General features: G+C 41.3%; 1 long non-coding RNA gene and 1 pseudogene across 1 annotated transcript in view; one reads left to right on the top strand and one right to left on the bottom strand.

Annotated features, from left to right (window-relative positions):
- LOC108310935 overlaps positions 1–7,656 on the bottom strand; it is a 14,987-nt gene extending 7,331 nt beyond the window's left edge. Inside the window, exons 1-2 of the long non-coding RNA XR_001827984.1 lie at positions 7,629–7,656; positions 6,659–6,661 (exon numbers count right to left, since the gene is read on the bottom strand). This is a non-coding gene — a long non-coding RNA (uncharacterized LOC108310935). The remainder of the gene's footprint in view (positions 1–6,658; positions 6,662–7,628) is intronic.
- A 12,646-nt stretch (positions 7,657–20,302) lies between these two features.
- On the top strand, positions 20,303–46,928 carry LOC108310860 (annotated as a pseudogene).
- The last annotated feature ends 25,161 nt before the right edge of the window (positions 46,929–72,089 follow it).

Raw genomic sequence — 72,089 nt, forward strand, 5'->3', positions numbered from 1 at the left:
ATGCAGGTTATTGGATCAGGCTATATTATCCTATAGGCCAGTCATTTCCAAACACTGTTTATTTAGTACTTCAGTTGAGCACACCCCCAAATATATGTATATTTATTTATAAGTTTCATGCAAATGCTACTGTCAATTTTTATTTAACTAAAGCTTAATTTTTTTTCTACATTTGTATAAAAAGGCACTAAACACTATACATATCACTTACCTAAGATTATCATGTGCTCTTCCTAGAGGGTATATTCTCCATGTTGAAAGTACTAGTCTATGCCAAAATTTTTTTAATAGCTATATAAAAAAAAAACCCTGCCACAAAAACCCAAACTCTTTTTTTTATAACTGTAGGGACAGGGTCTCTCTATGTTGCCCAGACTGGTCTTGAACTCCTGGACTCAAGTGATTCTCCTGTCTTAGCCTCCCAAAGTGCTGGGATGACAGGCATACAGGCATGAGCCACTGTGCAAGCCCCAAACCCTCCTAATTTAGTTTCTAAACAACCCAGCCACCCATAATCACCTTGATCTACTTACTAGCATTCATGCCCACCTACATTGGAAACCATATCTTTTGGTCTTCCAGCATCCAGTTTAAGTCAAACAATATTTACCCAGTTTCCCTATCCTGGCTTCTTCCCCAGGCAGAGTTCTTTAACGTGGCAAATTCATAAACAACTTTTAGAGATTAACATCCTCCCAGTTTAAGCCACAGCCTCTACTGTCCCTTTCTGTGTGTCGCATCGGCAGACAGTCCCCACTGAGTCTGTCCTGGCCTTGCAGACAAATCCGACAATTCCAAGCTAGTGGCAGCAGCCCTTCATTTCTGGTGAAAGCTTTACTGTCACCTCCCTAGCTGTCAGGCTGTCAGCTGTCATTTCTCTCTTCCATCAGAGCGATTCCGACTTGCAACCTCCTCTGCCCTCTTCCAGTTTGCTGCTTCTTAGCTTCTCTGGGCTGGGAAACAAGACAACTGGAAAGGCTGAAAATAGAATACTAAATGGGAATCAGTGAAGATCCTAGGAAGAGCTAAGGAGCTTGGCTTTAATGCAGGGACAATGCTTTGTGTCTCCAAGGCCTTTTTCACTTTGTGTTTCCGATCAAAGCTGAAATCTTCCAGACTGACCTCTATATGCAGGAGATGCTATCATATTTACCTTGGGTTTTCTTAAAGCAAATACCTACTGGCATTCCTAATGACACCAGCATCATAATCAAGCTACAGTAAACATTTCATTGCCCCCTAAGACCTGGGTGAAGGGAACATGTCTTAACAAAATATATTCTTCCTCCTGTATTAGCAGTGTGTTCCTGAAACTCCTACAAGGTGTAAATTGCCACAATCTATAACATATTCTCTTTCAAGATTTTATGCTTGGAGGTGGTCCTAATCCTTTCATCTGTTTTCTCATTGTACAATATGAAACAATCCACAGAATTGATGTCCATCTTCCAGGTGACCCCAACTTGGTGAAACCCGGAGAAGAGTGAGGGAAGCAAATACCCATTTTTCTGATTACCCAGGAGTGCGTCAGCCTCAAGACAGGAGGAGAGTCTAGTAACTTCTCTGTCTGCACCTGCTATCCTCAGTTCCATTATAAGCCGCAAATGGCAAAATCAATGAGGAGATGAAACTAGAATATAAAGAGGCCAAAAACTGCTACAAATCACTGCTCTACCCTGGGAGGCCTAGCAGAAACTCCTTGGAGAGTTTCCCTGAGAAAGGCTCTGCTATTCAACCAAAGTATTAAGTTTCTCTGAAAAGACTTTGGTTCCAAGTGACAAATAGGCTCTCAGTGCCTGCTAACCCATCCCAGGGAGGGAAATTCATCCCATGCACCAAGGTCCTGTAAGCCCTTTCCTGGTGAGACCCTTTGCAGAGTGGAACTGCAAAAAAGCAGCGCTGCTCTGCTCAGTGATGGCCAATCAGGTTCTTTCCCCTAAGCCTCCAACCCATAGACTAGGAGTCCCACAGGCAGGCAAGAGGTGGGTAAGACGGAACTGGGTAAGACAGAACAAGGCAGGGAAGGCTCCCTCAACTCAGGCTTGCTTTGTTTCCTGAGGGAGGTAAATTTCCTTTTGCTACCCAGGGAAGGGTCTCACTCCTAGATACTGCCTTCCAGCTCCCTTGCTTCTCTCACCAGAAGTTTTTTTGGAAATATCAACTGCCTTCTCCCATATTCATTTTTAATTCTTAAAAAATGCATTCAATCGGCCAGGTGCCGTGGCTCATGCCTGTAATCCTAGCACTTTGGGAAGCCAAGGTAGGTGGATCACCTGAGGTCAGGAGTTTGAGACCTACCTGGCCAACATGGTGAAACTCTGTCTCTACTAAAAATACAAAAATTAGCCAGGCATGGTAGCAGGTGCCTATAATCTCAGCTACTCAGGAGGCTGAGGCAGGAGAATCTCTTGAACCCAGGAGGCAGAGGTTGCAGTGAGCTGAGATAGCACCATTGAACTCCAGCCTGGGGGACAAGAGTAAGACTTAGTCTCAAAAAAAAAAAAATGCATTCATTCATTGATTCCAAATATTTAACAAAGCCTTAATATGTGCAGCTGTTTTTTTTAGGTGCTGAATTCCTGATGTCATGGAGCTTATAGTCTAGACAGACAACAGAAAACCAAATAAATGTCTAGCAAAAAAGTCAGGTGCCTTGAAGGAAAACAAACAGTGTTAGAAGCTAGCAGAGACTTGAAGAATAAGGAGGAGCAGCCATGGGCAGTTCTGGGAGAAGAGTATTCCAGGCTGCAGGAGAACAGGTGAACAGGGAGTCTCTGAGGTGGGAGGTGGCTGGGAGTGAGGCTGTAGCAGGAGGGAGGAGGCCAGTGGACATGAGACAGCAGGCAGGGGAGGGATGAAGGACCGGCAATGGGGAGGCAGCCATGGACCTGGCTATGAGGGGGAGGCAGCCATGGACCTGGCTATGAGAGGCCTTAGAGACCACAGTGAGACCCCAGGCTGTGTCCTGAAGGTGACAGAAAGCTGCCGGAGGTGAGTAAGAGCAATGGCATGATCGCTCTGGTTGCCTGCGGAGAACATACTGGAAGGAGCGAGAGAGGAAGAGACCAAAAGGAGGCTCTTGTAGTGGTCCAGGCAAGAAGCAATTGTGGTATGGACCTGCCTGGGATTAGAAAAGGAGAAGAGAAATTGTTTGAATCAGGGCAGGCTAGGAAGGTAGAACTGACGGGATCTGCAGAGAAGAGATGTGAATTACGGGAGCAAGAGAGGAGTCAGGAAAAATTCCAAGCTAGTAGGCCTTAAAACGGGGATGAGCGGTATCTTCCCAAGAGAGACAGAGTAGCCTGAACGCAAGGATGGGTGGTGGTTCTCCCAACAGAGATGGGGAAGACACCCCGGGAAGCACAGAGGAAGGGGAGGAAAATAGGCCTTTGCATTAAAATGTATCAGTTCCCACTGTTAAGGAAATTGTGGCTATTAGAATTCTGCCACTCGGAAATATATTCATAACATAATACTGTTCCCATTGGGAACAAACAAGTGAAGAACAGAGAAGACTATATGCTAGACCCAGCATACTTATACAAGGTCATGAGACGCAAAGAAGACCAGAAAGAGAGAGACCAACAGAGAGCAATGAGATCAGGTCTGTAACATAAGATCTGACCTGAAAGACAAACCAGCTGTGTGGACAAGTTACTTCACTTTCCGGTGCCTTGGTTTTCTCATCTGCAAAATGGGGCTAATTATAATAGTAGCTACCTCACAGAGGTAGATGAGTTAAAATTTGCAAAGTTCTTAGAACAATGCCTGATACTCGATAAGGGTTATAGAAATGTTTTTTTTTTAATTTAATGAATAAAGGTTTTTCCTAAAGAATGGGAAGAAATGAAAAAGGGAATAGCTGATTGGATCCTACATATTAAATGAAAATAAATTAACATTTAAATACACTTTTGGGTGGTAAATAAAATGGTGACATAGATTATGCTCCTGTATTTCAGAAGTCACAAAGATAACTATTAAGACACTCCTTTTAAATACACTATGTGATAGCTTAATAACCTAATGGATAACAGGCCTATAAATCATGTAGTTGGAAACCAAAGCTTATATCCATGGTATCTCCCAGTAACTTCACAGAGAGAATTTCTCCAGAGTCCTTCTGTGGATTACTGCAAATCCTCAAGGCTTTGCTTTCTTTCCTCCTGTGTACGCCTTGGTGGAAGTGCTGATAAAAATGGAATGTTTAAGAGGTGAAAAGTGGGCCAGGCACGGTGGCTCACGCCTGTAATCCCAGCACTTTGGGAGGCCGAGGCAGGTGGATCACGAGGTCAAGAGATCGAGACCATCCTGGTCAACATGGTGAAACCCCGTCTCTACTAAAACTACAAAAAATTAGCTGGGCATGGTGGTGTGTGCCTGTAATCCCAGCTACTCAGGAGGCTGAGGCAGGAGAATTGCCTGAACCCAGGAGGCGGAGGTTGCGGTGAGCTGAGATCGTGCCATTGCGCTCCAGCCTGGGTAACCAGAGCGAAACTCCATCTCAAAAAAAAAAAAAAAGAGGTGAAAAGTGGAAAGGAAGCAGAAATTAATGGTCCCAGGGAGTGATATTCTAGTCCCCTTCAATCTCTGACCAGTTGTTCTGAGTAACCTCAGTGCTGGGGGCTGCCTTACCCAGGCGTTAGTGCACCACCACCAACACACTCGTGTACTCCAGAGGTAACACAAGATCACCGCCACCAAGTGCACATCTTGTTCCTTAGACAGAATGTAATGATGAAAAGGGTAAGGTTCCACAGGGCCTTGCTAAAAGTGGTGTAAAGGTAAAGGGAGTTTTCATTAGAAAAAATATTTCAGCTTATGTTTTGGACAGATAACCAGCAGCAGTGTGGAGGTGAGAGTTACGGAGAGGAGTTAAAAAGCTATACCTATCATCCAAGCCTGCCCACGATGACCTGAACTAAATCCTCAGCCATAGGAAAACAGAGAGCAACATCAATTCTACTGACTTGATAGAGGTAGACCCAACAGAGCTTGGCAACTGTTTGGATACGGGTGTGAGGTTTCCAAGTTAGGATGCTGGGGGAATAGCAAAGACGTGAACAGAGGTTCAGAACAGAGATATGGTTCAGAGATGGTAGTTAATGATTTAGAGGTCCATGTGGCATCTCCACATTCTCAAGGAAAGCTCAGGGAACATACATGATGCCTACCTCAAGCTCCATAAGGAAATTCAAGCCAAAGATATCAAGTGGCTTAGCCAAAGCCACCATACCAATTATCATCACAGATGGAAAAAAAATCTGTGGTTCCAACTCCAAACACAGTGAGCTTTCCACTCTAGCATGCCGACTCCATGCTCTGCTCTCCTCTAGGTCACTGTGAACAGTCAGTCATTTGATCATGACTTTGATCATGCAATCCTATTAGTAAAAAAAAAAAAAAATGGAAAAATGGAAAACATGCTATGTGCAAATTACATAATATTCTACTGTGCTAACACATTAATTACATCCCAAAACTTTAAAAGAACTATAAGTTTAAAAGTTGAGATTACATATATATTTTTTTATCTCGACGGATCATCTGGTGCAACCTTGGAGTTGATGCCCCTGCCTCCCTTAGAAGACCACAGCACAGGATGCTGTCCCAGGCAGCCAGTGGAAACAGTGTGGAATCAGCCATCACCTGCATCACCACTGAACAGCTTTGTGGTTACACTCTTTCTATTTCCACTGTCACAAATACCACTAACTTAGTGGCTTAAAACAATAAATTTATTATCTTACAATGTCCATGGATCAGGAGTCCAGGCACAACGTTGCTTAGATGATCTTCTGGTAAGAGTCTTAGAGTGCTGAAATCAAGCTGTCAGCAGGGGTGGATTCCTTTCTAGAGGTTCTAGGAGAGAATATGCTTCTAGGTTCATCTGGTGGTTGGCAGAATTCAGAGGTTGTTCTTAGCTTCTAGAAGCCATATTATCTGATTTGTGGCCCCTTTATCTTCAAAGCTAGCGGCAGTAGGTTGAGTCCATCCCACACCTTCAATCTTTCTGACTTATCCTTCTGCTTCATCCCACCAATGGTCACATCATTTCTCTAAGTCTTAACTTCTTCAGTAGCAAATGGAAAAAATAAACATTTACCTCAGATGACTGGTTTAAGGATTACATGGAGTAAGTGATATGAAATTATTTGAATATTCTAAAGCAATAGATGTGGGGAAGGTGGGAATTGGGAGAAATTAAAAAATAAAAGGAAGGACAAGAGATTTCTCTTCGCTTAAGATGACCAGTATGATTCTCAGAATAGGTTGAGTGTCAACAGAACACTAAAATTAAGAGAGATATTGCCTATAAAAGCACTTTGTGAATGCTACAGTGGCATATAAATGCTGAGAATTTTTATAAAATATTATGTGCCATATTAAACACAAATTAACCTTAAGGCTTTTGTGTGCGTGTGAAACAGGGTCTTACTCTGTTGCCCAGGCTGCAGTGCAGTGGCATGATCACGGCTCACTGCAGCCTCAATCTCTCAGGCTCAAGCAAATAGTCCCACCTCAGTGTCTTGAGTAGCTGGAACTACAGGCATGAACTACCACATCTGGCTGATTTTCTTTTTTAATTTTTAGTAGAGACAATGTTTCACTATGTTGCCCAGGCTGGTCTCGAACTCCTGAGCTCAAGAAATCCTACCCACTTTGGCCTCCCAAAATGTGGCATTACAGGTGCGAGCCACTGCACCTGGCCAACGTTAAGGCTTTTTGAGATTTAGTCTGTATTCACAAAAGACTCATAATTTAAAATATTTATAAGTAATAATGGAATGTAAGGTAGCACAGTACCATAGATGTACAAATACCATTTGATGACAATGATTATGCCCTGGGATGTAGAGATATTATTACGGGGCCTGAAGTAGTCAGGGTTCTCCAGAGAAGCAGAATCAATAGGATATATGTAGATTTATAGAAAGAGATTTATTATGAGGGAATGGCTCACAGGATGATGGAGATAGAGAAGTCCCAGGATCTGCTGTCTGCAATCTGGAGAACCAGAAATGCCAGTAGTGTAATTCCAAGCCCAAAGGCCTGAGCACCAGGGGAGCCAATGGTGAAACTCACAGTGTCCACGCCCAAAGGCCCGAAAACCAGGATGTCTAAGAGCAGGAGAAGATGGCAAGATGGCTGTCCCAGCTCAGGCAGAGAGTAAATTTCCCCCTTCCTCTGCCTTTTTTTTTTTTCCACTGTGTCACCCAGGCTGAAATGCAGTGAGGCGATCTCGGCTCACTGAAACATCAGCCTCCTGGGTTCAAGCGATTCTCCTGCCTCAGCCTCCCAAGTAGCTGGGACTACAAGCACATGTCACCATGCCCGGCTAATTTTTTTTGTATTTTTAGTGGAGATGAGGTTTCACCATATTAGCCAGGATGGTCTCGATCTCCTGACCTCGTGATCTACCCGCCTCAGCCTCCCAAAGTGCTAATATTACATGTGTGAGCCACCGTACCTGGTTTCATCTCCCTTTTCTATTTCTATTGGGGCCTTCAACAGATTGGAGGATGCCTGCCCACAATGGTGAGGGTGATCTGTACTCAGTCTAGCAGTGCAAATACTAATGTCTTCCAGAGATACCCTCTCAAACACACCCAGAAATAAAGTTTTACCTGAAATCTGAGTATTCCTTTGCACAGTCAAGTTGACACATAAAATTACCCATCACAGGATCAGTTACTTAACTTCATTCCTCATCTGTAAAATGGGAATAATAATGGCACCTATCTTAGAATTACTGTGAGGATTAAATAAGAGACATGTGGAATACTCAGAACAATGCCAGGCTGATAAGTATTATCTATTATTTTCTCACTGAATTGAGAAGAATGATGTTATGATCATAAGGTCAAAAATATGACAACAAAGCATCAAATTCTAGCTCACAGTCCTTCTTAAGACAAGGAAAAGACTCATACCTCCCAAAAGCTAATATGCAAGAGAATAAATAAGAATAAAAATATATCTTTCAGGTCAGAGTAACAAGTAGATATTTTATCCCTTATGTCCTCTAGCCTGATTCTGTCTTTTTATAGCTTGCGGGACACAGAGCCATAATTTAGCTAAAAGCAAGGGTTATGTGAATTTGCAGCTTCAGCAACTAGCAGTTCTAGAAGATGCTTCCAGCAGGTGCACCCTCATCCTGAGAAGATTTAGTCGGGGCATGGTTGCCTAGATTGCTGACACCTGGTGTTTTTTACAGCAAATTCTCAACTAAGAGTAATGCCAAAAGAGAAGAGTGGGTTTAGGCAAATGCATTGCACTGGGCACGCATAGACCCCACATTTTCCAGCTGCACTCCACACATTCAGGTAGGAGCCACACCACTGCAACTCCATCCAGTCCTCGGGGTGCATATAAGTTCAAGAAGCTCTGATTGTATATGCCCCCCGAGAGACCTGTTGAGGAACTAAAAGAAAGTGAAAAGAGAGATTTAAAATATCAAATGCCTCACTACTTTTTGTGTTACTGTTTAATGGATGTAATTTAAAATGAAAATCAAAGGACTTTTCCCTTCGCTATGACAGGCTCTGGAGGAATTCTTAAGTAGAAAACATGAAGTAAACCCAAGTAAGAGTCTAAGAGAAAAAAAAATATATAAAGAAGACGCCAAACAGAAGTTTGGTGAAAAAAGAAAAACTGTAAAGGAACAACAATGAGATTTTATAGAATGACTGTAATTGAGAGAAGAAAGGCAATTTGAAAAACTTTGGTTATTTCTTCATACAGCAAATATTTATTAAACATGTACTATGTGTCAAGCATTATGCTAGGAGTCCTCAAAGAGTTCCCCTAGTGGAGGAGACAGAAAACAGGCAATTATAGAACAGAATGGGAAATTTTGTGACAAGGGTAAGTAAAAACAGGATGATGTGGCAAGGATCAGGGGTGGAAGAACATTGTCAAACCCATTTTATGTTGCTATAACAGAGTGACACCAGCTGGGTAATTGATAATGAATAGAAATGTATTGACTCACAGTTCTGGAGCTGTGAAGTCCAAAATTAAGGGGCTGGCATCTGATGGGGACCTTCTGTTGCTTCATCCCATGGCAGAAGGTAAAAGAGGAAGAGAGAGCAGGAGATCAAACTCCCAGCCTCAAGCCCTTTTATAATCAGCGTTAATTTATTCCTGAAGGCAGAGCCCTCATGGCCTACACACCTCCCATTAGACCCCACATCCCAACAGTGTTGCAGGGGGATTCCATGTTCAGCGCATGGTTTTGGGAGCACACATTCAAACCATGGCAGGCACATAGCTCTGTGGACTCAGAGAAGCAAGAAGATTAACTCAAAAAAGCAAAGGACGGTAAATGGAAAAGGGAGATAGGTACAGCTGTGCCTTCTAGACCAGGTGCAGCCTTTCCTTGCTGCTGGGACCTGGAACAAGTCACTCCTCTTCGTTCTCCCATACTTCAAAGAAGGTTCTTCAGCTACGTGATTAGCATGGGAACACTGTGAACCCTATGAGCAGACAGTCATCCTTGACTCCCCTCATTCTTCATACTTCACCTTCAATCCAACAGAAATGCTTATTGGTGCTACATTTAAAATACATATCCAGGGTCTGTCCTCTATCCCTTCCTCTATACATCACTATCACCATGGTGTGGCCTGAGCCAACATCACCTCTCATCTGGATCCCTACAATGGCCTCCTAACAAGTCTGCATCTGTACTCCACTCTCAAGAGCAACTAGAATAAGCCTATTCTCTTGAGCATGGTGTCGATCTGTTCAGACTACAATGGCTCCTCACTGCACTTGGGCTAAACAAACCATGCATGATCTCTCCCCCATCCTCACCTCATGTTCTGTCCCTAAATGCACACACTCCTTCCTACTCTCTAGCACACTGGAGAATTAGAATAAGAAAGCAAGCAGATCACGGGATCTGCTGATAGGACTCCTCAACTCTCCCTCTTCCACCCAGCTCACTCACTGTACAACTTGAGAAACAAGATGGGAAACAGGCCAAGGCCCTAGCAAAGCCTGCACATCAGACAGCATGGTAGAATGGAGATGGTACTACACAGGATGTCTGAAACAGGATTCCCATGTGGATTTTGCCACTATTATGTGATCTGAGCCTCGGTTGTCTTTTTTATAAGAATAATGGTAAGGTTAGACCAAGAGGCAAACCTCTGCACTCAGGCCAAATCCCTACCATTTCCTGGTTTTGTAAATAAAATTTTGTTAGAACACAATCATGTCTACTCATTTACATATTGTTTACAACTGCTTAAGTGCTCCAGCAGCAGAGCTGGGAAGTGGTGATAGAGCCCCCTATGGTTCACAAAGCCTAAAATATTTACCATCTGGCCCTTTACAGAAAAAGTTTGCCAACCTCTGGGCTAGAGCACAGGACTATAAGAGAAAAAAAAAAATAGAGACTGTGTTTTGTTCACACCATGTCACCAGCACTTAGAACTGTGCCCAGCACATAGTAGGTATTCAATAAGTATTTGAATAATTCAGAAGTTTTCAAGCTGCTTTGCTGGGTCCTTAAGTAGGTCAAATAATAATAGCACTAGCTGATAGAAAGCACCACATCCAAAACATTATTCGAAGCTAACTTATATCAAGTCCTTCCTTTAATGCTCAGGAAAACCCTATGACGTAGCTTCTATTATTATAATCACCAACATAAGATGGATAAATTGATTCACAAGGAGGTTAAATGACTTGCCTAGTTCCATAAGGAGAAAAAACTCGGGACCAGAACCCAATCAGCCTGACACCACAGTTTAGTCTTTTAACCACTGCACCACACTGCCAGTCAACTGACCAGAGACTAAAGTGGCTACTATTTTATCTGTTTCATCTCTTGACCTCTACATACACCTGTAAAGAAGAGATATGTGGATTTTCAAAAGTTTGAAAACGACTGAACTCAATCTAATTAAGTCATTTTCTACTTTTACATTCTAAAATCTCCTTCTAACAAGAACTACTCTAAGGAAAAAACTTAATGAAATTACAACCTGCGTCCCTGATCTTCCCTCTTCTCTTCACATCCCAAAAGACAACCTTGCAGGGGTCCACTACAGGAGACTCGCCCCCAGCTGCAGGAAAGGAAAAAGCTAATTGCTTCTGAAAGAGTAGCTCAAAAAAATCAATTGCAACTTTTATGTCCATTACACTTTCCAAAAAATATAGAAAGAAACAGAATCAAAGGGATTCAAAATCTAATTTAACTTTTAATTGTTTCACTTTTTGCAAAAGCTTAGAGGATGAGCTGGAAAGGTCACAGCACATGCAGAATCCCAAAAATCAGCTCTGCAATTCCAAGGCTGCTGGTCTCAGCCCAAATTGCTCTTATTCTTCAGCATGTGAGCACATGCTTTCCAACACACAGACATCAATAAGTCAGACCAAGGATAATCTCTAGGTCATCAATTAAACACTGTGTACAGGCATGCACACGATATCATCATACATAGCATACGGAGCCATAAACACTATGTGGAACCAGCAACTATAAATTATGAGTGTATAATTCCCTTGAGCTTCATAAACCATAAAAATGAAGCTCAAGTGGTTTGTGTAGTCATTTGAATCCCAGAAGGAAATACAGCACCGCGTTTCAAAAGTTGCTTATTGTTTATTTTTATATAATGAATGGATCCTACTTCTCAATTCACGTGTGCCCTCCTCCCACTGGGGCCATCCATCCACACACTGACTTGCCCTGTCAGCCATCCCCTCCCAGCCTGACTCCCCACAAAGGCCTCCCCTCTTCACAGAAAACGTCCATCCATGGCAGGACAGAAACAGCAGTCTGATGGGAGTTTTGGTCTGCTTGTCATCTCATTAGCAAATTTTAATAATTCACAAGAGCAATATAATTCTTGTGAATAATCAATAGTTCTTTTGCATGGAATGCAGCATATTTAACATTCCATGTATTATGACACACAGACTTGGAAAAACAATAAGAATTGAGCACTGATTTCTTTGTTAAAGGATTATTTTAAATCATTTCTTTCCATTTCCCTGTCCTCAAAGTCCTTAAGTCTCCATTCAGAAGTATGCTGTCCTTTCCCTGAACTCTATACATTCATCCACTTATTAACCTAACTACGAGAAATCAGATATTTAATGATCATTGGCTATGTGCTTAGAAATGTGCAGCAATCAGAAGGAAGTTTTCTTCTCTCAAGAGTGTGTGATCTAGTAGAAGAAATAAAATGAAATAAAGATACTCGGCAGGGGCAAGAGCGTGGGAACTGGAGTCTGGTGAAGCAAGGGTACGTTTGAACTCTGCTGTTTCTCAACTGTGTGGTATCAGACAAGACACTTAGTTTCTCTGATAATAATTTTCTCATCTGAATAAATAAAAATGGTAATATTTGTCTTCCTGGGTTGCCATGAGAGTTGATGAAACGTGCCTCTTACAACCCATGTGTTTTTGGGCACATTGCACAGCTGCCCAGTGCCTCCATTTTATCCTCTGGGGATAAGTGTTCATTTCATGAAGTCATTCTCAGGATTAGTCGTGTTACTACATGTAAGGCCTTCAGAACAGTGCCTAGTACATAGTAAGCACTCATTAAGTGTTAGTGGCTATGGTTGTTGCTATACATGAAGTGCCTATTCTATACCACTTAGTAGGTGTTCAATAGCATTATAAAATGATATCAGCAATAAATGAGACAATAATTTCATACCAAATTCGTAGCAGAGACGAGGTTTCACTATGTTGCCCAGGCTAGTCTCAAACTCCTGGGCTCAAGTGATCCTTCTGCCTTGGCCTCCCAGATTGCTGGGATTACAGATGTGAGCCATCACTTCTGGCCTGAAAAATCTTTCAAAACTTTAAAATCACCCCCAAAAAAGCGAAGGCAGGTACTCAAACAGGTATGTGTACATCCATGTTCACAGGTGAATGGATAAATAGAAGGTAGTGCATACAATGGATTATTATTCAGTCTTGAAAAGGAAGGGAATTCTGCAACATAGACGAGTCTTTCTATGCTATAACATAGATGAACCTTGAAGACATTATGCTGAGTGAAAGAAGCCAGTCACAAAAGGGCAAATATTGTATGTTTCCACTCATATGGCTAGAGTAGTCATAGAGACAGAAAGTAGAACAGTAGTTGCTGGCCAGGTGCAGTAGCTCATGCCTGTAACCCTAGAACTTTGGGAGGCCAAGGTGGGTGGATCACCTGAGGTCAGGAGTTCAAGACCAGCCTGGCCAACATGGTGAAACCCCATCTCTACTAAAAAATATATATAAATTAGCCAGGCATGGTGGTGGGCACCTCTAATCCCAGCTACTCAGGAGGCTGAGGCAGGAGAATTGCTTGAACCCGGGAGGGAAACCTGGGAATACAGGTGCCTACCACCACACCCCCCTAATTTGTGTCTTTTAGTAGAGATGGAATTTCATCATGTTGACCAGGCTGGTCTCAAACTCCTGAGCTCAGGTGATCTGCCTGCCTCAGCCTCCCAAAGTAATCCTCCTGGGATTACAGGTGTGAGCCACTGCACCCTGCCAAGGCTTGTATCCTATATCCAGGTCCTAGCACCATGCGTGATGCATTGTTGATTCTCAGTAAGTGCATGTGGAGGAGACCCATCATGGAGAAGCCAGGTATTAGAGTTGAGACTTAATGCACTGGATACCAGTTAATTTAGGGAAGACGATGATATGATAGGGGTGGAGGAAATATAAATCCAAAAACAAACACATAAACTGTAAGGGAAAGAGATCGAGGTTGATGAAGCAAACTAGGAGGATCATGCCTGAGTCCAGTCAAGAAGTTATGAGGACCTAGGTTATGTAATTATGATAAGAATGGAGAGAAATATTTGGAAAGATGCCCCCTACACTTAGTAAATGATTGTGAAAAGTTGGGAGCATGGATAGATTTTTTTTATGGATTAAAATGTGTGCTATGGGTGGCTAAAATTAGATGGTCTCATCATTTAAGGCCTAGGGATTTGCAGGATAAAAATTTTTAAGAGTTCTAATTTGAGTGAAACTGCATTTCTGTTTCTAGGAAGAAGGAAGTACACAACACAAGAGCAGAGGTTAGAGGTCTTGGCTGAACAAATACACATCATTTTCTAGGCTGCCACTTTCTCCATCTCTTACATGTCCCTTTTCTTTGTTTTCCAGCCTTTAAAGGGTCCTGTCTTCACCAAAGAGGCTATTTTTTAAAGCTAATCCATTACCAAGACAAAACTTTAAAAAAAAAAAAGACAATAAGCTTAATTATATATAACATTCAATTGGAGGAAAGTAGAATAAAATGTCCACTTAATGAACTTAACATCCTTCTTTGAGGGGAAGAGTAACCTAGTAGAAACATGAAAGGATGACTTTTAAGCCTCCTGTGTGACTTTAAACAAAGGGAGACATGTCTCTTACCCAACTTCTCCCCACTGCACTGTGCCTATGAGTCAAGACTAACTTTGGCCATTTGCCTGCCAAAACAGACTGACCAGAAAAAGTCCAAAGCTCAGAGGACTAACATGTACTAACAGCAATAATCCAAGGTGCTTTCTAGTTTCTCTTAAGGAACGTTTATTATTATACCACTATACATACTACGACTTTGCAGAAGAAATTCTGGCTTCAGCTAATAAGAAACTTCTACAGTAGATATACTTTGTTAGTGAGCTCAGTGACGTCAGAGAATCCTGACAGAGCAGAAGGAGGCTCTCATCCATGCCGCCAGGAAATAACTGCCTGGTTTTATCATCCTCCCATACACAAAGCAGAAAACTGAGCCCCATCCAGCAAGCTTTCACACTCAAGTGTAGCCTGATTCACACAGACAGTACGACTAGTTCAATGTTATTGAGTGCCCTCAGAACACAGAAAGGCTACCTACCCGTGGCCACAAAGCTATGGGAAAAGAAGCAGAATGGTTTAACAATTAAATCAGTGCTATGTCAATGCTTGTTTTCCTTGGGGAAAAATTATTTCTCAGACAATCAACATATAATTTTAGATGGGTGGACTACCCGCCGACTGATAATAGAGATTTTCACAAAATTCAAGTCATAAAACTCCAGGAAATGAAATAAAAAGACAAGGTAAATCACCATCAGTTTATTTATGTTATTCATACCATTCTAATTGTAAAGCTCGATCTAAAGATGATAATCCCAGCAGGGTTACAAAGGTTCCATCTGAGTGCTCCTCACTGTTTCCAAAGGCACATGTGCTCATACACGCATTCCCTCTGACACAAAAAGCAGCTCAGCTAGCGTCCCTAGAAGACAACAAACACAGAGTGCTTCTTCCCCTCCCCACCCTGGATTAATAATACCCTAGACATTAGCCTCAGGATTTTACAAAAGCCTAGGACAGCATTGCCCAAATGCTCTCTCCCAGAAAACACAGGCAAGACTCATAGAATGTGATTCTGGAAAAGACTCATTGGTTTCCAAATGCCAGTCCTAGGATCCATGACCATATAAAATGACTCTTTTTATCAGCCTAAGAAAAAAAAAAAAAACAATAAGGACAGCGTAATGAGTTTTCCAGAGATAGACTTTTTGAATTCAAAGAACTGTCTTTTTTCTAATGATATATGCTTCTCATATTTTATGTATTTGAATGTCATTTTATGTATAAAATGAAGGTGATATATTAGATTGTTTATGTCCTTACTAAATACAATTTGTCAATTCTCAAACATTGTTCTTGCATGTGACTAGTTGACGAGATTTAAAAGACTGGGAACTGCTTGTTTTGTCCAGCTCTCTTTTTTTGGTTCTTCTCTTTTAAAAAAAAATTGGGGCCAGCCAGGGCAACATAGTGAGATTCCATCTCTACAATAAATAAATAAACATGGTGGTGCATGCCTGTAGTCCCATCTACTCAGGAGGCTGAGGTGAGAGGATCACTTGAGCCCAGAAGATTGAGGCTGCAGTGACTCATGATCACACCACTGCACTCCAGCCTGGGTCAAAGATGGAGACCCTTTCTCAAAAAAAAAAAAGGGCGGCCATGAGCAAAGAGAGTTAAGTTCGTAACAGTCCTGGGCTCACAGCACTCTGTTGTTATCAGTGAACACAATGCTCCCTGTCTTGTATTATATTTCCCCTACATCCCTGATCCACACTCTATTCCACTCACCCATGTAAGTCCTGATCCACACTGTATTCCATTCACCTGCATAAGTATCCACTTCATGGTGATGAGTGGAAAAGATATGCAACAGTCTATGTACATTGAAAGCATATTTACATGCAACAGTCTACGTACATTGAAAGCATATTTACATGAAGCATAATGTATTTTTGTGTATCCATACAAATCTAAGCACCTATGTCAGCTCTCTCACTTTAAGAATGAAGCAACTGAAGACCAGGGAAGTCAACTGACTTGCCCATGGCCACAAGAAGATCAGGTCAAAGCTGAGCTAAAACCTAAGTTAGCCACCTTGTACTCTTTGTTTTTCAATAAGATCTTTGGCTATTCCCCTAAATAAAAATACAAATATACACACTTTTAAAAGGCAAAAAAAAATGAAATTAATCACAAACATTCATGAAAATATGCATAAACTCTCAAAGCAAAAACTTTGAGTCTAGCTATTTCTAAAAGGTTCTGACCGTCACTTGAAAGGCTTTATGAACTTCATCAATCTAGGATATTGTTAGAAGATAATTTATTAGGCATATTTTTAAGAACTCTCCCTGTGTTATATACATAAATCCCTTACAGATCATCAGAGGTTTTTTTTTAAAAAAAAGTGAGGGGTATATTAATCACAACAATCTAGAAACTTGTCTAGGATGATGCTCTGAGCTCACCTTGGCCCTTACAAGCCTGGCATCTCCTTTCCAGATCCCAAAAAGAAAGCAATTTTCTCAGTTTCCACCAGCACTTGCAGTCTGTTTTTACCTTCAAGGTTGGTATGCAAAATTGTCTCCTTCATTTACATCAGTGTCTGTCAGAATCTATTGAGACTCTGCCATGGGTATATCCTGCAGAAGCTATAGGCTGGGGCATTGCGTAATCTTTTTGCACACTTATATTAGAATTCATGAAGTGACTCATTCTACTATATGCTCCTAAAACATTTTCTTTGTTACATCCAAGTATGCATTGTAATTTTATTGAACTGTTTAAAGAAAAAATACCACAAAGTAGCATTCGGTTTTCACAAGCCCTTCATCCACAAGAAACAATGCATTCATTGATGGGCTCCTTGCCTCTGTAGGCTCTGACAAAGTAAATAACTTCACTGGAGACTTATTTATGTTATAATGAAGAGTGAGGAGTGGACCCCACTCTTAATTTGGAGATTCCAAATTTAAACAGAATGCCCTCCAAAAGCTAGTAACCAATTCTATTACCTAAACAGAGCCCCACAATATATTACTGTAAGTCTGTAAAACCAATGGCAACCTTGAACGGCCACATTATCTCAAGAGCTTTAGTATTCTTTGGTTGAGAAATGTCCCAAGAATTAGGTTCTCCAATCACCAACCTGAGACTAACACTGTACAGTTTATTTCAGAAGTGATGATAGTTACACAGCAAGGCTGGCTTTCAGCGCCATAAGAAATAACTTCCTTGCTTTTACTATTTTCACCTAGCATTAATTGTAGCATCTGATATATTTAGGCTCCCCATGTTCCCACTTAAATCTCATCTTGAATTGTAATCCCCATAATCCCTATAATGCCCACGTGTCAAAGGAGAGACCAGGTGGAGATAAGTGAATCATGGGATCATTTCCCCCATGCTGTTCTCATGATAATGAGTGAGTTCTCATGAGATCTGATGGTTTTATAAGGGGCCCTTCCCACTTTGCTCTGCTCTTCTCCCTCCTGCCACCTTGTGAAGAAGGTGCCTTTCTTCCCCTTCACCTTCTGCCCTGAGGCCCTCCCAGCCATGCTGAACTGTGAGTCAAACCTCTTTCCTTTATAAATTACAGTCTCAGTCAGTTATTTATAGTAGTATGAAAACAGACTAATACATCATCATACTTCTTTCTGTGAGCTACTCTGATCTTGGTGGAACTATACATCTATTAAAATACTTTTTTCGCCGGGCGCGGTGGCTCACGCCTGTAATCCCAGCACTTTGGGAGGCTGAGGCGGGTGGATCACGAAGTCAAGAGATCGAGACCATCCTGGTCAACATGGTGAAACCCCGTCTCTACTAAAAATACAAAAAATCAGCTGGGCATGGTGGTGCGTGCCTGTAATCCCAGCTACTCAGGAGGCTGAGGCAGGAGAATTGCCTGAACCCAGGAGGCGGAGGTTGCGGTGAGCCGAGATTGTGCCATTGCACTCCAGCCTGGGTAACAAGAGCAAAACTCCGTTTCAAAAAAAAAAAAAAAAAAAATACTTTTTTCTTAGATTCCCCCTTCTTATCCTAATGAAGTGTGCTTTAGTCTCTTACACATTGCTTCCACTGTATTTGTGTAAGATAAAATCTTCAGATATAGTATTCTATCTTTTAAAAGACAAAAAGTCTCTACAAAAAAATTTTAATTAAAAAAATACAAATAGGGACTCCATGTTTGGATCCCTTTCCACAAACACTGCCTGCATGGGAGCCATCTTTCCTTCTCCTGGATTTCCCCTCTGGAGTCCCCTTCCACACTCTCTCATGGAAGCCTGTCTTCCCCTCCTAAATAAACTCCATCTCTCTCTATTCCCTTCTACTCAGTGTGGAAGCCTCTTTCCTCTCCTGGATTCCATCTTTCTGGATTATCTCACTCAGTGTGTGAATTAGCTGTTTCTTTCTCTCTCCTTCTTCTTTTACTCTCTAAAAATAAATCACTTTCTACAAACACTTTCGAGTCCGGCATTTACTGCATACTGTGCCATGGTCTCCTGTCTCATTCTTGAGACGGCAGGAGACCAAGAACCTGGAGGACATCCTCTCAGGGGAGCTGAGGGCACCCTGAATCCCTGAACCCCAATATTACACTTTGGTGAGCCAGCCAGGAAAGGGGTACACCAGAAAGAAGGGTACACCAGAAGGAAGGGTACACCAGAAGAGGAGTACATCCAAGAAAGGGGTACCAGCCAGAGAAGAAGATTTCAAAATCGTGAGTAAAACCGGGCCCATTCTGTCCTGTCTCTTTAAGAACATGGAGCAGCGGCGCCGAGCCACAGTCGTGGAGGCCCAGCCAGAATTAAAAGCACAGTTTTTTTTTACCTCCAAGCTCTCTCTCTGCTTTCCCTCTCCTTCTCTATCCTTCGGATATTATCTCTGGGACCAAAACCTGTAGGAGCCTGAGGGGTAGAAAGGGTGAGAACCCCCACTTTCGTTCCTTGCTGGCTGGGAAATGGGGAGCGCAGAGACCATGGCCCAGTCCCATGGGTGGGCCCGGGTGTGTGCAGCAAGCCGTAGCCGCCAGCACCTCCAGCCAGAGAAAAACGGCGGGGAGGGGTGAGGTACAGCCCGAGACTGCAGGGGACCAGGGAGCATGGTGGCCTGGCACATGGTTCTGACAGGCCCTTCCGCGTTCCCCAGTCCCAGGCAGCAGGGTAAAAAGGCTCCCTAGGGTGTGGCCTGCAGGCCACGGGTTCCTGCGTGCGCAGCAGCTGGGGGCGTGGCCCAACCCCTCACGTGGTTCTGGCAGGGGCAGGGGCGGGGAAACTCACAGCCGGCCAGCAGTGGCTGCAAACGCAGCTTTTAACTTTTAAACCCAAAGCGGCAAGCGGATTTTTCTCTGGGTGCGCAGGCTGAAAGAAAAGCAGTGGCTGCTGGCTGTCAGCCCTGCCCAGCTTTTAGGCAGGGTGCAGCATTCTCATTCAAAATACGGCTTAAGAAAGCTTTCTGCCTTCCTTTAGCACAAGTGGCCTGTTTGCACAGTTGGTTTAGGTGTAGGGATGGCAGCTGCTGGGTTACTAGTTTGATTCCCTGGGGGAGCAGTCTTGAATTTGGGGAAATCTTTTGGAGAAATTCAGAAGCTGAAGGCTATGGGACTTTGTATTTGGTGTATAATTTGTCTTGCTTAGGATTGGCTCTCTCTCTATGGCAGAACTTTTCCATCTAGAAGATCACAGTTAAACGGGTTCCAGGCCCCAAATAGTCAATAGCAGGTCTCACAACCTTAAGAGCATTTTCCTACAGTGGAAAATGGGTTAAGGAAGAGGAGGCCCAGGTCCTGAGGGTGTTGTTCTAGCCTCAGCCATACCCAGCCTGTCTTCTTTGACCTGTATGCTCTAATGGCTCCTCCCTAGAAGTTTATCCTTCCAGGACAGTTTTATAAATTGGCCTGTGTAAATTGGACTTTTGCTGGGAAATATTGGTATTCATCTCCTGAGCCTCACTGGCCTGGTTCAAGCACTCGTCGGTATGAACCCCTCAACCCAACAGTCCCTTAATGCCTCTACGGTGGTCACTGGAGGTCATGCAGACAGTGAGTGGTCCTATGACACTGGTAGGTCGTGATTGAAATCCAGTATATAAGAGGCCCTCTGATAAGATGGATCATGCATCTTGGGCACACGAAATTTCAGGGTACTGACTGAAAGACGTTTCATTTCAGCACTCGTTTTACATAAGGGATGCCTTAGGTCAAAGTGGCTGTAATTTCTTTAACTGGGAATACTGGCATTCCTTGTGAATGTGTTCAATTTCGGATGGGTGCTTATATTCCCAAGCTTAAGTCAACATTAAATTGTATCCTAGAAAACTGGGACACACAATCCTCAAGGAAGAAGCGCCAAATTACCCTCTGCCGAGTGGAAAATCTAGCCCACAAAGGGAAGGGAAGAAATGCCAACAGCTTTCCTTGAGCGATTGCAGGCGGCCTTAAGAAAGTACACCCCCCTGTCTCCAGACTCCATTGAGAATCAGTTAATACTAAAGGACAAGTTTATTACTCAGTCAATAGCAGACATCAAGTGGAAGCTCCAGAAACTGGCCTTGGGGCCAGAGCAGAGTCTAGAATCATTACTGAACCAGGCAACCTCGGTGTTTTATAATAGAGACCAGAAGGAACAGGCTGAAAGGAACAGACCAGCCTTTGTCATGGCTTTCAGGCAAGCAGACCCCGAGGGCTCAAATGAGGGAAAGGCTTGGGTTAGCCACCAGTGGCAGAACTTGCTACCAGTGCGATCTGAAGGGACAGTTTGTTAGAAATTGTCTACAGAGGAATGGACCATACCTGCTGTGCCAAGGTAATCACTGGAAAGCACATTGTCCCAGGAGATGAAGGTTCCCAGGGCCTGAGGTGTCTGACCAGATGACCCAATGGCAGGACTGAGGGTGCCTGGAGCAAGTGCCAGCATGAGCCGTCACCATCACAGAGCCCCAGGTAAAGCTGACCATAGAGGTCCAGGAAGTTCATCTTCTCCTGGACACTGCATGGCCTTCTCAGTATTTCTCTCCTGTCCTAGAGAGTTGGTGCTTATTAATTCTCTCCCCTCAGACTCTCCCTCTCTAGGCCCATCTTGGGAAGGACCATTTTCAGTTATTCTGTCTACCCCAACAGCAGTTAAGGTGGTGGGAATTAACTCATGGATTTCATCACACTTGGCTGAAGCCTCGGATATCTCTTGAGGAAAGTTGTAGACCCTCCACTTCTCAGCCTGAAGTTCCAGGAGATGACCCTTCATTCACCTGTGAGCCATTAGAAGATCTACATCTGCTTTTCCATAAGATCCTCAGGGAAATAACCACTCGTAAGTCTAATTTATATCCTGGCATTAATAGGACTATCTATAACCCTCAACTTTGCTATCTCTCAAACTCCAATTATCCTTTTCATAGTGAGAAGGGAACCCGACTCTTTCTAGGAAAAAATGCTGCTGTTTTATAAACCAGTTAAGTGTTGTTTTGAACATAGAACTCAGGAATCAATCAAACACAGGACTAGAAATCTTCCAGAAACAGTATTGTGAAGCTTGTTTAGCAACTGACTGTCCTGGCTCTATTCTCTTCTAGGCTCGTTTATAACCATTCTATAATTGTTGGCCTCTGGGCCTTTCATCTTTAACCACCTCATCACATTTGTTTCTAATAGAACCATAAGGTCGCAAATAATCCTGCCGCTGGAACCCCGGATGTCCTTGGCTCGTGTGCTCTATCACGGACCTCAGGATCAACCTTCACCCCTGAAAGACTCCCCTCTGGAGGAAACCTCAACTGCAGGGCCCCTTCTATGTCCCATTTCAGCAGGAAGTAAAGAAAATCCACGCCTGTGTTCCAACAGAAGTTGGGCTTTCCAGTTCAGCGTGGGGGGAATGAGGGAATGTGTTCTCTTTCCAGGTCCACAGGGGGGCATAGTTTTAAGGGCAAGAACTTCCCAGAGCCATATTTTCTCCCCCTCCCATCCAGCTTCATCCGGGAGATATAACAGTTTATATTTAAACTTCATGGGCTCCGGAAGAAACTATATCACTCCAGTGAAAATTCTAAGGAACTCCTTTCATTGGCCAGGGGTCTTAGAGAAGGTGGGAGTTCCTCCCAGATTAAAAGTCCCCTTCTTCCACACCCCTTTGGACTCCACGTATGGGTCCCCTTCCACAAACACTCCCTTCCTGGAAGCCATCTTTATCCTGGATTTCCCCTCTGAAGTCCCCTTCCACACTCTCTCCTGGAAGCCTGTCTGTCCCTCCTAAACTCCATCTCTCTCTATTCCCTTCCACTCAGTGTGGAAGCTGCTTTCCTCTCCTGGATTCCATCTTTCTGGATTCTCTCGCTCAGTGTGAGAATTAGCTGTTTCTTACTCTCTCCTTCTCCTTTTTATCTCTGTAAATATATCACTTTCTACAAACAAAACCAAAAAAATACAAATAGTTTTAAAGTGAACGTTTTCACAACTTTCTCACACAACTCAATTCATTTATTATAACCACATAATCACTAATCTGGCCTCTATCCCAATTAAGAAAGAATGTCTTAGTGTGTGTCTACTTTTACTCTTCTTTAGAAGGAAGGAAAGAAGGGAGAAAGAGAAGTAGGAACCTGCTGAAATAAAGTTATTTTCCCAAGACAAAAATATGTCCCAAAACAGAAAAGTCAAACCCAGACAACAGAAAAAAACTAAAGCGCTGAGTTAAAAGTTGTTCTATAGATAGAATTAAATATACCAATCAAAATTAATGAGGAGTTTCTTTCCATCTAGTTTATCACAAATAACAGTACACAAAAAACATATATATGTATATGTATGTATGGTGCACATGTGCGTGTATACACACATTCCAGTTTTCTCTATACTATAGGCACAATTGAAAGCAAGATATTGGAGTCATCCTTCACATTTCATACCTACTAAGATCTACCAGTTCTGTGACCTTGAGTAAGTTACTTGTGACCTTGACAATAGCTTAGTATCTCTGAACTTCAGTTTCCTTATCTGTTAAAAAAAAATTATCCTGGCACGGTAGTACATGTCTGTAGTCCCAGCTTTTCAGAAGGCCAAGATGGGAGGATTGCTTGAGCCCAGGATTTCAAGATTACAGTGAACTATGATCATGCCACTATACTCCAGCCTGGGTGAAAGAGCAAGATTCTGCCTCTTGAAGAAAAAAAAAAAAAGATGATAGTTATTCCTAGCTCATGAGTCATTGTGAGGACATAGGAGACAATGCTGGCCCAGTGCTGGCATGTAATTAGGACTGTAAGTGCTAGCCATCATCATTGTCATCATCCTCAGACTACAGTTAGAACCTAGACTACCAAAGAGAGTGGTGTGTTTAAGAAAAATCTTCCAGGGAAATTCTTCTCCATGGCTTCCTGTCCTCTGCTATACTGTCTTGAAACAGGTAAATTCTCCAAGTATATAGGTTGGTTCCTGTCTCAAAGAGAAGCACCGAATCCTCTGGAGAATATCTGTAGACATGACACAGTGATTTATATAGCGATGCCCAAGAATATTACTAGGGATGCTACTGAATTTAGAAAGTCAGCAGGTCACCCAGCTATCAGTGGACAAATCTCTGTTAAGCGTGGCTCATATACAACTCACCATACTAGAATCAATAGCCTACACCCCCCCACACACACACACAAAATATAAGGCATGGGCTGTGTTCTCAAACACATTAGAAACCACCTGGACTAGTTAGGAACATAAGATACATAGTTAACTAGTAGTACATAGCAACATAAAGTAAACATGCACCACACTGCGAACATGATCAGTTAGGAAGTGCTCTCCAACATAGACGGAACTCAAGATTAACCTTGAAGGAAGCAGAAAAAGGTGCTGGTAGGAGCTACACGACCCTTATCTCATTTAATCTTCATAGCAACACTTTAAAGATGATATACTTATCCACATTTTACACATGAAGAAAGTGAGGAGCTGACACATAAAGTCACCTGCCTACAGAGACACTAATGAGAACTAGCATAGTGACTCAAAGCTAGGATTTTCACTCCAGCCTCCAACCATGTCGTCCTGGAGACACCTCAGTCATCACCTTGAGTAAATTACACCAGCATCTAATAATGGCAATTACAGTTTGCACATCGTCTCTTCTTCCTCAAGTTTGCCCTTGTCTTTTGAAAGGTTACACTAGCATTGACCTAGTGTCTAAAAGTTTTAAAAAATAAATGCAGCAAATGTTGTAGAAGACCATTGAGAAAGATTGGTTATAACCGAGAAATGGTTAGCTATGAATAGAGCCATTTAGATACTCTCTGTAGGATCAGCCGATCTCTGTCTCCTAGGGTACCAGAGGTGGGTGGAATACTTTATTTGAGCTCCCTACCACCCTTTCCAGCCTCTTCCTGTTCCCCCATGCCCTTAATATCTCTTAACATCAGATGTTAAGAGATGCACTTAACATCAGAAAGAGAACATCAGAGAAGGGAATCAGACATCCAATGCCTCCTTTGAAGGCAAGATGTGTGTCCCCTACCTGTATGCCTTGTCATGCATTTCCCCATGGGATAGAAACCCAGAGTGGTGCACACAAATTGCTGATCTTTCTTCAAATCCAATTTCCCACCATTCTGTACAATCTTAAACTAGGATGCTCATGGGAAAATAAACAGAAACTACCGATGGTCCAGGGGGGTTTGCAGGGTCATGATTCCTGACTCCTCTGTTTCTGCACCCAAAGCGTTTTTAGCATTCACTAACCATGTGGGTCAAAAGCCATATTACCAACTCCAGGCAAAGCTGCAACGTTAGAAATGGCTGCCCCTCTTCTGCAAGCAGGCCATTGCCAGGCTTAAAAATTGGTGAGCAGAAGAATGAAATAGAATGGAATAGAGTGGAATGGAGTGGAGTGGAGTGGGGTGGAATTAGAAAGAATAGAATGGAATAGAATAGAATGGAATAGAATAGAATAGAATAGAATAGGAGTAGAATACAGTAGAATAGAATAGAACAGAATATTTTCATCCTTCCAGACATATAAGCCTCTTTTATTAAGTAGAAATAAAATATATTAAAACAATGCCTTATAATCTTGTCATATATTCTTTTTTTTCCTTGTCATTCATGTTACAAACAGCATAGATATCTTTAGCCTTAAATGACATGACTTGGGAGTCGGTAAAATGTCACACAATTCTCCCTAAGAAAAGATAAATGATTGTGGAAATAGAGAGGCGTGGATACAAAGGAAATGTAATTTTCATCTTTTTTTTAAAGGGAGAGAGGGGAAAAGAAACAAAGAAACATTGCCTGAATCCTCAGTGACCCACACATATCAAATTATACAGGATGGGGTAATGTGATTGCCCATTCTCAAATCAGCCAGCAGATGTGCTGCTGCATTCTGCATGAGCAGCAAGTGACAGAAAAGCCCTGCTGGAAGTCCTACTAAAAGAGAATTACAATAATCAAGCCTGTGCTCCATCAGGGCATGTGTTACTGCAGCAAAATTAAACACAGGAGCACACCCTGCCTAAGGCCTAAAAAACACAAAGCCGTTGCTTTAACCTTTCGAATACCATTCATCGGAAGAAGGAGCAGCATTAGAAAAAAAAAAATTGGGATCAAGCACAGCAACATGATTGGGTTTTATTTCTCTTTGTGCCATTAAATCATAGACTCCAACAATCTCCGCTCTTTTTTCCTCCTGATGGCCTTTCCCCTTGTTTATGCTGCTCCCTCGATCTTGACTTTCAATCCTGAGATGTCAATCATGAGGCCGAAAGTAAGGATTTAGAAATTATTTCCTCCACACAACACTTTAAATAAAACATGCGGTAAACAGTTTTTATGTACCTCAGAAAATGCACTGCCATCATCAAAAACTGTCTTGTAACTTTTGAATATGACAAACTAGAATTTTAGCTTTAGAACTGTAGATCTAACCACCAGGTAATGTGATCAGTTCAGCCAAATTATTGTTGTGTATCTAAAACTTGCAGTCAATCTCATTTTGCACGCTATGAATTAATGATTTTCAAACTGTATTCCCAGAGCAAAGGGCTCCGCAGTGGTGAACCGTAAGGACAAGCAGAGAGCCACTCCCACACTCAGCCCTGCCGATTCTATGGGCACAGCCAGCCCCCTCCCCACTCCGTCCTGTCACGCCCAACACAAGCCACTGTCCTTTCATGCAGACCACTACAGGAGCCTCCTTACTGCCCTCCTTGCCTCTTCTCTTGCTGCCTCCATCCATTCTTCACACAGTAGCCCCATATTCTTTTAAAACATAAGTTAGCTTATATTTCTCATCATACCTAAGCTCCTTGAACCACCTCTGAATTCATTTCAAAGAAACTCCAAACTCCTTGCCTCACCTTGAAAGACCCTACAGTCCTGGGCACAGCAGCTTATGTCTATAATCTCAGCACTTTTGGGGGGGCTGAAGTGGGAGGATGGTTAAGGCCAGGAGTTCAAGACCAGCCTGGGCAACACAGCAAGAGCCCATCTCTCCAAAAATAATGTTTTTAATTAGCCAGGGGTGGTGGCAAACACCCGTAATCCCAGTTCCTCAGGAGGCTGAAGTGGGAGGATTGCTTGAGCCCAGGAGTTTGAAGCTGCTGTGAGCTACGATTATGCCATTGCACTCCAGCCTGGGTAAAAGAACAAAACCCTGTCTCTAAAAATGAAAAAGACTGGCCAGGTGCAGTCACTCATGCCTATAACCCCAGCACCTTGGGAGGCTGAGGTGGGCACATCACTTGAGGTCAGGAGTTGGAGACCAGCCTGGCCAACATGGTAAAACCTCATCTCTACTAAAAATACAAAAAAATAGCCAGGCATCATGGTGGTCACCTGTAATCCCAGCTACTTGGGAGGCTGAGGCAGGAGAATTGCTTGAACTTAGGAGGCAGAGGTTGCAGTGAGCCAGGATAGAACCACGGCACTCCAGCCTGGGTGACAGAGTGAGACTCTGTATCAAAAAAAAAAAAAAAAAAGAAAGAAAGAAAAGACCCTGTATGATCTGCAAACACCTATTCATCCTCCCAGTTTGTGTCACTCTCCCTTACTTGAAAAAGCTTCAACTATGTAAGAAAGTCATTCTCTGTGCCTTTAATGTATCAAAAGCCTTTGTACCTCAAAGATTTCAGAGCTCAAGGCTTTTGCCCCTGGTAGTCCATTTGCCTGGAATGTTCTCTTCCTCCTTCTCTACATGGCTGGCTTCTCCCCATATTCAGGTGGAGCCTGTATGTCCCTTCCTCAAAGAAGCTATCCCTGACCACCATGCATATTTGAAACCAGGGATACTAACTCCTATTTACGAGCCCCTCATGGGCTGGACCTTTTTTAATCCTTAGCTCCTAGCAAAATTATAATGCAATTAACATTTGACAGCTGAATGAAGGAAGAAATGAAGAAATGAATGAACAAACCAGCCCATTTGTAATGAATGCCAAAAAGGAGGACATAGGCTGAGTGGGGTAGCTCACACCTGTAATCCCAGCACTTTAAGAGGTAGGGGTGGAAGAAGCACTTGAGGCTGGGAGTGGGGGACTAGCCTGGGCAACATACTGAGGCCCTGTCACTTCAAAAAAAAAAAACTTTTAAATTAGCTGGGCATGATGGTGTATGCCTATAGTCCTTGCTACTTAGGAGGCTAAGGTAGGGACATTGCTCAAAACTACAGAGCCTTCCTTCACCTCCACAGTCTGGCCAAATTGTAAAGCAATGCTCAGGCCATTTGGAAGAAATCCATGTGTTTCCATTTCTGTTTCAGTAACTTGATCAAATGTTGAGAAAATGAGAAAATGCCAGGAGTTTGAGGCTGCAGCAAGCTATGACAGCGCCACTGCACTTTAGCCTGGGCAACAGTGAAACCCTGTCTCTAAAAAAATAATAAATAACTAAAATTAAAAAAAATGACATATATAACAGGCAGGCCTAACTACTCAGTGACATCATTAGGGCCTGAAATTTAAAATTGAACTGAATTCTGTATAATCTGAATGATTTCCTTGCGTGTCCTTTCCTCCGACATCCTCAGGGAAGAGGACATCGAAAGGAATTGGGAGTGAGCTTTGGATCTGGTTCTGCCCACCCTGAGTAGCCTTGCCTCCTATTTAATGGGGCAAACTAACACAAGCTTCTGGAGGGCTCCCGAGCCTCCACCTACGGCACTTCGGCAGGCTTGATTTATGCAGCGATCTTTCCTTATTGCCCCGTGGTCCCTCCTTGTGTGTGGCTTAGGCAACATATTCTTACCCAATTCTGTGAGGTCTCCTGGAACACATGTAACATCTGGCAGCATCCTGAAATCACATGTCTGGATGCTGCAAAGGCATCTCCATATATTACCTTCCTGCTCTGCAGGGAGAAATGTTATTTTTGGTTGAAATCATTTTTTCATTTATCCCAGGTCAAAGGAAATTCATTTTCACCATTGTTCAATTTTCCTCTGAGTCAAATTTTTAAATTTTGTCTCATTTAAAAATAAACTATTTTTAAATGTGCTATTTTACATAGATATGTATTTAGAGACAAGGGCATGTGATTGAGTCTCATAAGAATATATACACATATTACGAAAATTAAGTCATTTTAAATTGTAATTCACCATGCAATGTCAAGGTTTCTCCTCACACACAATTTATCAACACACTTACTATTTTTTCAATTTCAAAAAGATTGTTAATTCAAGTCTGCCATCATTCACATTGGGCAGAAATTCACCTACCAGAAAGACTTAGCTCAAGAGAAAAAAGAAAGAAGAAAAAGATCTATTGTAAACATTCTAGTGCCAAGTGATATTACAACTTGCACAGATAACGTTCGTTTTAAAATTGAAAGCCCACACCCAGATTTTATAACAAAACTATAGAGCTTTCCTTCACCTCCACGAGCTGACCAAATTATGAAGCAATGCTCAGGCCATTTGGAGGAAATCCATGGTTTTTCATTTTCGTTTCAATAATCTGATCAAATGTTGAGAAAATGGAATCTGAAAAAATCATGAAGTATAAAATAGAATGATGATTGAGGTCTTTTAAATACTGGAGCTAAGATGAAACCAAACAGATTTTCTTGAAAAATAATTTGTGGTGTATATAACTTAGCCCCCAAAATATTCTGGAGAGGAACAATTTCTTCAAGAGGACCTGATGTTTGCATAGAAAAGTATCTGGTGGGCCAGGCGGGGTGGCTCACGCCTGTAATCCCAGCACTTTGGGAGGCTGAGGCAGGTGAATCACAAGGTCAAGAGATGGAGACCATATGGCCAACATGGTGAAATTCCATCTTTACTAAAAATACAAAAATTAGACAGGCGTGGTGGCACTTGCCTGTAATCCCAGCAACATGGGAAGCTGAGGCAGGAGAATCTCTCGAACCCGGGAGGTAGAGGTTGCAGTGAGCCAAGATCACGCCACTGCACTCCAGCCTGGCAGCAGAGCAAGATTCCATCTCAAAAAGAAAAAAGAAGTATCTGGTGGCCAGTCCCAACTCTGTTATGATTATTTCTTAACCCTTTATATCTTTATTTTTATATCCTTGCCAATTTGTACATACTTTTTCTTCTTGTGCTTTAAATTCTTTCTTTTCCATCTTTTTCATTGCTCCCTGGTGGAATACAAGTGGAATTAGGGGCAGGGGAAGGATTCATCAATGCATAGTTTTCCTGGTTCATGTGCTGAGTAATAAGCATCAGGATATTTCCTGTCAGAACCAGTAGCCTGCAACACCGGAACCTGGGAGCGCTGTCTTTAGCGATCCTGCAGCTCCCTCCAGGGTCCTCTTCACAGCTGAAGGAGGCCCCTTCTTCTCCCCAGGGACACCCACTCCACGCCAACCTTGCTCATGACCTATTACTTCAAGACTTGTCCTCTTCAAGAGGTGCCTGACTGTGACTTGCTCACTCTCCACCTCCTTACTCATCATTACTTTCTGGCTCATTCTTCCAAAAATTGCCGTTCCAGGAGCCACTGAGCCTCAGTGGACAAGATGTGGGCTTTAGGGCTCAATGTCACTGGATTTGAATCCTGACTATGCAGCCCATTGCTGTGTAATTTTGGGCAACTTAATCTTTCTGAGACCCAAGATGTAAAATGTCTCCTGGATGTAAAATCCAGTCTCTCTGGATGTAAAATGAGACTAATAATTTTTTCTTCATTTGTTGATAGAATGTTTAAATATACTAAATGTGAGGTGCCTTGTACAGAGGCTGGCCTAGAGTAAGTGCCTGATATGTGATGAAATGATAACTATCATAATAGCAATCATTATCAATTATCTAACTTTCAGGTTAGAAAATGTCTAATCAACAAATAAATGTAAGCCTATGAAGAGTTACCATCAGGTTGACACTAAAACTATCTGCAGGCATTTTTGACCCAGGGCTATTACGGTTCTTTTAAGAAATACTACACAGAACGTTACCTACCATTTTTCATCCTAAGATCAGCTTAATTTACTCCCATAAATACCATTTTAAAATTTTTTATACCCATTAGATTCTAGAAAACACTGGTTGCAAATTAGGGTGACAAAACTGAGATGAACAAACATCCAGAGGAAGGGCACCAAAAAAAAAATAAAACCCGAAAATGATCCATGAACCAAGAAATGTAGTCAGTTATTCAATAGAGTTCACAACAGGGCAGCAAACGTTTATAAAGTACCTACTGCCTACCAGACACTGGGAATGCAAAAATGATTAAAACATGCTCCCTGCCACCAAGGAATTTGCATACCATTGAGGGGACACACACCCAAATTAATTCAAAATGATGAGAGGAGTGATGGGATAGACATGAGCAAGGGGTCTCGTGGGAGTACAGAAGAGGGGTCTTCACCTAACCTATGGTCAAGGAAAGCCTTTCTGAAAAAAATGACACTTGGATTGTCTTGAAAAAAATAATCAAAATTACCTACAGAAAGAAAGATGGAAGGACAACCACTGCAGGAATATGAAGAGAAGCATGAAAAGTTACAACGTGTGCAGAGAAGCATACAGCAGTGAAGTGTTCTTAGGACATTAAATGTGTGGGGAGATTGGCAGGAAATTGAGCCAAGCTATGAGCAGAGCGAAGCTATGTTTCCAATCACACACGAGTCCTCTTTCTTTCTTCAAAAGGAAGGAACCTGCAAATGAACAGCCACCACCTTCTCCTGTGTGAAGAGTGCTTCAGGGAACAGTACTTGGAATCCTGAGGGAGAAAACAAATACCATTAACAACCACAACCAAAACATGGTGGGCAACTTGAAAGATTATCAATAGTCTCAGCCTTTGTAAATCTGAAATATTCTTGGAGATGTAAGAGCGGTCATGGGAGGCCATAGGAAGAATGCAAGGAAAGCCACGGAATGTCCATTAGTGACGCCAGCAAAGAACTTCCAACAGGAAAAGGGCTAGTTGGGCACTCTTGGGGGAACAATGCAGCATTGGGACTTGCACTGTGACTGGTAGGAAGAATACACTGAATCTGAATAGGCAAAAAGATAACTTGAGCAGAGATGGCGTAAACTAAGGCCAAGAGGAGGAATAATCATGGAAGGAGGTGCAAGGCAGCGAGGAGGCACTGTGTCAGGAGCAGCCTTAACATTGTGGAAGGAAGGCTAAGACATGACATGCCAGTCATGTTAGGGTCTTAAAACCATACCAGCAAGGCCAGGTGCAGTGACTCACTCACACCTGTAATCCCAGCACTTTGGGAGGCTGAAGCGAGCAGATTACTTGAGCCCAAAAGTTTGAGACAACTTCGAACGACATGGCAAAATCCCATCTCTACAAAAAACACAAGAAATTAGCCGGCATGGTTGTGCAGGCCTGTAGTCCCAGCTACGTGGGAGGCCAAGGTAGGAGGATCACTTAAGCTTGGGAGATTGAGGCTGCAGTGAGCTATGATCATGCCACACTCCAGCCTGTGCAACAGAGTGAGATCCTGTAAAAAAGTCTCCCAGCAAAGTCAGTATTTGCTCTTATCAGCAATAGGGTCTAAACTATAAGTACTAGAAAAGATGAGGGAAAAGATAAAAAGCAATGTTGTAGATAGACTAAGTTGAACCTGAGCTATCAAAATCCAATGTGAGAGGGAGAGAGTGATATTTATTTTAATGATCCCAAAGAGGAAACATTTTAGAGAAAGAATGTAGTGAAGGTTTTCCAGTGAGAACAAAGGAGAGGAAAGATTTCAAATGGCCACTGATTTTTGAACCTGATTGAAGACACAGAAATACGTTTTATTAAAAATACTGTCGTTTGGAAGAGAGAAAGATTGGTTAATGTCTCCAATATTGAAATTAAAAACAGAACTTCTGAGCAAAACTGTTCTATACAATAGTGACTGGTTCTGAGAAGGGGAAGGGAAGAAGAGGAAATAATGCAATGCCGGCACCCTTACCCTTCCTTCTCTCATTCTTAGATATGAGACACTGAGTCTGGCTCCAGAAAATATTCTGAATCCTCAGAACTTCCGCTTTTAAAGATATTTGGTTTCTTCAAGTTGAGTTATGAAACAGTTAAAGTATAAATTAACAAGAATTCCAATGTCTTGAACATATAATTCAATAGCTGTGTATTATTGCTAGTTAAAGCACTTTTCAAGGCATGCAACTGTATTGGTTCTACAAGCAGATTTGCTTCATGTGTTTTTCCTCTAGAAAATTAATAATACTAGCAATGTGTTTTTGATGTTCTTTCTAACTTATGTTGTAGAAGGATATTGTTGCAACTGCTGCTTTGTGTATTCTGGCTCTTGAAGATGATTTCTCACTTACTAAGTTTGAAATCTAAATCATGGGTTTGGCTGTGGCTGTTGCCAGACAGCAATATCACAGAGTTAGGATGAAGTTAAAAAATTTGTATTGTCATTTTGGATTTTTAACTTTATTCAGAAAAAATAACCCTGCATTAACCTAGAATTGCAGACTTGTGAGGTGTGGACTAATATTTTGCCTCAGATGAAGTTTTTGCTAGTTCTGAAGGATCTGCAGGGCATGCGCTACTGAAACGGCTCATTCCCATACTAAGCAATAAATCTAGAATTGACAGCTACACGATTCCATCATAAGTCAGGGAGTCACTGTGTTTGGTGCCCAGGCAGTCAGATAACCGGAAACTAAGAGGAAAATAGGCATAGCCTCTCTGCTGTTGGAAGAGATGTCAGAGATCATTTTTAGATTATAATCTATTCAGAATTACTAGATTTGAGAACATATGGGACACTTTTAAGTGTTTTTAATGCTAATAACTGAAATCATCAAAAATTCAACTTAGCTACTAAAATAGAGTTAGTTTACCCTCTTAAACAACGGCATCAGGAGCTGATTGATTGATTTTTTTAATTAGACATTTTTAAGAAAAACCAATATTATTTGAGGTTTTGTGAAAAACAATAAATTTGTTAAAACTTTTCATGGAAGTTAAACCCTCTTTATTCTAATTTTATGCATTTAAGTTTGGGGTTATAAATATCATTTGGTCAAATAACATCCCCCAAAAGAGAACTTGTATTTTAAATGCACAGATTCATATTTATATAAATATAATACTTTTATATTTAAGAAAAAAATCTACTACAGTAGATTTAACTTATACTTAAACCTGCATTTAGTAAAACAAATAAAATTATATATTAGAATCATCAGTTACTAGAGTTACAAAAATTACAAGTTTATTAATGACAAATTTTCTTCACAATTTTGTTTTTCACGAAAATGCTTAAAACACTTCTCATGAAGTCATCTTTGGAATTTTGACAGAAGTTAGGCAGATATTTCTGATGGTGGTACATCATTTTGTTTGTCTACTCTGCAAATATATATATATGCTCTATAACCCTCTCTTTAGCTTCTTGGCATAACATTAGAAAGAAAATGGCAAACTGTTTCCAGAAAACTGATTCTCAACTGCATCCTTTGAGACTAAAGCATGTCTTCTGGCTTAAAACAAAAGGGAAATATACAAAGACATAAAAATCAAATGGGTGATACAATTTGAAGTTTCTTCAAAAACTATTATTGGAACCAGAATTGCAAAATTTTAGCTGGAAGATATTGTTAATTATACAGATTTTTAAAAAGAAAAACAACTCCAAAAGGCAACTCACGGGGGGTGGGATGATTTAATGAAAATCTCTAAGGCAGAGAGCTACTTTTCCCTACCACTTGGCATCAGAATCAGAAAATAACTCTTCCTCAGAAATACCCAAAATGTAGAAGAACTATTTGCAAACTTTACATAAATTTGTGAAGTTACTGCTTAGAAGATGTGATTACAAACAACTAAAAATCTAGCACATGTAACTCTCAGGTAGTTCAACAACAGATTTGTTATATGAGACTTCAGAACACTTATAAATGGACAGCCAGGAAGACTTTTTGATGGTAAACCAGCAACATCTACTGTCTGGAAATGGAAATAGCAGTGGAAGGCATTTCCTACACTGTATGCGCGGGGCACTGGGAAAAGGCGGTGCGTTGTCACAGGTGCAGCTAAGATGCAAAGCAGAGTGAGCCTGGCTGGTGAGAGTACTCTGCAGACTGAAGAGAAGGAAGAAAATAAAGACAGAAGAAGGAAGAGTTACTTAGCATAAGCAGTGAACCTGCAAAGGTACCAAGCAAGGAGGAAGGCAGGGTGCTCAGGAGAGTGTCACCAGGAGTATTATTTTTTTGTCTGAGCACTTAGGTCTTTTCAGAGAAAATCTCTCCCTGTGCCATTTACTTTATATCTCTCTGTTCTCTCCTTTCCCACTCTCCTCCCTAACTGTATCTCCTGCAAATCTTTTTGAACTGAAAACCATTGATGATCTGAGGTTTTTAAAATTGCTTCATGAATCAAGGAATTTCTAGCTTTAAGATAATACAGTGAACATCTACAGCTAGACCCGTCTTTGTAGGACATCTACTCTGTGTTTAACAGATAAAGAAACAAGCTTAAAAAAATTAGGTCACTCACCTGCTGGTGAGTGACAAAACCCAGTCTGGATACCAGATTTCCTCACCGACTGGGCCCAGTAAGAATACATGTCCCTGTAAGGTGGCCATCCCTACAAAAGAGTCCTCAAAAGTTTTCCTGCCCACTCTGTTTCTATTTGTTTTGCATATGTTTGGAATTTCAGAAGCTCAATAGAATTATACATTTTCTTCATACACACCTTCCTCATTTTCTTTGAGCTATTTTGAGGGAAATCAGAATTTAATGTGAATACGTAGCTTAGAAAGAAAATAAAATGGAAGTTATCTCTAAGTCAGTGTATCTAATACGATATATTTCTGAAAAGAATAAAATAAATCTACATTTTAAATTTTTATAGTCTTTTTTCAACACACACAGCTAAAGGAAACACCTAGCTTTTTATCTTTAATTCCTTCTATCTTTATGCAACTTTCTGTCATAACACTGTCACTCATTGTGGAGTGAAATTTGCTAGATGATCAGGAAATAGTCTTCATTATTTTTTAAAAGCAAGTAGCTTAGGATGGGCTGGGTGCTTGGCTTTATGGTAAAGTTTCTAAATATTAATTTTAATTAACCAGTGTTCTAAAGACCTAATGTATCCCTTAATATATTCTTTATCTGCAAGTATAAAACTCTAAGCAAACCTTTTTTTCCTTTTTTAACACATTTTTATTGTAAATTTGTTCAACCATTGTGGAAGACAGTGATGATTTCTCAAGGATCTAGAACCAGAAATACCATTTGACCCAGCAATCCAATTACTGGGTGTATACCCAAAAGATTATAAATCATTCTACTATAAAGACACATGCCCATGTATGTTTATGGTGACACTATTCAAAATAGCAAAGACTTGGAACAAACCCAAATGCTCATCAATGATAGACCAGATAAAGAAAATGTGGCACATATACACCATGGAATAATACACAGCCATAAGAAAGGAGTTCATGTCCTCTGCAGGGACATGAATGAAGCTGGAAACCATCATTCTCAGCAAACTAACACAGGAACAGAAAATCAAACACCACATGTTCTCACTCTTAAGTGGGAGCTGAACAATGAGAACACATGGACACAGGGAGGGGAATATCATACACCAAGGCCTGTCAGTGGAGGGAGGGTGAGGCTAGGGGAGGGGTATCAGGGGGTGGGCGGCTAGGGGAGGAATAGTATTAGGAGAAATACCTAATGTAGCTGACGGGTTGTTGGGTGCAGCAAACCACCATGGCATGTGTATACCTATGTAACAAATCTGTACATTCTGCACATGTACCACATAACTTAAAGTATAAGAAAAAAGAAAGAAAGAAAGAAATACTTTATTCCCCTTTTTTCCCAGAAGCACCCTGGAGAGGAAATTTTTAATGTCAAAATTCATTGTGGTCCTTTTGTAAACAAGAGCTAACAAGGCCAGAATATTATTCGAATTCATTCGAGGTTTAGAAGCTAACAGTGTTGAATTTTACCTGAGCCCTGTCCTCCTCGAAGACTTCAAAGGTTAAATGATTAATGCCCCACCCTTTTGTGTTCCATAAAATGGTTTCCTGCAAAGAACCACACTTTCTAGGGGGCATAGGTAAGACTTGTGGACACCCTTTTTTCACCTATGACAAGATCAGACACTTTAAAGTATCTTTTTTGGTTCATAAATGATTAGCTTACAATAAATGAACTTCTTGTCCCTACTGATCAATAGGAACAAAATGATTGTTCCTAATCCTTCCTCGAGGTCCCTGATCCTTCAGCCCACCCTCCGCCAGCGTCTCACCCCTACTAGAAAATAGGCTGGATCAGGATAAAATGCTCCCTGTTCCACTGTCCTATACACTGTTTTCAACCCACTTCCTCACACCAGCTCTTCCTTGCCTCATTCTCTCCTCTTATTTAAAAACACCCTTTTTAGGGCTGGGTATGGTGGCTCACACCTGTAATCTCAGCACTTCGAGAGGCTGAGGCAGGCAGATTACCTGAGGTCAGGAATTCAAGACCAGCCTGGCCAATAGGGTGAAACCTTGTCTCTACTAAAAATACAAAAATCAGCCAGGGCTGGTGGCAGTTGCCTATAATCGCAGCTACTCAGGAGGATGAGGCAGGAAAATCCCTTGAACCTGGGAGGCACAGATTGCAACAAGCAGGAACAAACACCCTTTTAACCTAATTCTTGAAATAGCAGAAGATTTTATGTCTCAGCATTCTCCTTATTCCAACATTAATTTTTTTTTTTTACAAATTCGACTAAAACTCTCAGTATTTTCCCAGTGTCATCCTGGCCTATCAAGTTAGCCACATCTGTCCAGATCCAAGTTTACCTTCAATGAATGAAAGAACTGCTTCTTTAACATAAGCTCACTAGAACTTCTTGCAACTCACTCTTTTGCAATAGAATGAGAAGTCTAAATACCTTCATTCAAAATTCCTGTCAACAGGCTTAGTTCTCAGTTGTTTACCAGAAAAGAAATCTAATTTTTCAATGACAAAAACCACATTGTCAGACTTAGTGCTACCGCAAATCTTCAGGACCCTTCTATGTCCAGAACTGACCAATACCATATGCCACATTATGTAAACAAATATGTACCAATGGGCTCAATTGTATAAACCACAGGAGGAAACAAAAATGATGAGCTGAACAGATGTCTTTGAAACATAATCATTTCTCTGGCAATCCGGGAGACAAAGACCCTTTGGTCTGCAGAAATAGGTTGGAAATCTTTATACACTCACTCTTTATTTTAAAAAGATTGCAAACACCAGTGAGACAATTAGTTGGCTTTTCATAAACGTAACCGGTCTGGTCTAGGTAAATGTGAATTAATTTAGCCAGTGCCTTTCTACACATGTTGGAAGGAATCATTCATTTCCCCTGACATTAGTTCTAGGCTCAGATCCAATGCCTGTATACTCTGATTCATTTCTACTGTATTTATTCAGTGCTGTGATCTATTTATTCCTTTATTTGTTAAATATTTATAGGCCTCCTACTGTATGCTAAGCACTAGGGATACAGTTGTGAACAAAATAGACAAAAACCTCTGTCCTCATGGAACTTGCAATCTAGACAGGAAATTAACTAGATGAATTTTTAAAATACAGAAAGCTAGATGTATGATGTGCTAAGGAAAAAATAGTAATAAAGCAGAAAAAGGAGCTACATAATGTTGTGGCACAGAGTCATTTTAGCCACTGAAACGGTGACCTTTTTTTATTTTTCAGACAAGATCTCGCTTTGTCACCCAGGCTGGAGTGCAGTGGAGCAATCAGGACTCACTGCAGCCTCAAACTCCTGAGCGCAAGCAATCCTCTGGTCTCAGCCCCTCGAGCAGCTGGGACTACAGGCTCCTGCCACCATCCCTGGCTAATTTTTGTATTTTTAGTAGACACAGGGTTTCACCATGTTGGCCAGGATGGTCTTGATCTCCTGACCTCGTGATCCGCCCGCCTTGGCTTCCCAAAGTGCTGGGATTACTGGCGTGAGCCACCGCGCCTGGCCAGACCTTTTAAGAGTTAAAAGAAAGATGCAAACATGACTCCAGAGTAGTTCAGAAAAGGAAGCAATCACATTGTTGAGAAGGCTTAGCTGGTAGGGCGAGGTGGGAGTGGGAGTTAAAAACACTCCATAGAGGGGCTGGGCGCAGTGGTTCACACCTGTAATCCCAACACTTTGGGAGACTGAGGCAAGAGGGTTGCTTGAGCCAAGGAGATCAAGACCAGCCTGGGCAACATAGCAAGACCCCATCTCTACAAAAAAATTAAATATTAGCCAGGCGTGTTGGCCCACAACTGTAGTCCCAGAGCCTTAGGCGGCTGAGGTGGGAGGACACTTGAGCCCAGGAGACTGAGGCTGCCGTGAAATATGATCACACCTGCAACAGAGCGAGACTCTGTCTCAAAAAAGTTAAAAAATAAAATTAATATTTTTTTCAACACTCCATAGGAACTTAAGTTTGAAAAGAGCCTTTATAAAGCATGTGGGTCAATGAAGTGGCACCCAGAGGCCAGCTAGGGTCAGAATCAAAAAAGGGAAACACATATAAACTTTAAATATTATGCAGATATATAAATGTACAAATATTACCTGTAATATAAATGTTATGTAATATTTATATTACATACAAAATGTGTGGCCATATATTAAATATATGCTGTTTCCCCATGCATAGAACTTTCCTTGGTACCTCAAATGTGTTATGAGTAGGGTTTCTTCTTACATTTGTTAATTGAGAAAAAGAGGTGGAACGTTCTTTGTCAAATATAAAGTCCCTGCCGAGGGCGATGGCTTACACCTGTAATCCCAGTACCTTGGGAGGCCAAGGCAGGAGGATCACTTGAGGCCAGGAGTTCGAGAGCAGCCTGGCCAACATGGCAAGAATAAAAATACAAAAATTAGCTGGGTGTGGTGGTGCATGCCTGCAATTTCCACTATTCAGGAGGCTGAGGCCCAAGAACCGCTTGATCCTGGGAGGTGGAGGTTGCAGTGAGCCAAGACTGAGCCACTGCACTCCAGCCTGGGTGGCAGAGTAAGATCCTGTCTCACAAAAAATAAAAAAATAAAGTCCTATTAGTGGAGGGTGAGAGGGTGCCGAGAAAATGGAATCTAGTTCTTAATTTGGAACCCAAGAGTCCAGGTAATTATTTTCTCTCCCTTTGGCCAAAGACAACTATTGAACAGTATCAGGAAATGTATACCTCCTTTCATATCTCCCTGCATACCAACTATAGACCTCTGACTTTACCACAATAATGCTTTCTTACGTCCAGAATCTATACCTTCCCTCCCTTGGCAAAAAAAAAAATCTCTCTTCCTCCTCACGCTCGTGGGTTCCTTTTCCTTCAGTCATCTGTGCCAAGCATTTGCTAGGGTCTGGGGAATTTAATTATGAACAAGAAATAATTATTGGCTTCAACAAGGTGGGGGCCAAGACAAGTAAACAGGCAACTGCAACCCAGTGCGACAGTAATGACAACGCAGAACTACAACAACGCCACCTACCGGGCTGTGGAAGCATAGGAGAAGAGACACGCAGGCCCCTAGAGCAAGGGATTTACAAGCCAAGAAGTGGGGGATGAGTCCTGGAAGAAAAGCTAACTCTTTTTCCCTAATCTGAAGAAGCTGGCCCAAGAAAATAAGCCTCCTAAAGTGTTAATGATGAATGGTAGGATAATGCATTTTCCTTCGGGCATCTTTACTTTTTTCTTTTCTTTTCCTTTCGCAAGGCAAATTGTTTGGCTGGGATAGTCACAAGTGGGGTTCTCTCGATGTCCTTTCTGGTGTTTTGCACATTTCTTATTTTTAAAGAGTAGTAGCTACTATTTTAAAATAATGAAAAACAGCTAGTATGAGAGTTATTCTAAATAAGAGAAATGGACCCCGGGTGGTGGCTCTAGGAAAGGAGATATTTTGGAATAAGGTCTTTTAGAGCGTAGCAGGCGGGCCCTCCTTGCATGAGGCTCTCAGTTATGCCCGTGCCGTCAATAACCCAGCCCGAAAAAGAGCTTTGGCAGGAGTTGGACCTCTCCCATCACCCAGCAGCCTGGAGGGTAAAATTCATCTAAGGCCCCCCTCCACCCTTCCTGCAGCACTGATTGGCTGGGCTCAGGCAACCCTACTCTTCTTCCAGAGCAATGCCTACCCTCCTCACTTTGGATTAGTGTCTGCACAGTGGTTAATAGAGAACAATGGATTTCCTCAGCTTTAAAATTCAAATCCATTCGAATGCTAGGGATCTTGTGTCTCAGTTCCAATTCTTCCATTTGATTTAAGGAAATTAGATTTAAGCCTCAGTTTTCCCATAAGGTTATCTAAGAACTAGTGATAAAATCTAGTAATTGATAGCACAACAGGATTACAGTCAACAATAATTTATTGTACATTTTTAAGTAACTAAAAGTATAATTGGATTGTTTGTAACACAAAAAAAGGATGAATGCTTGAGAAGACGGATGCCCTACTTACCCTGATGTGATTATCATGCATTGCATGCCCATATCAAAATATCTCATGTACCCCATAAATATGTACACCTACTATGTACCCACAAAAAATAATTAAAAATTGTAAAAAAAACTTATTAAGTTGCTATTTATTGCTATTTTAAGTTCTCTAAAGACTAAACAGAGATAATACCATTCTATGAATTATCTTTTAAAATGCTCTAAAGGTACCCCCTAAATCTTTATTTATAGTATGAGGCAAACATTTTTTTACAGCTTAGATAACCTAAATTAATACTTAAGTTGGTGGTCACTTTTTATACTTCTTTAATATTTGAAAAATATTTTTACATACATGAATTTTTGTATATAGAGAGACAGGGAGCTCGCTGTGTTGCCCCGGCTGGTTTTGAACTCCTGGGCTCAAGTGATCCTCCCACTTCAGCCTCCCCAAAGTGCTGAGATTACAGGCATGAATCACCACGCCCAGACAATACATGATTTTTTTTTTTTCAAGAGACAAAGTCTCGCTCTGTCACAGGCTGGAGTGCAGTGGTAAGACCATAGTTCACTGCAACCTCAAACTTCTGGGCTCAAATGATCCTCCTGCCTCTGCCTCTTGCATAGCTGGGACTACAGGCATGTGCCACCATGTCCAACTAATTTTTATTTTTGTAGAGACAGGGTCTTGCTATGTTGCCCAAACTGAGTCTCAAACTCCTGGCCTCCAGGCGCGGTTGCTCACACCTGTAATCCCAGCACTTTGGGAGGCTGAGGTGGGCGGATCACGAGGTCAGGAGATCAAGACCATCTGGGCCAACATGGTGAAACCCCATCTCTACTAAAAATACAAAAAAATTAGCAGGGCGTGGTGGCGCACATCTGTGGTTCCAGCTACTCAGGAGGCTGAAGCAGGAGAATTGCTTGAACCCAGGAGGCCGAGACTGCAGTGAGCCAAGATCGCGCCACTGCACTACAGCCTGGGTGACAGTGCGAGATTCCGTCTCAAAAGAAAAAATGCACTCCTGGTCTCAAGGGATCCTCTCACCTTGGCCTCCCAAAGGGCTGCCATTAGAGACATGAACCATAGTACCAGGCCATGAATTTTAAACTGCATTGTTAATTAAAAATATATCAGCATAAATACATACCCATTTTAGTACATTCTCTAGTTGTGATAAAAGCAATTAAAATATTTTTAAAGAATATCCAAGACTTGGCATGTTAATATATTATAAAATCAAAGTGAAAAAATATTAGCGATACTGACATTTATATTAAGATTCAGATCAAGATGATAGCACAAATTATTTTTGTAAATTTAATATTTTAAAGCAATAAAATAAAACAGTCAGCTGTCCATCTGACATTTGTTTCTTTAAAGCAGTTGTTCTTAGGGTGTGGTCTCCTGACCAGCAGCATCAGCATCCCCTGGGAACTTGTTAGAACTAACAAACCTGGGCTTGGTTTGTTTCTTAATAGAGAGATATTTACAGTGTGTTTTAACAAGACCTCCAGGTGACTCTGATGTAACTTAAAGTTTGAGAAATATTGCCTAAGAAGTAACCTGTCTTTCTTCCTCTGACTTTTAAATTTTACTTTTATCATGAAAGTAATTTTATTCTAAAAGAATAAAGAAAAAACCAAGGAAGATTTCCATTGTCTTATTTGGGTGGTTGTTAATTGTAATTAAACAGAAAAGCTACCTCTACAATTTTCTTTTGCCCTTTACATAGTTGAAAAGCAATCATTTGCTGCCCCCTGGCTGTAAAAAGATTCCTTTCAGTAAAACTAACAAAGAAAAAAATTACTTTTGCAAAGAATTGCAGTATCATACTTTATTTATTTTAATTCTAAAATATCAAATATGGCTTCTTTGGCATGCAGATTTAGAATTTTTTTAATTTTTATTTCTATGACTTTTTTTCTGGTTATCTTTTGGTCATTGTTTGCTAACTTCATTGCTCTGTGATTAAGCATTGTCTGAGACAAACATGTTCCCATGTGTGGCTGGATTTCACCGTGAGGAAATGCTGTTTCATCATGTTCAATCTGCGTGTAGTTATTTAATTGCCTGCTTGAACTGTATTTGTGAGAGCTCTGGTGGTGGCTTCATCATTTTTCCCTAGAGTTCTGTCCCTTTTTATTTTATTTTTTTTGAGGCTATGTTTTATACACACACACACACACACACACACACACACACACACACCTCTTTCTTGATTTATAACTCTTTTTATTATGTAATACTTAATTTTTTCTCTATGAGCCTTTTTGCCTTAATCTATTCTGTCTGATACTAACATTCAAAGCAGCTTTCTTTTCTTTTTACTTGCCTATTTTAAATGTCTCTTGTACATAGCACAAAATTGGATTAATCTATTCTGTGAATATTAATATTTTAGTTAAAGCATTTATTCTGGATTAATTGAATGTTACATTTTTCTTCTATTTTTTTCTCTAGCTTCTTTTGCATATTTTTGTCATTCTTTTTTATTTTCTGTACATTTTCAATTTATTTACTCTATTATTTCAGTGGTTCCCCTAAACAACTCTTAGCCATGTTTTTTCATTAAATCTAGATGTGGATATATGTTACTCTCCTGATTTACATGGTTTTTTTTATCATGCATTTTCATTCTTTTTTATTGATATGTCATAGTTGCACATATTTAGTTCTGTCTTTTTTAAATTTCAGAAGAAATTTTTATTGTTGTTGCATGCTGTCATTTCTTGTTTCATTATTCTTACACATTTGCCACTTCCAGTGCTTTACTTGATTCTTCCACTCTGATGTAATTCTTACATTCTTTGCTTTGGTTAAGTAATCAAAGGATTACTTCTTTGTCTCTGAAACACATCTTAAATGATGTCTCTTTTCTGTGGGTTGCAAGCCCAAAGATACTGGTTTTTTTCTCTTTCTCATGGACATTTTTGGTGGTTATAAGATTTTATATTTTGTTTCAGAAATTGTTCCACTACCTTCTGTCTTCCACAGTTGCTAATGAGAAGTCAGCTGTCAGTCTAACGTTTGTTTCTTTAAAGCAGTTGTTCTTGAGGTGTGGTCTCCTGACCAGCAGCATCAGCATCACCTGAGAACTTGTTAGAAACAAGCCTGGGTTTCGTTTGTTTCTTAATAGAGAGATATTTACAGCGTATTTTAACAAGACCTCCAGGTGACTCTGATGTAACTCAAAGTTTGAGAACTACTGCTTAAAAGGTGATCTGTCTTTTTTCCTCTGACTGCTGCTAAGATATTCTTTTTACTATTGGTATTCTCTGGTTCATTGTGTCTAAGATTTCTTTTTATCTCTTCAATCTGTTTATATTTTCCTTATGAAATGAAAACTCTACAGCCACTACATTTTGCAGTAATTGCCTGGGATCCTTCTCTGTCTCTCATCCTAACTCCAGTTAGAAATGGTTTAGTTCTTTATCTTCTGCCCCCCTGCAACCCCATGGTCCTTAGCTATATTTATGTTCCTCAACTCTTTTTCTGCTTCCATTGCATTTATTGCTATAACTAGCTTTTAAACTTCAGCCTTCATAAATATTTCATGTAGAGTTTGTTTAAGTGCTGATTCATCAGCCCACCCCAAAGAGTCTCACTTAATTGAATTGTGGTATGATCTGGGTATCATAATTACTTAAAGTGCTCCAGGGGATGTTTATGCAGCAGATTGTATTTAAGAAACAAATTCTTTTTTTTCTTTTTGGTTGTATGTAATCTAAAAGCTATTAGGACTTTTGTTATGGGTTTCCATTTTGCTTTTATTTTGGCAATTGTAATTGTCCTGTAGAAAGCATACTTTTTATGTATTGATTTCTATATTTTTATATTATATATATATATATATCGGGGGTTTTGAGACAGGGTCTCATTCTTTCACCCAGGCTGGAAGTGCAGTGGCATAATCTCAGCACACTGCAACCTCCATCTCTCAGATTCAAGTGATCCTCCCACCTCTGCCTCCCAAGTAGCTAGGACTACTGGCATGCGCCGTCACGCTTAGCTAATTTTTTTTTTGTTTTTAGTAAAGACAGGGTTTTACCAAGTTGGCCAGGCTGGTCTTGAACTCCTGACCTCAAATGATCTCCCTGCTTCAGCCTCCCAAACTGTTGGGATTACAGGCATGAGCCACCATGCTGGGCCTATATTTATGTAAATAACGGTGGTAAAAATAGTCCTGGCAAGGGCAGAAATACCAGTCAGTAAAAGTAACAAAAGAATTATTCCCTCTGTAAGTATTTACATCTGTGAATTCTGAATATTCTGGGACATTGTAATTTAGCTGAATATAGGGATAAAATCAAATATTGGGAGAATTATGGTCACAAGACAGCTCATAATGGAACAGTTTTGAGCAACATTTGTTTTGGACCACAAACTTGATGGAGGAGGCAGATCTTCTAAAACTGAGGAGCAGGGCTGGGCGAGGGTGAGGTTTGTGAGTGCAGAGCCAGGGAACAGTCCTACGCTGTTCTAGACTCCCTGCTCCACAACCTGCCAGGGTCACTTAGATACTGAAATCTTTTGCATTTGTATTCAGGGCCACCATTGCTTTGAGACCCTCTGATATAGTCTGCATGTATACCCCCATGCAACTCTCATATGGAAATGTAATTCCCAATGTTGGAGGTGGGGCCTGGTGGGAGGTGGTTGGATTATGTGGGTGGATTTCTCATGAATGGTTTAGGAGAGTACACACCAGGGAGAAGACTTACAAATGCAGCAACTGCGGGAAAGCCTTCAACGGCCCTTCAGCCTTTAGGAGCCATGCAAGAACTCACCTCAAGAGAAGCCCTCTGACTGCAGTCAGTGCGGGAATGCATTCTAGACCCTCTCAGCCCTGAAAATCCACGAGAGTTCACACTGGCAAGAGGTCTTACAAGTGTGATCAGTGTGGGAAGGCGTACGACTGGAGCTGCCACCTTATTGCACACAAAAGAACGCACACCAAAGAGAGGCCCTACAAGTGTCACAACTGTGGGAAAGCTTCCCAGCACCCCTCCCACCTCAAAGGACACGTGAGGAATCGTACAGGGGAGAAGCCCTACGAATGCACACAGTGGGGCAAAGCTTTCCGCTGGAAGTTGAACTTTAATTTGCACAAGAAGAACCACATGGTGAAGAAGACCTACAAATGCAAAGAATATGGGAAATCCTTTGGCGATCTCGTGTCCCAGAAGAAACACATGAGATTCACATTATCAAGAAACCTGTGGAATGTCAGCAGTGTAGGAAAACCCTCTGAAACCAGTCCATCCTTAAGACTCACATGAACTCTCACACTGGAGAGAAAGCATACAGGTGTGATCTCTGTGGGAAAGCCTTCAGCTGCATGTTCAAACCTCACCACACACAGGGAAATACCCACGCAAGAGAGACATAACGAATGTACCGCCTGCAGCAATGTCTTCAGTGATTGTTTATCCCAGAGGAGGCACGTGGGCATTCACTTGTAAAGAAACGCGTGGAGTGTAGGCAGTGTGCAAAGCCTTCAGGAACCAGTCAATGCTGAAGATGTACTTGTGAAGCCACACAAGGGAGAAACCATAGGAATACAATCACTGTGCAAAAGCCTTCAGCATCGGCTCCAACCTGAACATGGACAGGAGGATCCATACTAGGGTAATGCCCTACGAATGCCTTGTCTGCAGGAAAGTCTTCAGCAATCATTCATCCCTGAGAAGCCAGGTAAAAACTCACCAGGGAGAGCTCTTTGTTTCATCCGTGTGGAAAAGGCTCCAGTGAGCTGTCTGCTTTAAAGACACAGGATTACTCAGACCAGAAACAGATGTTATAGTGTAAAAGGAAGCCTCTGTGAGCCCACACCTTCATGGGTGCAAAATAATCCATGTAACTGGGGAGAAGTCCAATTCCTGTAAAAACTGTGGGAAGGGCCAGGCATGGTTGCTCACAACTGTAACCTCAGCACTTTGGGAGGCCAAGGTGGGTGGATCACCTGAGGTCAGGAGTTTGAGACCAGCGTGACCAACATGGAGAAACCCCATCTCTACTTAAAATACAAAATTAGCCAGGTGTGGTGGCGCATGCCTGTAATCCCAGCTACTCAGAAGGCTGAGGCAGTAGAATTGTTTGAACCTGGTGGGGCAGGCGGAAGTTGCAGTGAGCCAAGATTGTGCCATTGCACTCCAGCCTGGGCAATAAGAGCAAAACTCCATCCAAAAAAAAAAAAAAAAAAACTGTGGGAAGACAAGGTGATCTCATCCCATAGGAGATTTGTGAGAACTCACACTGGGGGTGAAAGTGTACATCTGTAGCGTGGAAAAGCTCTTAACACAGGAAGACTTAAGGCGAGAAATCCCAGCTTGGCATTTAATGTCAAAATGAGTTTAGCACAACTTCTAGCCTCTGGGCCCATGAGTAATTTAATAAGCACACTAGTGAGAATCTCTGTAAATGCAAGGCTGGGGAAACCCTTCTTGGTCCCACTCGATTCCTCATGACAGAAACCACACTGAAGAGAGAAATCAGTGATGTAAGGAATGTGGGAAGGTCATGAACAGGTCCGCAAACCATGGCCGGCTGTCGATCATATGGCTTGCAAGCTAACAATAGTTGTTCCATCTTTAAAGAGGAAGAATGTGTGATACAGAACATATGTGGCCAGCGAAGTCTGAAATACTTCCTGTCATCTGTCCCTTTCCGGAGAAACTTGGCTAATCCTTCATCGACAGCAGGGGTTCTCAGCCAGGTGGCGATTTTGCTGTCCAGGCATCATTTGGCAGTATCTGGAGACATTTTTGGTGTTAGAACTGGGGGAAAGTGCTCCTGACTTGTAGTAGGAAGACAACAGGGATGCTGCTAAGAACTCTCCAGTGCACAGGAGCCCCCACAACAAAGAGTTTTGTGCCCCCAAATGTCTCTGTTGCTGAGGTTGGAAATAATCTTGCAGTCATTCCTCAATTATTGCCTGCAACAATCCCTCAGTTTTCTGCATCTTGTGAGCACTTACGCTAGGAGAAATGTCTTTTACAAAACTTTTAAAATACAATCAGTGCTAATAATTTGTATATGGATATTATTCCAGCCATGGTCCCCTCACTTGTGCATGTGAATATTGTCACTGGGAGAGAAGCCCCAGCAGGATTTTCCAGTGAATATGGGATTGCACTTACTCTCTCATCATGAAAACAGACCCCCACTCATAAATTTTTCATCTTGATTTTTAAGATTACACTCCTCTGAATAACCCTGAAGCCTCATCGCCAAAGATCTGTATATAGTATTTTTACTATAGCTTCATCCTTGATAGCATCCTGATTTCCTTTTGGACAACCTGCTTGACCAATCGCATATTTAGATCTGTGTGACATGTGAGTACTTCTCAGCACCGGATTGTTACTGGTACCTAATTCACATGCATTATGACCACAGCATGGTGTCTCCATCAAGTGGTGGCATGTTTGCAGCCTGCTGTCCAGCCAAGAGTGGCAGATAGTTCTAGTGGCTTCCCCGGTACCCACTCTTATCTTCTTCCAATATCAAAAGAATCCGGGTTCTGTCAGATTAGTAAGGTGTGCTATTTTTTAAAATCTCTTACAGGTTTTCTTGCAACTAGTACCATCCATGTCCCACAGCCCTGGCCACTGACAAATCAGCAGATGTCACTGCATGGGCTTCCAAGAAAGCTCTTGAACAGGGGTTCTTCTTAAACCTGAATTTTTCCCTGTATGTTTGGCTCTTTGCTTTACCCCCTACTTCTCACCTTCCAATGAGATCCAGTACCTAGTATTGGAAGATCCACCTTATGACCATGCGGGTAAAGGCCATAGTCTAAGGAAGTGACTGCAGGAAGCCCACAGCGACCCTGGCCTCCCTTATGGGTCCTTTGAGTGCTGGCACCAGCCCTGGACTTGTTACTTCCAGACTTCTATCACATGAGAAAAAATAAAACTGATTATTGGTTTAAGCTGCTGTTGATATTTCATTGTTGTTCTTTTAAATTTATTTATTTTGAGATGGGGGTCTCACTATGTTGCCTATGCTAGGCTCAAACTCCTGGGCTCAGGCAATCTTCCTGTGTCAGTCTCCTAAACAGGTAAGAATACAGGCAAGTGCCACAACATCTGGCTTGTTTCTCTATTTAATTTATTTATTGGTGGGAGGGGAGCTCTACACCCAACTGGATTCTGCCTGGAGCCCATATACCTGGTCATTGGTGAGTTTTACAACTAGTACCTAAACGTGTGGACATAACATGTATACTTTTAATTGTAAGATACAGTTTTTTTCATTTGCTTAAACCAATCTTTTACATTGTATTTCAGGTCTTTGATCTACCTTTGTATTTTTCTTGACTTATTGATAGAGGCATATTGGTTTTCACAAAAGCTTAAGGAGACAGTTACTGTCAGCATCTGTTTTGCATATGGGGAATCTGAGGCAAGAAAGTTGAGGTTTACTTGTCCGAGGTCAGCCTGTTAGCGGTAGCAGTGTTTGCCTTTGAACTCTGGTGCCTGGCTTCAGAGCTTATGCCTCCTTTATGCCAGGCACAGGCACTGTTCTGTGGTGTCCATAGTCTATAGCAGTGATTCCAGATTTTTGCCCTGGTGGTGCTTGCATTCTATTTAGGGGTGGGGCACCTGATAAACAAGCCAGTAAATATATTGTGTATCAGGTGGTGGTAAATGCAATGGAAACAACTATGGTGACAAGAGGGAGTATGTAGGTTGAAGGAAGCTGTAGGGAGGGTAGAAAAAATCTTGATTTAAGCAGAGATGTCAGGAAACTGCCAGCATGTGCCCTTAATGTGGGGAAGAGCACCCTTGGCAGCTCAAAGGCCATGAAGAACTGTGCTTGGGGAAGCCATGCAACAGCAGAGGGGCTGGTGTGGTGGAGTGAGGCAAGCTTGGGCATCGTAGAAGATGATGAGGTCAGAGCTGTATCAGAGACTCTTCACAAGGGCATCTGGTTAACTAGATCTTGAACAGAAGAGTGACAACTATCCAATTTCAGTTTTCAAAAGGATCACAGTGGCTTCTGGGTTGATAGGCTAAAGAGGGATGAGATATGAACAGAAGCTAGTTAGAAGGTCAGACTTGCGGAGTCTTCTGGTCTTCATCTTTTTCCCACACTGGATACTTCCTGGCTTCTAACAACAGACTCCAAGTTCTCCTCCCATGCTGGATGCTTCCTGCCTTCCAACATCAAACTCCAAGTTCTTCAGCTTTTGGACTCTCGGACTTACACCAGTGGTTTGCCAGGGACTCTCGGGCCTTCAGCCATAGATGGAAGGCTGCACGGTTGGCTTCCCTGCTCTTGATGTTTGGGACTCAGGCTGGCTTCCTTGCTCTTCAGTTTGCAGACAGCCTATCGTGGGACTTCACCTTGTGATTATATCTTGGCCACCAGATGGCTGTTGCCCTTCCTGGCTTCCAGCTCCTATGTTCCAGACTAAAGAAGAGGAAGAGAAAGAGGGTCGGACCTCTTTCTCCTAGTGCAGCTTTGTCTGTTTGATTAGGAAAGACAATTCCCCCCGAGATTTCTGCCTACATCTCATTAGCTGGAACTATGGCACATAGCTGTTTCCGTTTCACTCTCTAACAAACATAGAATGTCCTCGTAAGGAAGACTTCCCAAGCAGTGCCTCCCACAGTTGCACAGCATCCCAGTTTGTCAGACTCTTCCATGTGCTCCCCCAGATCTACTCTCCACCCGTCCCACTCTGCTCTCTATTCTGGAGGCTGATCTCCAGGGCTGCGTTCCAGAGGCCGCCACACTTTCCCAGGCCAGGTTCTTTAGAAACAGATCCTGAGGTGGGGATTTGAGTACACGTGACATATTGAAACAGTGCTCCCAGGAGCAACCCTCAGGGGAGTGAGGGAGGCAGATAGGGGATGAAAAAGAGCTATAGAAGAATGTGGCTTCAGGTGAAATCTAGCTTCCATGGCATGATCCCGTGAAAAGCTCTAGAGTGTAAATTCTGATGCAGTCTTTTTCAACTTGGGACAAGGAAACAAGGACTTTGCAGTATCTCTCCAGCCAGTCCTAGGCCATTGGCCACTAGGTGGGGAAAGAATGTATAATTTCCAGGCACCTCCAGGTAAAGTGACCTCAAGCACCTAAGGGTAAGCCTTCTGAGAAGGGTGCAGGTGTTAAGTCTATAGCAGAAGCATCTGCAACAACTGAGGAATGAGCACACCAACCAAATCTTTGAGAGGGATTCTCAAGGCTCTGGGCTGCATAGCAACAGCTAATATCTGTGCTTTCTGGCATCCACTGGCTTTGGCCAATGGAGAGCTAGAACAGGCAATCAAGGTATTTCCCTTGGCTCTCTCCATGCTGGGTTTCCTCCCAAGAATTCTTGGACATGTGAGGAAATGTCATTTCATGACTGTTAAACTAATTAGACTTAATTTTTAAAAGATATGAAGCATATCAGAATAATTGAGCTAAACAAAAAAAGATCGTCAAGTTGAGTAAATCCTGGTCTTTCATGGAAAAGAAAATTTATTTAGAATTTGTTCTATTCACAGTTATTGAATACAAAATCTCCAAGCAGATATGTTTGAGTATTTCACTTTTCGAATGATTGATTTTTTTTTTATTTTTTTTATTTTTTTATTTTTTGGGACGCAGTTTCGCTCACATTACCCAGGCTGGAGTGCAATGGCGCAATCTCGGCTCACCGCAACCTCCGCCTCCTGGGTTCAGGCAATTCTCCTGCCTCAGCTTCCTGAGTAACTGGAATTACAGGCACGCGCCACCATGCCCAGCTAATGTTTTGTATTTTTAATAGAGACGGGGTTTCACAGTGTTGACCAGGATGGTCTCGATCTCTTGACTTCATGATCCACCCGCCTCGGCCTCCCAAAGTGCTGGGATTACAGGCTTGAGCCACCGCGCCCAGCCCGAATGATTGATTTTTTAATAAAAATCTAGAAAAATGTTTTCCTAAATTATAAGAAAATTTATATAAATGATGTAACAAGCATGACATTATTTTTAAATATGTAGAAGTAAGAAGGAAGTGGCAATGTTTATAGGACTGTAAAGAGAAGAATCACATACAAATAATCTCCAAACTAATTTCTCTACAGATTATTTTCTTGATATTGTATATCAAGTGTAGTCTTGAATTAAAGAGAAATTTGAAAAGGAAATAGCAATATACTACATTTTATATTTTTCTTAAGAATATTCCAATGTTTAAAAATTTTAAAGTCAAACTTAAATACTCTGTGAACCTAGTTATTGTTTTAAGAGAACGTGAAATTGCTACATAGGTGCTAGTGACTTATATGATACACTTAAAATGTTTTGCAATAAATTATATAACTTAATCATGCATCCAATCTACCCTATTACAATAATTAAACATGACTTGTAAAATTCATGGTTAATTTCCAAATATAAGGAATGCTTTTAAAATGTCATTTAAAAATCTCAGGTATTACTTTGTCAGCATAATGAAGTTTATCTTAATGGAAACTTTTTAAAACAAACCATCAAAGAGCTACAGTGTTCCAAGAAAGAATGGTTAATCTGTAATTGCTATAAATATTGCCAAATTATGTGAAAATAGTGATTACAACTGCATAATTGGTGATTTTGCTGAAATGAAGGTAAAAATAAATTTATTAAAAACATTTTTAAAATTTCAAAAAAAAGAAGGTCGTTGCAGAATTCAAAAGAAATGTAATGGCGGCCAGATGAAGTAGTAGGAAGAGTGGTTTGAGAGAGAGTCACTTTGATGAACATAGTTGTAGTTTCATTTTCACTTCCAGACAGTGATCCTTTTACTGTTATCCCACTAGTATGCTTCGTACTGCTAATGAACAGTCGATTTTTCCCATTTTTCCCGATTATGAACAGTGTTGCTGCAAGGTGTACATGCCTTCTGGAACACTGGTAAGTTTTTCCAGGAGTGCGAAGTTTCTGGGTTGTTAGGTCTCTCCATGTTCATCTTATCAGTATAATGCCAAAGTTATTTCTAATGCTGTGGATATTTCCTTGTTTTTCTTTTAAATTTATTTATGGTTGTATAATAATACTGTGTGTGTGTGTGTGTGTGTGTGTGCGTGCACATGTTTTAAAACAGATTTTATTGAAATGTAACATACAGTTCGAAATGTGCTTAATTCATAAGTGTACAAACCAGTTATCACATGAAAACTTCCACATAACCACCAGATCAAGAAAGAATATGACTGGTATTTCAGATACCTCCTCTTTTTTCCTCCAAATTACACACTCTACTCTGTAGGTAACCAGTATTCCGACTCTGACAGCATAGTTTGGCTTTTTGTTTTTAAGCCCTGTGCAAATGCAGCCATAAAGTATGCATTCTTTCTTTTTTCCTTTTGTCTGTCTTAATTTTCCCAATATTTTTGTGAAATGGTACATATTGTTTCCTGTATCTCTAACTAGTACATTTTATTCTATTCCTCTGTTTGAATATTGTACAATTCATGTAAGCATCTTGTACTGATGACCATTGAACTTTGCAGTTTGGGGTTATTGTGATTAATACTGCTATAAGCACATTTTAATATTTCTGTTTGTGCACAGTACATGTATTTCTCTTGGGTGCATACCTTGGACAGAAATTGCTGGGTCATATGAGATGCATTTGTTCATTTTCAGTGGATGCTGCCCATTTTCTACAGTTTATATTCCAACAAACTATTATGTGGAGTTAGACCAGAAGATACTCACATTGCCTTTCTTGTCTTATTGATTTACATACTCTGCATGTGAGCCCACTGGGTGGATATATGTTTTGTAGATATTTCTCCCACTCTGTGGCATGCCTCTTCATGTTCACTGATTCTTTGGCTATGTTCAGATGATTAGCCTATCAAAGGCATTCTTCCATTTCTCTTATGATGGCTCTGATTTCGAATATTTCCTTCTGATTCTTTGAGTTTCCATTTTTCTGCTGATAATGCAAGGAAGATGAGCCCCCAAACTGGGGATTAGCCCAGGAGATTCTCGGCTTTGCTCAGGAAAGAATTCAAGAGCCATTGGTGGTAAAAGAAATTGGGTTTATTGGAGCACCAGGGCACAGCCGAGTGGCTGCCCTTTATGGAGCAGGGGTGACTCATAGGCAGTATGCCCAGAGTAGCACCATATGGACTGTTGGCCAGCAGTATATTTATACCCACTTTTAATTACACGCAAATTTAAGGGTGAGCTATTCGTATAGCTCTAGAAAAGGAGTGGTAACTTCCAGGTATGAGTGTCTTATGCTGATGGGCAGAAAGCACGCCTGGAGGTAGCCTTCAGCACCGTTTGCTGGATCTGCCAGTTTCTTTTTTCATTCTGTCTAGACTAGGAAATAAGCCCTACCTGTCTCCTTCCTCACTCAGATTTCCCATCTGTTCTTGCATGTTGTCCGCTTTTTCTGTTAGAATACTTGGTATATTAACCATAGTTATTTTCAACTACCAATCTGATGATTGCCTAATCGTTGCCATATCTGAGACTGGTTCTAATGCTTTCTTTGTTGGCTTGGCCTGCTGTGTTTCCTTAACTTTAATGTGCCTTGTAGCTTGTTGTTGAAAGCTGGGCGTGGTGCATTCAGTGAAAGGAACAGCAGTACAAAAGGCATTCATTGAGGTTGTTCTGGTTAGAAGTTAGCCTCTGTTTACTGTTTGCTGTAGCGGTGGTATCAGAGGCTAAAATTCCCTCTAGCGTCTTTACTCTCATCCCCTACATTGTCTTTCAGTTTTCCCAGACACTCTTGAAATAGGAGCTAGGCTTGCAATGCTTCTAACTGAAGTCCTATTACTATATAAGAGCCCTGATGTGGTGGTTACTGTGCAGACAGTGAAGTGTCTATAATAGCAGGATTAGGTCTCAGTCTTTAGTGAGCCTGAGTTGGATATTTCCCTTCCCCCAGGTCACTTAGACTGTGGTAAAACTCCAGTAGTTTAGTCTCTGGCAACATAGATTCCCTTGAGGGCAGGCCTTGCTAAGAACAGAATGTTCTGGGTATAAATCAGAAATACTCTTTCCTCCCGCAGGCCGATCTTCACAGCAAGAACCTAGTTGGGGTCCTGGAGAGAGAACTCAAAAACGGTAGGAGAGAGGTTGCGAGTCTTTCAATTTGGTGTTTGTCTTAGAAAACTGTAAAATTTTCTCTTTTTCCTTCACCACCCAATTGCCAAAGGATCCCTCTCCCTTTGCTTCTGTCTTCCAGAAGCTTTGTGTTTAGAAGACTCTCTGATGTGGTTTGGCTGTGTCCCCACCCAAATCTCATCTTGAATTGAACTCTCATAACTCCCATGTATTGTGGGAAGGACCCGGTGGGAGGTAATCGAATCATGCGGGCAGGTCTTTCCTGTGCTGTTCTTGTGATCAGTGAATAAGTCTAACAAGATCTGGTGGTTTAAAAAGGGGAGTTCCCCTGCACAAGCTCTCTTGCCTGCCACCATGTAAAACATAACATTTTTCCTCATTTACCTGCTGCCATGTAAGATGTAACTTTGTTCCTCATTCGCCTTCCACCGTGATTGTGAGGCCCCCAATTTATGTGGAACTGTGAGTTCATTAAACCTCTTTATAGATTACCCAGCCTTGGGTATGTCTTTATTAGCAGCATGAGACACAGTTGCTGAGGCCTATAAATGACACATAGTTTTAAATCCATTTCCTGCAGTTCTCCTATGATTGATCAGGGTTTTTTTGTTGTTTTTTGTTTTTGTTTTTGCATTTTCAAATTAAGGGTATATCAGTTTGAGGGTCTTGCTCCAGCTCTGTCTCAGGCCCCCCACCAGCTGTCTATCTTTCTTGCAGTTTACCTCACAGAGCCTTGTGGTGGGCATGTGTGGGACTGTGGTGCTAAGATTTAATGGTTTTTCTCATTTTACTCATAATTTTTTTGCAATTTTGGCATTCTCTCTGTCTTAAAGGCAGTGTTGAAGGTGTAGTTTTCTGTAAAAGTTCATAATTAGAGAGTTACTTTATAGAATTTAAGAGGAGATTTGGGGAGGTTGTTTATCACTCACTGGCCATTGTTTTTAGTTACCTGGAGGTTTCCTTACCTTAGTTTTTGAAGATACTTTGGCTGGATATGCTTTTTTTTTTTTTTTTGAAACAGAGTCTCTGTCACACATGCTAAAGTACTGTGGCATGATCTCGGCTCACTATAACCTCTGCCTCTCAGGTTCAAACGATTGTTGTGCCTCAGCTACCCAAGTAGCTGTAGATAAAAGACAATCTTTGGAGTAGGAGGCAGACCTAAAGGGTAATATGGGAGAGATTGTAGCACATATCCTTTTCCTTTTCTTTTTTCTTAAGGACAGTCTCATTCTGTCACCCAGATTGGAGTGCAGCAGCATGATCATAGCTATCTGCAGCCTCAACCTCCTGGGCTTAAGCAATCCTCCAACCTCAGCCTCTCAAGACTTGAACTATAGGGACATATCACCATGCCTGACTAATCCTATTTTTTTTTTTGTAGAGACAGGGTCTTGTTCTGTTGCCCAGGCCAGTCTCAAAGTCCTGGGCTCAAGCAGTCCTCCTGCCTCAGCCTCCCAAAGTGCTGGGATTGGTCATGAGCCACTGTGCCCAGCCCACACACATATGTTAATGTTAGTCTATCAGTTTCCATTTAAATTTTAGTTGGAAATTGATGGAAATCAATTGACATTTGATGCAATTTGCAGTTGAGCAAGGTAACTGGCTCCCAATTGGGGAATGAATGAACGGGCCTGTTTCCATGAGGTTTTGTTTCATAGCCACCCCAAACACAGTGGTTTAAAACAACCACCAGGCTGGGCTTAGTGGACTATGCCTATAATCCCACCACTTTTGGAGGCCAGGCGGGAGGATCACTTGAGTCCAGGAGTTCAAGACCAGCCTAGGCAACATGGTAAAACCCTGTCTCTCAAACAACAACAACAATAACAACCCACCACCATTTATTTAGGGTTTTGTTGACAATTTAGGCTGTGCTTGGCCTGAGAGTTCTCTTGACTGACTTCTTCAGTCAGTTTCTAGTTAGGGTGGGGATCATTATTCTTCACTCAAGATTTTCTCTCTTAGCCCTCCAGGTAAGGCCTGGTCACATGTTGTTGGAGAGTTCCAGCACAGCTTGTGTTGGGTTTGCCTACACCCCGTCAGCCAGTGTAATCATGGGGGAGCCCAAGGTGGAAGAGCCCTAAGTTCCATGGAACGGGCTTGGGTATGGAAGGAAAAGACACAGTGAGCATTCTTTTCTGCAGCTGGCCACAAGGCCAGTGCATTATTGCAAGAATCTAAATAAGGGAAACAGCTTTATTGAGATGTGATTAACATGTGGGAAATTCACATATTTAAAATATACAACCTGATAAATTTTAGCCTGTATGTACACCCATGAAGTCATTACAGAAATCAAGATTGTGAACCATTGGCCAGGCACGATGGTGTGCCTATAATCCCAGCTACTCAGAAGACTGAGGTGGGAGGACCACTTGAGCTTATGAATTCACCAGCCAAGACAACATGGCAAGACTCCATTAAAAAAAAAAAAAGTGAACCCCCCAAAATTTCCTCATGTGCCTTTATGTTAATAATTAATATAAATAATAATTGATAAATTTCCCCAATCCTTCTCCAGGCAACCAGTGGGAGAGGATCACACTTTTCCCAGTGGCTCATTCCATTATTAAACAGCCATAACCATGTTTTCCTGTAAAGAATTGAAGACTGACTTCCAACCACTGGTTTCCACTCCCTGCTCTTCTCCTCCCCTCTCCCCCAATCCTTTCCTCACCACCAACGTAGTACTCTGTGGAGCCTCTCACAGTGGATGTTTTATTCTGTCCTTAGTGGAAGATGTGGAGCTGCAGAGATGTGGGGAGGCACTCAATTGGAGTCCTTCATGTTTCATTATAAACTACACATGGAAAGAGCCATGTGGAGCATTCTAGAGATGGAAACAGAACATTGCACACAGGTGGAAGAAAATTTGGTTTATGATTCTAGGAGGCTGAACCTGAAATCATGCCAGCAAACCAAAACACATTATTTTATGAGATTGAATTATTTATAGAGACACTCAGATCCTAGGAATAAATACCTCATGTTTAGAAGGTCTTGAAACCATAAATCTCACTAATTATCTCAGTGTCTCTTTAGGACTGGGGCAGAGCAAACCCTGCAAGCACTACTCAGCAACCCCAGGCTTCTGCCCCTTCAAGTACCAAAGCGTGCAGGTGAAAGCACAGCATTTTCCAGACAGGTTCTATGTGAGGACCACCATTCATTTGTTTTTAGAGGCATTAGACCTATTTTTTATATATATATATATATATATCTTTTGGCAGATGCTACTGTGTGGAAGATCCTAAGTAAATATTTGCTTGGAGGCATTGGAGATAGGAATTGTCTACAGATGGTATCCTAACTGGTTAATTGAGAGAAGCCTCCTCTTTTCTGCAGAATAGTATAACTCAGAATTGGAGGACAGTAGCCTTTGCTCCTGTGTTTCTCTTCTTGGGCTGGTCTTCCATACTTGGAGTGGGATTTATGGTGTAGTTAGGGGATGGTCCTGTCTGTTATGGTTTGGCTGTTTCCCCACTCAAATCTCATCTTGAATTGTAGCTCCCATAATCCCCATGTGTCATGGGAGGGACTTGGTGGGAGGTAATTGAATCTTGGGGGCAGGTTTTTCCCATGCTGTTCTGGTGACAGTAAATAAGTCTCAAGAGATCTGATGGTTTTATAAAGAGCAGTTCCTCTGCACACGCTCTCTTGCCTACAGCCATGTAAGATGTGCCATTGCTCCTCCTTCACCTTCCACCATGGTTGTGAAGCCTCCCCAGCCACGTGGAACTATGAGTCCATTAAACCTCTTTTTCTTTATAAATTACCCAGTCGTGGGTATGTCTTTATTAGCAGTGCAAGAATGGACTAACACACTGTCCTAGATAAAGTTGAGTTTGGCCAGTTGATGGAACTAGAGAGGGGGAGTCTCCATATCCCTAAATAAAGGCCATGGAGACTCAGCCAACTTCATGCAAACATACTCCTCAGTCCTTCGTCTGGTAGAAGAATTGCACCCTACAGTTTGCTGGAGCTTACTTCCTGCATCAGACCTAAGGAGTACAGAACTCCTCCAAGAAGATGGGAGGTCAGCAAGACAAAAGACATGTATCTTGTCCCAAAGAGTCCCTGAAGTAGAATTTATGGGAAAGTCTTGCCTTAAAGATCCATCAGTGGACATTTTTCAGATACTATAGTGACCAGTCAGTGATTTCCGTGAATCATTCTGTGTTGCTATTTCCCTTTTGGCAAAATGGAGATAACAGTGGGACCCTCCCCATCCAGTTTGGATCTGTGTCCCTTCTAAATCCCATGTTGAAATGTAATTCCCAGTGTTGGAAGTGGGGTCTGGTGAGAGGTGTTTGGGTCATGGGGGCAGATGGTCCCTTATGGTTTGGTGCTGTCCTTGCAATAGTGAGTGGCAACATCTGGTTGTTTGAAAATGTGTGGCACCTCCCCTAACCCTCTTTTGTTCCTGCCTTTACCACGTGCTGTACCTGCTCCCCCTTCGCCTTCTGCCATAAATAAAAGCTTCCTGGCACTTCTCTAGAATCTGAGCAGATGCCAGCACCAGGCTTCCCATCAAGTCTGCAGAACCATGAGCCAATTAAACCTCCTTTTTATAAATTACCTAGTTTCAGATATTTATTTATAGCAATGCAAGAATGACCTAATATAATGCCACATAGGTGACTGTGAAGATTAACTGAGTTAACACGTGTACAATGCTTAGAGTAATGGCCTAGCATAATGAGCATAGAATGGATATTCAATTTAGCAAATGTTTACTTAGGATCTTCCACACCGTAACATCAAGAATAAAAGCAGATATCAAGAACAACCAAGGTTTTGGTCAGGCATGGTGGCTCATCCCTGTAATCCCAGCACTTTGGGAGACTGAGGCGGGTGGATCACTTGAGCTCAGGAGTTTGAGACCAGCTTGGCCAACATGCTGAAACCCCCTCTCTACTGAAACTGTAAAAATTAGTTGGGCATCGTGGCATGCGCCTGTAGTCTCAGCTACCTGGGAGACTGAGGCAAGAGAACTGCTTGAACCCAGGAGGCGGAAGCTGCAGTGAGCTGACATCACACCACTGCACTCTAGCCTAGGTAACAGAATGAGACTCCATCTTAAAAAAAAAAAAAAAAAAAAAAAAAAAAAAAAAAAAAAAAAAAAAAAAAAAAAAAAAAAAAAAAGAAAGAAAGAAAAAACAGAGGGGTTTCTTGGTTTCTGGAGTTTTGAGATCAACCTAAAAGTGTTTGTCTGTTTATTCAGCAAACATGCTTTGGTGTTTCTTCTACTCTGCACCTATGGCCTCATTCTTCATCCAAAGACTCTCTTGACTAGAGACCAGTATCTGAGGTCCACTCTGTTCTGGGCTGTAAGATATCCAGGGTCTTCCCCTTAGTTTTTCCTGCATTTTCCTTTCCTTGACTCTTCTGGCTCATGGTAGATCAGTGGCTCTCATCCATGGGCAACTTTGCCCCAAGAGGACATTTGGCAATGTCTGAAGACTTCTTTGGTATCTATGACTTGACATTGGGGAGGTAAAAGGGAATTGCCAATGGGTTGAGGCCACAGATGCTGCTAAATGCCCTACAATGTACAGTATTATAATTTTACAATGTATCATTTTATTATTTAACAGAGACAGGGTCTTGCTGTGTTGCCCATGCTGGCCTCAAACTCCTAGGCTCAAATGATCTCCTGCTTCGGCCTCCCAAAGTGCTGGGATTAAAGGTGCGCCCGGCCAGTATCTTACAATAAATAGAACAGCATGCCCCACTAAGAATTATCTGACTGTCAGCAGTTCCCAGGTTGAGGAACTTTGCCACAGACTAATAGTTTCTGGACCAGGAACTGAGGGAAAGATAGAGGGTAATCAGCTACTCCTTAAAGCTCATAGGACGATACTCTTGGACACCAGAGCCAAGGTTTCCATAGAGCGGCTGGAAGCTAAGACCTTATTCCACTAAATAAGACCTTGTTTTCTCTCCCAGGAGCCATCAGTTTGTACCTCACCTTTGCTCACCTGCTGGAGAAGAATGCATCCAGACAGTGCTTTCAGGGGTTCAGGATCCTGCCAATAGATCTTCACATTTTTCTTTTTTTTTTCTTTGAGATGGAGTCTTGCTCTGTCACCAGGCTGGAGTGCAGTGGTGCAATCTCGGCTCACTGCAACCTCCGCCTCCCGGGTTCAAGCAGTTCCCCTGCCCTCAACCTCCCAAGTAGCTGGGACTACAGGCACGTGCCACCAAGCCCAGCTAGTTTTTTGTAATTTAGTAGAGATGGGGTTTCACCATGTTGGCCAGGATGGTCTCGATCTTCTGACTTCGTGATCCACCTGCCTCAGCCTCCCACAGTGCTGGGATTAAAAGTGTGAGTCACTGTGCCTGGCCGAAAGTTTTCTTTCAATGAGCTTTCCCAGGTTGAAAGAACCTGCCAATAGATTTGCCTCTTGGAACAAATTGAATAGTCAAGAGACACGCTAGCCAATGTGAACAAAAATAAAACTCTAAGCGCCCCAACCATCTAAATAAACCCCTCCTTTTGGCCAAAAGCATTCCAACTGAAAAAGTAGTTTAGGCCATGATGGAAAGTAGGGGTTGGACATGACATTATCCCTCCTCCCTTTGGAATTCATTATACGCTCCTCCCATTGGAATATATCTTTGATATTCCTGCTAATATCACAGTGGGTGTACAATCTGTGATATGCAAAATATATCTTCAATATTCCTGCTAATGTCACAGTGGGTGTATACCTTGTGATACTATGCAGAGTGCATCTCTGATAATCCTGATAATATCACAGTGGGTGTACTCCCTGTTATATTATGCAAAATATATCTGTGATATTCCCCCTGATGTCACAGTGGGTGTACACCCTGTGATATTATGCAGAATATATATTTGATTTCCCTGCTAATATCACTGTGGGTGTACAACCTGTGTGTACATTTTGTAATATTATTAAGAATACATCATCAATATTCCTGCTAATATCATAGTCAGTGTACACCCTGTGATATTATGCAGAATATATCTTCAATATTCCTGCTAATATCACAATGGGGGTACACCCTGTGATATTTTGCAGAATATATTTTCAATATTTCTGCTAATATCACAGTGGGTATACACCTGCAATATTATGCAGAATCTATCTTTGATATTCCTACTAACATCACAGGGTTTACACCCAAGGTGATGTTAGTAGGAATATATCACCTTGAGATATATTTCTACCTATCTATCTATATATATGTTAGTAGGAATAGCATCACCTTGGGTATACGCCCTGTGATGTTATGCAGAATATATCTTTGATATTCCTGCTAATATCACAGTGGGTGTACACCCTGCGTGTACACCCACTGTGATATTATGCAGAATGTATCTTCAATATTCCTGCTAATATTACAATGGGTGTACGCCCTGCATGTACACCATGTGATATGCAGAATTCAGCTTCGATATTACTGCTAAGATCACAGTGGTTGTACAACCAGTGTGATATTATTCAGAATATATCTTTGATATTCCTGCTAATATCACGGTAGGTGCACACCTTGTGTGTACACCCTGTGATGTTATGCAGAATATATCTGTCCTCCATATTCCTGCTAATATCACAGGGGGTACAAACCCTGTGTACAACCTGTGGTATTACTCAAAATATATCTATCTTTGATATTCCTGCTAATATCACAGTGGGTGCATGCCCTGTCTGTACACCCTATGATATTATGCAGAATATATTCATCTTTGATATTCCTGCTAACATCACAGTGGCTGTACAACCTGTTTGTATACCCTGTGATATTATGCAGAATATATCTATCTTCAATATCCCCACTGATATCACTGCGGGTGTACACCCAGTGATATCAGAATATATCTATCTTTGATATTTCTGCTAATATCACGGTGGGTGTCCACCATGTGATATTATGCCAGAATAGATCTATCTCCGATTATCCTGCTAATATCACAATGGGTGCATACCCTATTTCTACATCTTGTGATATTTTGCAGAATATAGCTATCTTCAATATTCCTGCTAATATCAAAGTGGATGTGCACCTAGTGTGTCCACCCAATGTGATATTATAAAGAATATATCTATCTTTGATATTCCTGCTAATATCACAGTGATTGTATACTCTGTGTGTACACCCTGTGATATTACTTCAAATATCTTCGATATTCCTGCTAATATTTCTGTGAGATGATTGATAAACATCTCAGCAATATTTTTTTCATTCATATCACAGTAAGTAAACACTGTGTAAACACTGTGAGATGATTGATAAACATCCGAGTGATATTTCTTTTATTCACATCACAGTTTGTCAACACTCTGTGTAAACACTGTGATACGATTACTATCATCAGAGCGATATTTCATTAATATCAGTGTAAACACTGTGACATGATATGAATATCAGAGGGATATTTGATTAATATCATATAAACACTGTGATATGATATAAGTATCAGAGGGATATTGTATTAATATCACAGTATATAAACACAGTGATATGATGAATATCAGAGTGATGTTTTATTAATATCACACTGTGTACACACTATGATACGTTGAATATCAGAGCAATATTTCTTTAATATCACAGTGTAAACACTGTAATATGATGAATGTTGGAGCGATATTTCATTCCTTAATACCAGAGTGATATTAATCTCTGTGTACACTCTGTGTACGTGCTGTGATATGATGAATATCGGAGCTATGTTTCATTATTTACTATCACAGTGTGTACACACTCTGGGTAACCAATGTGAAATGATGAATATCAGAGTGATATTTCATTAATATCACAGTGTGCATACCCAGTGATATTAGTCAGAATATCTTAGCTAGATACTCTTAGATAGATATTGTGATATAATGAATATCAGAGTGTTATTTCATTAATATATCACAGTGTGTACACACTGTGATATGATAGATATCACAGCGATATTTCATTAATACCACAGTGCATAAACATTCTTTGTAAGCACTGTGATATATGATAAATATCAGAATGATATTTCATTAATACCACGGTGTGTAAACACTCTGCATCAACACTGTGATCTGATTACTATCATCAGATGGTTATTTCATTAATATCACAATGTGTAAAACAGTGTAAACATCTTGACATAACTATCATTAGAACCATATTTCATTAATATCACAGTATGTAAACACTGTGTAAACACTGTGAGATGATAACTATCATCAGAGTGATATTTCATTAATATTACAGTGTGTAAACTCTGTGTGTAAACCCTGGATATTATAAGTATCAGAGTGATATTTCACTAATATCACAGTGTGTAAACACTGTGTGTAAACTCTGGCTATTATAATTATCAGAGCGATATTTCATCAATATAATAGCGTGTCAACACTGTGTGTAAATGCTGGATATTATAAATATAAGAGCAATATTTCATTAATATCACAGTGTATAAACACTGTGTGTAAACTCTGGATATTAAAAGTATCAGAACAATATTTTGTTAATATCATAGTGTGTAAACATGTGTGAAAACCCCGAATATTATAAATATCAGAGCGATATGTCATCAATATCACAGTGTGTAAACCCTGGATATAATAACTATCAGAGTGATATTTCATTAATATCACAGTGTGTAATCACTGTGTGTAAACCCTGGATATTATAAATATCAGAGCGATATGTTATCAATACCACAGTGCAGCCCACACTTAAGGAGAGAGGACTTTTACTCCGCCTCCTTGAGGATGGAGTAGCTACACAAATTATTTGGAATTCTTCTGTGGGAGATTTGTCTCTTCTCCTCCATTCATTTATTCATTTAATCTCAGCATAGACCCAGGAATATTTTTTTACTTTGGGTTATAATCCATTACTACTTTATTTTCTTGCTCAAATTGTTCCAGCCTTGGCCATCCAGAGCCCTTTTAATTGACTCCCATGTCTCCTTAACATACCCTCCCACGTGTGTTTTTTGTTTTGTATCAATATTTCAAATCGATTCACAAAAAGATTAATGTATTAATAATTAATGCATGCTAATAGGTATATTAACAATGCTTATGTAGCATTAGGCACAGAGACCTTAATGATAAGACTGCTGATATAACTTAGCTAACGATGTTAGCTCAACAACATTATTACAAATTCTCCCTTTTAAAATTATCCAAGTTAGAGAAACACTGACAAATCTATGGCATTAGTAGGCGCTAACTTTTGTGGACCACTTACTACTTCAGGCACCATGCTAAGCACTTAACATCTAGTACTCCACTTAATCTTCACAACCCCCGAGCTAACCCCGAGGAATGCGAGGCACTCTGGAGTCTAGGCCAGTGGTTCCCAAAGTGTGGTAGGGACCAGCAGGTTCAGTACCACCTGAGAATTTGTTATAAAGGCATATTCTTGATCCTTACTTCAGAACTCCTGAATTAGAAACTCCAGGGCTGGGGATTAGAAAACTGTGTTTTAACATGTCCTACAAGTAATTCTTGCTAATGCTTGAGAGAGCAGTGGAGCCATACTTTAAATCCAGGTATTAGACATAGAGCCCATTGAAGTCCATGTGCTTAATTACTTAATCGTACTCCCTCCCTATTATACTAAGAAGAAAACCAGTAATAGGTGATTTCTACTTAAAAACGAGTCATAAAAGAGATAGCAGTCCAGGGCAGTTTCATTCTGTTCTCTTTGTCTTCCAAGGCTTGACCAAGTAACTTTAAATATTAAATTCACCACTAGAGGGAGCCCTGACATTCCTCAAATACTGAACCTTTTAAAAGCTGTAAAAAGCAAACCCTAAATCTTTTGCTGGAAAAAAAAAAGGTTTGATTTGTATGTATCATCATTAAAACAATTTGTTTAAGCTACTTAACATGGGACAGCTGCATTTGGAGTTATATTGTTTGGCACAAATTACTTTTAACAAATAAATACAATATAGCATGACTGGTCACTTAACATCTTTCTTCATTTCTAAAACAGAACTGGAGAAGGGAAGGAGGAAACTCCAGTTAGCAAATAATAATATACTTAACTAAAAATAATCTAGTTTTAACTACATCATCATCTCTAAATTACTGATGAAATAAGACTGGAAAAGAATTCAGCAAAATTAGCCAGGTGCATGTGTCTCCTTCCACATTACTCTGAGCACTTGAGTTCAGGAATGTCAAATTCAGCACCTAGTAGATGGCAAGTTCTCAGTAAGTAATGCTGAATAAATAAATAAAGCAATTGCAACTCTCTGCCTCCAATAGACCCCTCTTAAAACATGCTAAATAAATTGGAGTTCATTCAATATTACACAAAATAATAGTGTGCTGTTTTCACAATAAATATACAAATATCACATAATAGCTCAGATAAGTCAGAGCCTATAATGCTTATAACCTGGAACAATAATTTCGAGAAATTTTGAAATGCTATACTCAGCGATGGACCGATCCTGTGACACACACCCTCCTTCTTCCAAATATGGAATGACATTCAAATGTTTCAACTTAAGATCTTTGCAAAAAATCACTTTTTTGTATTTCATTTTTATTTTCTATTTCAATAGGTGTTTGGGGAACAGGTGGTGTTTGGTTACACGAATATGTTCTTTAGTGGTGATTTTGGTGCACCCATCACTTGAGCAGTGTACACTGTATCCAATGTGTAGTATTTTATTCCTTGTCACTCCCCACTCTTTCCCTCAAGTACCCAAAGTCCAATGTGTCATTCTTATGCCTTTGTGTCCTCATAGCTTAGCTCCCACTTATGAGTGAGAACACATGATGTTTGGTTTTCTACTCCTGAGTTACTTCACTTAGAATAATGATCTCCAGTCCCATCCAGGTTGCTGCAAGTGCCATTATTTTGTTCCTTTTTATGACTGAGTATAATCCACTTGTATTCCATGGTATATATACGCATTTTCTTTATTCACCCGTTGATTGATGGACATTTGGGCTGGTTCCATATTTTTGCAATTGTGAATTGTACTGCTATAAATATGCATGTGCAAGTATCTTTTTTGTATAATGACTTCTCTTCCTCTGGGTAGATGCCCAGGAGTCAGATTTCTGGATCAAGGGGTAATTCTACTTCTAGTTCTTTAAGGAATCTCCACACTGTTTTCCATAGTGGTTGTACTAGTTTACATTCCTACCAACAGTGTAAAAGTGTTCCCTTTTCATCACATCCACGCCAGCATCTATTATTTTTCAAATTTTTGATTATGGCCATTCTTACAGGAGTAAGGTGGTATTGCATGGTGGTTTTGGTTTGCCAAAAAAAAAAAAAATTCACTTTTAAGAGCAAAAAGATCCTGGTACTATGGAAAGAACACTGAAGAGAGAAGACAAAGGATTTAAATCCAGCTCTTCTACTATCTGATCATGCAACCCTGCCAAGGCACTTGATCTCCCAGGCCCCCAGCTCCTCTTTGATGAGATAATGTGTCCTTGGAAAGAGTATAGCCTGTAAGAAGGAACATGCCTCCAATTAGTAAAAAGACTAGAGAACGATTGTGTTAATGCATATTTTTTAGATATCTGTTGACAGGAGAATAATATCAAGAGCTCATATCTCAGGAGGAAGTTTCCTTGAGCACTTTTATTTCCATATATTAAGTGGATATTGAAGAAGGGTAATTCAATATGCATCTGTTCAACAATTATGATACCCTATACCAGGCACGTGCTAACAGCTTTAAGAGCTACACAATAAATCATTCGCTTTAACAACTCAATACCTTCACACTGATACAAAGACAATGACGGTGATGGTTCATTTTATGTGTCAGTATGACTGAGCCATGGGTGCCCAGACATTCCTCCAAACACTATTCTGCTGTGTCTTTGAGGGTGTTTATGGATGAGACTAATATTTGCATAAAGGAGAGTGCCCTCTCTAATGTGGGCAGGCCTCATCCAGTCAATCAAAGACCTCAATAGGAAAAAGTCTCAGAAGGAGGAAACTGCTCCCACCAGACCACTTGACTCAGGACACCATCTTTTCTAGCCTTCCCTCTAGGACTCAGTCATCTGTTTTCCTTGGGTCTCCACCTGCCAGCTTTCAAACAGGAAATAAACCATCAGCTCTTCTTGTTCTCCAGCCTTTGGACTTGAACTGAAATGACATATTGGCTCTCCTGGATCTCCAGCTTGTGAACTGCAGATTTTGGGACTTCTCAGCCTCCATAATCACTTGAGCCAATTCCTTATAATAAAATTATACATATTATATATTATATTAATTATAACACAGACTATTCTGTTTCTCTAAAGAATCTTAGCTAATACAAGAACCAATCTCTAAACTCCTTAGCATGGCCAAAATGCTCTATACAACCCGGCCCCCATCTAGCCATCCAACTAAATCTCAGACCGTGGAGTGCCACTTCCTCCACTCCACCCCATTGGCTTTCTTCCATGCCCTCATAAATACTGTGTCCCTTCTGTCATGAGGTTTTCACTCATTTATTTATTCATTCATTAATAAATTCAACTAATTATTGAGTTTCTACTATAAGTCAAGCACTGAGGTGGTACTGGGAATATAAAGTGAACAGGTAGGCCAGGTGCGGTGGCTTATGAGTGTAATCCCACCACTTTGGGAGGCCAAGGTAGGTGGATCATCTGAGGTCAGGAGTTCGAGACCAGCTTGACCAAAATGATAAAACCCCATCTCTACCAAAAATACAAAAAAAATTAGCTGGGTGTGATGGCACATGCCTGTAGTCCCAGCTACTTGAGAGGCTGAGGTAGGAGAACTGCTTGAACCCAGGAGACAGAGGTTGCAGTGAGCTGAGATCACACTACTGCACTCCAGCCTGGGAGACAGAGTAAGACTCCATCTCAAAACAAACAAACAAACAAACAAACAAAAACAATTAAAAAAATTTTTTAATTAAATAAATAAAATAAAGTGAACAGGTAACAGCGTGGCTAGTTTCACAGAGAATATATTCTAGTCATAGAAGACAGAAATAGATCTACAGCCATACCTGAACACCTGATCTTTGAAGCTAAGTGAGGTCCAGCCTGGTTAGTACTTGAATGGGAGAAGACAGAGAAAGCATGTAAATAAACAGGTTAATTTCAGGACATGACACGTGCTTCAAAGGAAACAAAACAGGGTGATAGAATCATTTGGTGATCAGAGAAAGCCCCACTCATAGGTGTTTTTTAAGCACAATTTCATACGAAGGGGCCATCCATGCGAAGATCTGAAGAAAGAACATTCCAGGCAGAGAGAATTGCAAACACAGAACTAACACTGAGATAAGCTTATCTACAGATAGACACAGAGAGAGAGGAAGAGAGAAAGCGAGAGTGAGAGTGACAGCAAGAGAGAGAGGGAGAGAGAGAGAGGGAGAGAGGGAGAAGCTTATCTATCTATCTATCTGCCTATATAGATAAATAAAGTGTGGCTATAGCACAATGGGGCAGCAACGTAGGCTTTAAATTTTTATTTGAAGCACACTGAGAGTCTTTGACATCATCCGATTTACATGTTTGATTTCACACTGCAATGTGTAACAGTGGACATGGGGAGACTAGTAAGGGAGATTTGCGGTAAGGATGACTGGTAATAGTAGCTTGTTTTATGGGGATGTAGAAAAAAAATAAAGAAGAAATGATTCAGGGTATGTTTTGAGACGGAATAGATAGGAATTGCCCATGTGGCTGGAGAAAAGAAAGGATGACGCCTAGGTTTTTGACTTGAACAATCAGCTGGACAAAAGTAGCATTTCTGAGATATGAAATTCTGGGTAGAGACGGGACTGGGACTAGGGGAGGCATGGGACAAACTACCCTACTGTTTTTCTCTGAGGACTGTTTCTCACTCTCTCTTCACCTAGTTAACTCCTTCCTATTCTTTGGATCTCAGCTCAAATGTCACTTTCTCAATGAAGTCCTTCCCTGACGAGTTCAAACCAAAGCTCTGTATTAAATATAGGCTCAATTGCTGCCATGTAGTTTCCCTTAGTAGTAGATTGGAAAAGTGGTCACCAATTCCTCTACCAACCACACCATCCATAACATTTCCACTGCCCTCCCACTCTCATCTCGCTGGTCTAGGCCACATGACTTGCAACCACCAATAGGACATCAAAAACGCAACACGGGCAGTCTTGAAAGGCACTTGTGCAGTAAGTTGACTTGTCCCGCTACACTGTTTTGGAACTCTGAAACCATGAAAAGAAGTCTGGCTGACATGCTAGACAATCGGAAACATATGGCTCCTGCTGATGACCTGCCACTGCCATGACACAGGAGTGAGCCCCCTAGATCATCATCCAGTCACCAGCTGACCAGGAAGGTAAGTAAGAGCCCAACTGAGCAGAAACTAGGTGAAAGAACTATCCAGCCCACTCAGAATCCAAAGCTAGTCAAAGGACTGTAAAAAGCCACTAAGTTTTGTGGTGATTGGTTACACCGTGAAAGTGGATACAGCAGCATGTATCTCAGTTGTCATTTTACCTATCTTTGATTAGCTTCCATCCCTCCCACCTGACTGTGAGCTCTCTAAAAGCATAGACTATTCTGGCTGGGTACAGTGGCTCATGCCTGTAATACCAGCACTTTGGGAGGCTAAGGTGGGCGAATCACAAGGTCAAGGGTTTGAGACCTGCCTGGCCAACACGATGAAACCCTGTCTCTACTAAAAGTACAAAAAATAGCAGGGTGTGGTGGCTCGCGCCTGTAATCCCAGCTACTTGGGAGGCTGATGCACAAGAATTGCTTGAACCAGGAGGCGGAGGTTGCAGGGAGCCAAGATCGCACCACTGCACTCCAGCCTGGGCTACAGAGCAAGACTCCATCTCAGGGATAAAAGAAAAAAAGCATAGACTATTCTGACTTTAGGTTACTGTGCCAACCTCAAAGCCCAGTATGATGCCTGGAACACACCAGACATCCAATCTATAACATGCTGAATGAATGCAAGAAGGAAAGAGAGGTACACATTGTAACATGAGAGAATGGCACAAGAGAATGAGGGGGAGTTCAAAACAAAGGACTGAGGACATCTATTTGTCCAAAATAAAATCTTTTATTGAGCAGGGCAAGGCAGTGAGGAATACCAGAACAAAATCGCATTTCCTGGGCCTCAAAGGGCTCAAAGTCTAGAGTACAGGAGGCAGTATAAAATCAACAACATGTACTGTTTGAGCATTTAGACACTTCGCTCCTTCAGACAGTATCAGGGCCCTGTCCCAAAGCCTTACGACTAGGCCCTAACGCTGCCTAAAGGAGCAAAGTGCGGGAGGATCCCAGAGAGGTTTCTTAAAGCAGGTAAAGTCTGAATTGAGGCCAGGTGCAGTGGCTCATGCCTGTAATCCCAGCACTTGGGAGGCTGAGGAGGGTGGATCACTTGAGGCCAAGAGTTCAAGATCAGCCTGGCCAACATGGTGAAACCCCGTCTGTACTAAAAATACAAAATATTACCCCAGCATAGTAATGCACGCCTGTAAACCCAGCTACTCGGGAGGTTGAGGCAGGAGAATTGCTTGAACCAGGAGGCGGAGGTTGCAGTGAGAAGAGATTGCGCCACTGCACTCCAGCCTGGGCAACAGAGCGAGACTCCATCTCAAAAAATGTATATAAATAAATAAAGTCTGAATGGAGACCTTTCGGTTTTGGCTGGGAAAAGCAACACACACCAAGGCTAGGAGGGTCAAAGGGACAGAGGCGTTCAAAGGAAAAAGGAGAGCCTCCTGTTTGCTTGGGGTTTTATTATTTTTAATTTTTGTTCCCCCAGGCCAACCCTGAGAGCCAGGACTGTTCGTTGTTTATCTCAGCACAGGTTCAGTATAAGTATTGCCTCCTCATCCAACGCTCAGGCCCTTCAGGCCTGGGACCCCTGCTTCTTATGTTTCTATGATTCCCA

This window comes from Cebus imitator, unplaced genomic scaffold (genome assembly GCF_001604975.1).
Source record: "Cebus imitator isolate Cc_AM_T3 unplaced genomic scaffold, Cebus_imitator-1.0 Scaffold109, whole genome shotgun sequence".
Lineage (NCBI taxonomy): Eukaryota > Metazoa > Chordata > Mammalia > Primates > Cebidae > Cebus > Cebus imitator.